At 38.9% G+C, this 72,089-nt stretch overlaps 1 long non-coding RNA gene across 1 annotated transcript; it reads left to right on the forward strand.

Moving 5' to 3' along the window:
• Nucleotides 1-22,808: 22,808 nt before the first annotated feature.
• On the forward strand, nt 22,809-51,755 carry LOC132653490 (uncharacterized). The gene is made up of 4 exons (XR_009591219.1): nt 22,809-22,872; nt 23,270-23,331; nt 44,940-45,000; nt 51,725-51,755. It is a non-coding gene; the product is annotated as an uncharacterized LOC132653490 (long non-coding RNA).
• Nucleotides 51,756-72,089: the final 20,334 nt, after the last annotated feature.

A 72,089-nucleotide genomic window follows, 5' to 3' on the forward strand; every position in this document is an offset into this window, starting at 1 on the left:
CAAAAATCCCATCAACATAATCCACCATAAAAAAAAAAAAACCAGAAAGAGAAAAACCACATGATCATTTCATTAGATGCCAGTAAGTCTTCATGTTGTATATTGCCTTATTGTGTTTGGGTATGGAGAGATCAGGTATACAAGGTGCACACCCAAACACAATAAAGGCAATATACATCAAGCCTATAACCAATATAAAATTAAGTGGAGAGATACTTAAAGCAATTTTATTAAAATCAGGAATAAGACAAGGCTGTCTACTCTCTCTGGATCTCTTCGATATAGTACTTGAAGTCCTAACTAGAAAAATAATACAACTAAAGGAGATCAAAGCAAAACAAATTGGAAAAAAAAGTCAAATTATTGTCATTTGGATATATATGACAGTATACATTAGTGACATTAAAAACTCTACCAACCGCTACAGCTGATTTCCAGCAACAAAGTTGCTGGAAAAAAATTAACTAAAAAAAAAAAAAAATCAGTGGCCCATCTGTATACAAATGATAAATGGGCAGAGAAAGAAATTAGGAAAAAACACCCTTTGCAATAGCCACAAATAACATAAAACATCTTGTTATAACTCTAACCAAGCAAGTGAAAGACCTGTATTACAAGAACTTCAAGTCTCTGAAGATACAAATTGAAGAATATATCAGAAGATGGAAAGATTTTGAATGCTCATGGATTGATAAAATTAACATAGTAAAAATGGCTCTCTTACCAAAATCAATCTACAGGTTCAATGCAGTCCCCTTCAAAATATCAAGTTGTTTACAGAAAATTTTGAAAATTTTCTTAACTTCATAAGGAAAAAAATAGCCCAGAACAAATAAAATAATCCTGTAAAATAAAAGATCTTCTGGGGATATAACCTCCCCTAATTTCAAAATATAGAGCAATAGTAATAAAAACTTCATGGTATTGGTATAAAAACAGACAGGTTGATCCATGGAAGCAAATTCATGTCTTAGAAATAAGCCCACGCACCTACAGACACCTGAGTTTTGACAAAGCAGCCAAAACCAGGAATGGAAAAAGGAAAGCATATTTAGCAAACAGTACTGAGGTATAAGGGATAATATCCAGAATATATAAAGAATTCAAAAATTAGATACCAATAAACCAAATAATTCAATTAAAAATGGGGTACAAAGCAGATGCTGAGCCTGATGGCCAACTGTCAGGCAGAGTGAATGGAATTTTATGTAATAAGTGGGAAATAACAAGAGCTGGAGAGGACAGGAACTCCACAAGGAGAGCAACAGAACAAGAAAATTTGAACACAGGGAACTTCGCAGACTCATACTCCAACCAAGGACTATTCATAGAGATAACCTAGAACTCCTGCACAGATGTAGCCCATGGCAGTTCAGTGTCCAAATGGGTTACATAGTAATGGGAAGAGGGACTGCCTCTGACATAATCTGATTGGCCTGCTCTTTGATCACCTCCCCTGATGGGGGAGCAGCCTTACCAGGCCACAGAAGATGACAATGCAGCCACTTCTGATGAGAACTGATAGTCTAAGATCAGAAAGAAGGAGGAAGACCTCCCCTATCAGTGGACTTGGGGAGGGGAATGCATGCAGAGAGGGGAGGAAGGGTGGGATCGGGAGGGGAGGAGGGAGGGGCTTATGGGGGGACACAAAATGAATAAAGTGTAATTAATAATAATAAAAAATCCTAAAATTAAAAAAAAAAATGGGGTACAAAGCTAAACAGAGAATTCTCAACAGAGCAATATTGAATGGCAGAGAAACAATTAAAGAAATGTTCAATGTCCTTAGTCATCAGGGAAATGCAAATCAAAGCAATACTGAGATTACACTTTACACCCACCAGAATGGTTAAGATAAAAAACTCAAATGACAATAGATACTGGAGAGGATGTGAAGAAAGGGGAACCGTCCTCCATTCCTGGTGGGAGTGCAAACTTGTACAACCATGCTGCTATAATGTTCTTGTGGAAAGTTTACAATTTACCCTTGTTCATCCAAATGCTAATTTCTCTACCCCACTATCTGGTTTCAATCTGGACATTGCATTGTGACGTTTATTCTAAGCATCACCTGTCTCAAGGTTGTGTAAACATGTCGCCATTTGGTCTCTGTATTATCAATAAAACAACCAGACAATGCTGTGCAATGGAGAAAATAGGGTGGGTCATCCTGCTCAGGCGGGGAGGAGAAAGAAGCTAGTGGGAAGAATGGGAGAGCAGAGAACAGCAGTAGGGGAGTTGGAACCACGAGGAAAGATGAACCAGACCCAAGATATGACTAAAAACAAATAAAATGTGGCAAAATCTGAATGGGAGGAAACTCTGCTGGCTTGGAGGTTTAGGATGGGGTAACTATTGTCCAGCATTGTGCTCTAGGTTAATTAAGTAAATCCTAGTCTCTGTGTGCTGAATTGGGTATACAGCTGGTTTAGGAATAACTGCTGTTTAACTAAAACATAAATCAATATTAAATATTAATAACCCACAACACAACCATTTTGGAAATCAATCTGGCACTTTCTCAGGAAACTGAGAATAGCACTGCCTCAAGAGCCAGCTATATTACTCCTGCGCATATACTCAAAAGATGCCCAACCATTCAACAAGAACATTTGTTCAACTATGTTCATAGCAGCTTTATTTGTACTATCCAGAATCTAGAAAGAACCTGTCTTTCAATTGAGGAATGGATACAGAAATTGTGTCACATTTACACAATGGAATACTACCCAGCTATTAAATACAAGAAAATCATGAAATTCGCAGGCAAATGGATGGAACTAGAAAAGATAATGCTGAGTGAGGTAACCCAGAACCAGAAAGACACTCATGGTGTATACTCACTTATAAGCATATATTAGCCATATAATATAAGATATCCATACTAAAATCTACTGAAGTACACAAAAAGGACATTTGCTCAACCATGTTTGTAGCAGCTTTATTTGTAATAGCTAGAAGCTGGAAACAGCCCAGATGCCCCTCAACTGAAGAATGGATGCAGAAATTGTGGTACATCTATACAATGGAGTATTACTCAGCAATGAAAAATAAGGAAATTATGAAATTTGCAGGTAAATGGTGGGACGTGGAAAGGATCATCCTGAGTGAGCTGTCCCAGAAGCAGAAAGACACACACGGTATATACTCGCTCATATAAACATACAACATAGGATAACCCCACTAAAATCGGTACATCTAAACAAACTAAGCAAAAAAGAGGACCCTAATTAAAATGCTCAATCCCCATCCTGAAAGGCAAAGAGGATGGACATCAGAAGAAAAAGAAAACAGGAAACAACCTAGGAACCTGCCACAGAAGGCCTCTGAAAGCCTCTGTCTTGCAGACTATCAAAGCAGATGCTGAGCCTGATGGCCAACTGTCAGGCAGAGTGAATGGAATTTTATGTAAGAAGTAGGAAATAACAAGAGCTGGAGAGGACAGGAACTCCACAAGGAGAGCAACAGAACAAGAAAATTTGAACACAGGGAACTTTCCAGAGACTCATACTCCAACCAAGGACTATTCATGGAGATAACCTAGAACCCCTGCACAGATGTAGCCCATGGCAGTTCAGTGTCCAAGTGGGTTCCATAGTAATGGGAAGAGGGACTGCCTCTGGCATAATCTGATTGGCCTGCTCTTCGATCACCTCCCCCTGAGGGGGGAGCAACCTTACCAGGTCACAGAAAAGGACAATGCAGCCACTTCTGATGAGAAATCATAGTCTAAGATCAGAAAGAAGGAGAGGAAGACCTCCCCTATCAGTGTACTTGGGGAGGGGCATGCATGCAGAAAGGGAAGGAAGGGTGGGATCGGGAGGGGAGGAGGGAGGGGCATATGGGGGGACACAAAATGAATAAAGTGTAATTAATAATAAAAAAATCAGAAAAAAAAAGAAGTGGAACAACAAGGAGGACCATAGGGAGGATGCTTAAATCTCATTTGGAATGGCAAACAGGATAGACATCAGAAGTGGTGAATGAGAAAGAACAAAATGGGCTCTACCATATAGGGTCCTCTGAAAGGCTCCACTCAACAGAGGATTGAAGCAGATGCTGAGACTCAAGGCCTGACTTTGGGCAGAACACAGGGAGTCTTATGGTAGAAGGAGGTGGGGAGATAGAAGGACACAGGAGTCCCACAAGGAGACCAACAAAGCTAAAAAATCTGAGCCCAGGGGATCCCTCAGAGACTGTTGTACCAACCAAGGACCATGCATGGAGAGGATCTAGAACCCCTGCTCAGATATAGCCCATTGGTAGCTCAGTCTCCATGTGTGTTCCTGAGTATGGGGATCAGGGGCTGCCTCTGTCAAGAACTCTGTTGCCTGCTATTTGTCATTTGCCCCTGGCAATGCAGCCTTGCCAGGCCACAGAGGAAGAGGATCCAGATAGTGCAGATGAGACTTGATAAGCTATGGACAGATGGAAGGGAAGGAGAACTCCCTCTTTCAGTAGAGTAGGGGAAGAGGAAAAAGTGGAAGGAGGGAGGTTGGGACTGGAAAGAGTTGAGGGAGGGGGCTACAATTGGGATATATAATGAATAAATTGTAAAAACAAATAAAAAATTTAAAAAATGGTAATGGTCTAACTGGATGTCTGCATGTAGAAGAATGCAAATAGATCCATATTTATTACCTTGCACAAAATTCAAGTCCAAGTGGGTGAAAGACTTCAAGATAAAATCAGACACATTAAATATAAGACAACTTTCTGAACATGACAACAACAATGATGCACTAAGATCAACAATTAATAAATGGGACCTAATAAAACTGAGAAGCTTCTACAAGACAAAGGACACTCTCAATAGGGCGAATTGACAGCCTACAGAATGGGAAAAGATCTTCACCAACTATATATCCAACAGAGGGCTAACAATCAAAGTATATAAATAAAACAAGAAGCAAACACCACAAACCAAACACCCCAATTAAAAATGGGGTAGAGATAAAGAATTCTCAACTGAGGAATCTCTAATGGCCAAGAAGAACTTAAAGAAATGTTCAAAATCTTTAGTCTTCAGGGAAATGCAAATCAAAATGATGCTGAGATTCCAACTTACACCCATTAGAATAGCAAAGATCAAAAACCCGAGTCATGCAAATTGTAGGGACTAGAAAAGATCATCCTGAGTGAGGTTTCCCAGAATAAGAAACACACATGGTATATACTAATTTAAAAGTGTAAATTAGAGATATAATATAGGATAGTCATACTAAAATCTATATATCTTAAGAAGCTAAGCAAGAAAAAGGACCCTGGGTAAGATAATCGATCCTCATTCAGAAAAGCAAATGGGATAGACACAGAAGAGGGCAAAAACAAGGAACAAGACAGGGGCCTACCACAGAGGGCCTCTGAAAGACTCTGCCCACCAGGGTATTAAAACAGATGCTGAGACTCATAGCCAGACTTTGGGCAGATTGCAGGGAATCTTATGGAAGAATGGGGAGATAGAAAGACCTAGAGGGTTTTATGTTGAGGTCTTTGATCCACTTGGAGTTTAGTTTTGTGCAGGGTGATAAATATAGATCTATTTTCATTTTTCTGCATGTAGACATCCAGTTGGACCAGCACCATTTGTTGAAGATGTTGTCTTTTTTCCATTGAATGGTTTTGACTTCTTTGTCAAAAATCAAGTATCCATAGGTGTGTGGGTTTATTTCTGAGTCTTCTATTCAGTTCCATTTCTGAAGCAGAAAGACACACATGGTATATACTCACATATAAGTGGTTATTGGCCATTAATACAAGGTAAACATGGTACAATACACAGACCCAAAGAAGCTAAGTAACAAAGAGGGCCAATGTGAGGATGCTTGAATCTCAGTCAGAATGGGAAATAATGGCTTTTGAGGTGGTTGGAGGTAGAGAATTGGGAAGGAGATGAACAGGAAAGGGAGCAGGGGTGTTGATTAGGATTATGGAGAGTGGGGGAGAAAGGGCTGGTTGAAAGAATGGAAATCGAAGGTGAGGTGCATCTTTGGGACTTGCTGGAGATCTGGGGTACAGGAGGTTTCAGGTAGTCTGTAGGGCCCACTCTAGCTGAGATTCTTAGTAATGGGGGATATGGAGGTTGAAGTGGCTACCTCCTGTAGTCAGGCAGATGTTCCAGTAGAAGGATGAGGACACCATCTAGCCCACAAAACCTTTGACCCAAAATTTGTTCTGCCTATCAGATATAAGACATACAGGGACAAAGATGGGGCAAATATTGAGGGAATGGCCAATCAAAGACTAGCCCTACTTGAGACTCAATCAATGAAAGAGAACTAATTCCCAACACTATTAATTTTACTCTGCTATGCTTGTAGATAGGAGCCTGGCATAACTACCCTGAGAGGCTTTATCCAGCAGCTGATGGAAACACATGCAGATACACTTAGCCAAAAATTAGACAGACCTCAGGGAGTCATATGGAAGAGTTAAGGAAATTACTTGAAAGAGCTGGAGGGGTGAAGGACTCCACAAGACGACCAACAAAGCCAACTAACCTGGTCCTTGGGGCTCACAGAGCATGAAACACCAACCAAAATAACATACATGGACTGGTCTTAAACCCCTTGCACATATGTAGCAGAAGAACAGGTTGGTCTTTATGTGGCAACTGGGGGCGGGGCCCTCTCTGATTCTGAGACCTGCTTTTGGACCCCATTCCTCTGAATGGACTGTCTTGCCTGGCAGTCTGTGCCTAGTGCTGCAGTAAGTTAATGTGTCAGGGTGGGTTAATGCCCAAAGGAGACCTCATGCTTTTCTTATGAGAAGGAGAAGGGAGAATGGGGGGATGGGTGTGTGAGGGGAAACTGGGTGGAGAGGAGAAGCCTGAAATCAGGATGTAAAATGAATGAATGGATAAATTAAATAAAAATATTAATCTGCATAGTTAATTGGAGGGGAAGGAAAATATTGATAATAACTCCTATGCTTCTGGCTTTGACAACTGAAGAGAGTCCAATATGGTTCTTTAAGAGAATTCCACAGAAGAAGAAACAAATTTTATTTTTGAGGTGATAAAAAATTATGAATTCAGTTTGACAATGAGGTAATTTGTATAATGGAAAATACTCAATAAGCATTTAGATATGCTCATCTATAAAGCAGAGAAATTGAGTTGAAGAAGGGTAAGTGGGAAATTAATAGGATATGAATGTTAATCAAATGCATAACAGTGAGTGAAATGCAACACTTAGGATGATTGAGTCTGAAAACATAGAGAGTAGAAGTACAATCCTATCTCACCTCTATACACACATATTCAAAACACTTAAGAGAAAAAAGAAGCAACTAAGTGGATTGACAAGGCAGTATGTGGGGAGAAGGAGAAAGAGAAGAATGGGGGAGAAGGAGAGAAGGGAGGGAGGGAGGAAGAATGAAGAGTAGTAACAGGTAGGAAGAAGAAAGAAAAAGAGTGAAGGGGAGGATTTGGGGAGGGAGGAAAGGAATGGAGGGAACAATGAAAGAAGGGAGAAGAAAGGGAGAAGAAAGGGAGAAGAAAAGGAGGAGGAAGGTGGTTGGCGAACAGGAGGGGTGGAGAAAATCTAGAAAAGTATGAATTTATTTCAAAAAACAGATTTGGATGTTATAAATAAATCAAAAAGCAAAGTAGTAGAACTTGTTCACTGTTCTTTGCAGTAAGGTGACCATCATTAGGAAGGTTGACATGAAGGCTGAAGGTGTGAGGACTAAAGTTCTGTCAAGGGCTTGTAAGATAATGTGTTCAACTGTCTGTCATCTGAATGCTAGATTTTGTTTCCATAGTGGCCTTAGACACCTAGTAAGGGCAGAGCCACCCAAAGATAGTAAAATGCAGTCTGCAGTATCCACACAACTATGAAATTATCTAACAGGTTGTTCATCAGATTGTTAAACTGTTGAAGCTTCCAGGACTGTAGAGGATGGCAGTGTCATTGGCAGGAGAAGGGAAAGATCAGATGCTCATAGAGTCTTCGGTGTTTCTTGAAGCCAGAATAGTTAGAGGATACATAAGAAAAAAGTAATAATAGCTTTGGAGGTTTAAAACTCTAGGTGAGAATGTGGTCACAAATATGGCCTCTCTTGTTGTAGGAAGGAAATGACACGATCCAGAACTTGCCAGATACGTACAGTCCCTTCCATTGGACATAGGAGATGGAAGTGAAAGTGAGAGGTTGCATGAGAAAGGATAGGAAAGAATGAATAGGTATTGGTGGGGCCATTTAAATAAATGACAATAAGACTTAGTAGTACATGTATCATTTGTGAATCATTATAGTTAATGCATAGATGAAAATGTAAAAACGGTGCATTCATAAATAAACATTGACAATTAATTTAAGCAGACACTTAACAAAACAGGAATACATATTTGCTAGGTGACTCTTGTTTCACCAAGGCCAGAATCTTTATTTTGTTCTCTGTCATGCTAACACCTAGGAGTGTTCTTACTCATAAAGTTTGTGTGTGTGTGTATATGTGTGTATACATAAATACATATATGTGAACACTGAATATATATTCAACATATATACATGCAAACACACACATATATGTTCACCAACAGAAGAAAAACAAAAGGGAGGCAGAGAGGGAGAGGAAAGTGAGGGAAAGGGACAGGGGGTAGAGAGAAAGAACTAACACAGCCTGAAGTCAGCATCTACTTTAAATGGAAGGCAAATAGGCATTTTCAGTTTTCCCACCATCAGGTGTTATTAGATTGATCAGATTGGATGTAATAACCAAAGTTACAAAATTGAAAAAAAAAAAAAAAAACAGGCTGGGGAGAACTGGAATAAAGAAGTAAAAATCCTCTGTTAGGATCTGAAAGAATCACCAAGAACAAACTATTATAAACACTGAATGAACAAAAAGCAAGACATTAAATTACTATTTATAGTATCTTGATACATAAACATTACCGAGGAGATTTAACAACCTCAAAGATACTATGTATAATAGAAAAATATTTAGAAATAAAATTAATACAAAATAAGTAATGTGAGTCTGAAAAAATAAAATTCCAGAAAAATTAAAAAAAAATAATTTGACCTAAATGAAAACTCACTTTACTATTACAAAACATATTCTAACTTCTTCAGCCAAGTTTTCCTTGTATAACCCGGGCTGACTGTGAACTGTAGCAAACTATAAGCCACCATGTCCTACCTTTCAGTCCTTAACCTTTTTTATTTTATTTTTTTTTGCTTGTTTTGAGACAAGATTTTTTTTTGTTTCCTGTAGTGTTTTTATTTTTATTTATTTATTTATTTATTTCAATGCAGTTTATTCAGGAACATTGAACAATCCTCGGACCCCGGGGAAAGCCAGCCCACAGCTTAAATAGCCTCTGGGTAGCCAACCCAGGCGTGCCACGGGGGCAATGCAGATAGGTCCACATACATGGAAGCAAGCCAGATCCTCAGCCTTAGCCAAATGTGGAATTGTTCATGACAGAGAGCACTCACCATCGGGAAGGTGGAAGGCGGAAACCAGCTCCATCTTTAAGGCATAGCATTCCACAGCTCTCTACAGTTCCCCCTTTTTGTTTTAGACGCATCAGGCAAGAGTAGAGGTCTGATCTCTGATATTAGAAATAAATTGGGACTTTGTACAGATGTTCATTTAGGTGTCATCCACCCAAAGAGCATCAGACCCGTCCGATACCTTTTTCTCAGAGGCGGGACCTGGGGCATCAACCCGCATGCAACCAGACATGCTCTTCTCTGGGTCCAAAGCGGCTGACCCTGAGTGCAGTGCTTAGCCTCGCATCCTGAGCGTATCATTTTAGCTTTTTATGGTATCCAACCATGTTGAGACAAGATTTTATTGTGTAGTTCAGGCTGGCTTTGAGCTTTCCGTCCTCTAGTTTTGGTTTTCTGAGCGCTGGATTTATAGAAGTGCACTACTATTCTTAGACTAAAGTTTTCAATAGAATTCCTTTCCCTGTTAATTTATCATTTTGGCTTATTTTAAAGGGGAAATAAACTTCACATTTGTTTCTGGAGTTCAGCAGATTTGAACTTCACATGAAAATAAAAAAATCAACCACCACTAAAGCATAACACATAACCTGAGAACCATTCTGGCAGAAGAACTAATAGAAAGATAGAAGAAGCTTTGGCTTGAAACTTTCTGGTAGAAGAACTCAAATATAGAGAAACAGAGAAGAAGGTTCCGGATTGACCCAAGTACATATTGAAAAATTATCTGTCATACGGGGGCATATAAAATAGTTGGGGGCTGGGGGCTGTAGCACAGGCCTTTAATTCCAGCACTTGCAAGGCAGAGGTGGATTTCTGTGAGATGGAGGCCAGCCTACTATACAAAGCAAGTCTAGGACAGCCAGGACTCTTTCTCAAAAAACAAACAAACAAACAAACAAACAAAAGTTTGGAAAAAGCTGCACTTTTTTAAGAAAAAAATATTAAAGTACAATAAACAAGAAGAGATCAATGAATTTAGTTATTTAACTCAAATAGTATGCTTGTACTAAATAAGGATGTATGAAAAATACTACAACCAGGAGGAAAAACTACAAATAACAAACTTGATAATCGGAGAGTATGGAAGAGTATGGAAGAGTCTTCAAACTCTACATAAAACCTAGAAAAACTGATATGGATACATTTAGCATTATGTAAATAGAATGGATATACTTAACATAAATAAAATTATTATTTTGTGATAAAAATACAAAAAATCAAATGATAAAAAAGATTAAATTATTAGAAACTTATAAAGCAAAGTGTCTATTCCTAAAATATAGTTTTTAGCAATTAAAAGAGATGAAAAGCTTTTTGAAAATTGGCAAAGTACATGAGCAGACTGTTCACTGTAACAGGCAAAAATAAAACCCTGTCACTTATAATTATAGATATGAAAGTTAAAACTAACATTTTTTTTTTACCTGTCCAACTGCCAGAAATTTAAAAAATACAGACATATTCTGATTGTGAATTATGGAAAAAAAAACTTTCACTACAGATCTTAGCATGGACAGTAACACAGATGGGAAACTTGTGTGGTATATCATAACTTACCTGAATCCTTTGCCTGCCAGTCTAGAACTCTGCCTAATACAGAACTCCAGTATGCAAAACCACTGTGATGCTTATAGCATTCATATTTGAAATGATGTTACTAAGGCTGGGCACATTCAAGAAAGATTTAAGCCATATTTACCAATTGTAGGTTTGTTTCTTGAACAATGTCAAGACATATAAGTCATTAATTGTGCTAAACCCTAGACATACTTGGACAATACTTCTTTCAACAGCAAAGTTCTTAAGCTGTCCTCCAGGAAAAAGCTAATCAACAATGAGTCTTCAGGTCAGGAGCCAGCTTTTAAAGGATAGACATGAGCATAAAAGGCTGGGTCCTCAGGTCCATGATATGATAAATTCAAAATCTGTACCTCTATAATACCCTGTCCCAGAGAACCAAGTCCCTTTCCATGTCATCCACTCAATAGTTAACTTTACGTCTCCCCCTTTTTTCCTATCAAGCCTCTCAAAACCCATGAATACTTAAAGCATATTTGAACTTAACTCTCTTGGCCTTGCTCCTTGGTTTATCATATTAAAGTTTTATGTCTTTGCAAAATTCTAGCGATATATTACTATGCAAAGTCTCGGTAGGCTCCCTGCTGAAAGAGGCTGGGCCTATGTTATAGAGAGGCTTGGGAGTAATATAACTGGAAGTTTTAAATGTGAAAGCCTGGATTTCAGCAGCTGGACTTGGATGTATTTCCCCAGCACACCAGTTAAAGAGACAAGTAATAATGAAGAGATGTAGCCATTATGCCCACGTTGAACCAGTAAAAAGACCAATGACCTAACCCAACTTGGGGTATTGACAAGAATTTTAGTTTTAAACAGAAGAGTTGGGCAAGGGCCAACAGGTACATAATTAAGCAGTACTGCTCAAGGTGTGGTCCCATCCATCATCGTCTGTGGTTCTGGTTCATCCTGGTGGCCTGAGGAAAACATATTGCTATTATCACTTCAGGGCACCAGTCCTGTTTTGTAAGATGATCACTTCTGCAGTTTCACTCTCCCAGAGATTTGCTTTCAGTTTGAAGGGAGAGGTGGTCTACCCTCTGAGGACTTGTTCTTCTTGGAATCCAAGGTGACTTAAGGTTTAGAACAATGACATATCTCTGTGCTTTGAGCCTTGAAGGAGGATGGGGTAGTTTGCACAAGCATGCCTTGCATGATTACATGCTGACTTGCAGAGGTAAGCAGGTGATCCAAAGTAAAAGAGACAGGCATAAAATGAAGGCAAAAGTACCTTTTTTTTTTTTTTTCTGTTTTAGTGACCTTGTAGTCCCAAATGAGGAGTCAGCACTCTTTAGAAAGAGGAGTTATTCCAGTGGGAAAGAATGAGCCAGCTGATCAGAAATTGGCCTGACTCTTATTACAAGGACCATCTTAGCCAACCCACAAGCAAAGAGCTAAGTGTATTTGTAGTTACAGATGGGTGGATATCAGAGTATGCATTTATCGTGCAGTGGTCCATCTCTGTGATGCACTTTCTAGTGACACATGAAGGTCAACAACAGATGGACTGAGTTTTCCAAATCTGAAGAAAGATTACTGAACCTGAAATTTCATGAGTAATATTTCTTTTGTTCACTTTTTGGAAGCATTTACTGTTAATATCTTCTTATATATTTTCTCTCTTTCCCCCCTCTCTCTGCGTGAGTATGTGTGTGTGTATGTGTGTGCTTGCATGTACTTATGGGCTCTTAAGAGGATGTCAGATCTCCTGGAACTAGTATTATAGGTAGTTGTGAGCTGCCATGTGGGTCCTGAGAAATGAACCAGGGTCATCTCTAAGAACAATGAGTGCTCTTAACCCTTGAACCACCTCTCTAGGCCCGTTACTATTTTAATTATTTGGAATGAATTCATAATTTAAATGCCAGGCAAAGGTTAAAAAGTGTTTGCAAAGGACATTTTGCAAATTCAGGTTTACTCATTGGTCATCACTTTTATTAGCTTCTATTCAGGGGGGTCAACAATGCTTTGCTCAATAAAAATTGTTGAATAACATGCTTTTATAAAAAGTAAATTTAGCTGCAATGTAAAAATCAAATTAAATAAAATAAAACTGAACCATCTATTGCCTCCCAGAAACATAGCTAGGCAAGACATGTATAAAATTAGAGCTAAAAGCTGAAAATCTGGAGGAGACAGGAGCTCCAAAAGGAGAAGAAAAAAATAATCTGGGCACAGGGATCTTTTCTTAGATTGATACTCCAACCAAGGACCATGCATGGTCCTTGAACCCTTGAACAGATGTAGCCCATGGCAACTCAGTGTCCAAGTGGGTTCCATAGTAATGAGAACAGGCACTGTTTCTGACATGAACTGATTGGCCTGCTCTTTGATCACCTCCCCTGAGGGGTGGGAAGCAGCCTTACCAGGGTACAGAGAAAGACAATGTAGCCACTCCTGATGAGACCTGATAGACTAGAATCAGAAGGAAGGAAAGGAAGACCTCCCCATCAGTGGACTTGGGGAGGGGCACAAAAGAAGAAGAGGGAGGTAGCATGGGATTAGGAGTAGACAAGGAAGGGCCTACCATTGTGATACAAAGTGAGAAAACTGTAATTAATAAAATAATGAATAAATTTCAAAAAAGCTGAAAAATCAAAGTACCAAACAAACAGATGCTTCAAGCAAGCTGGAATAGCAATTCTAATAACTCATAAAATAGACTCCAGACTAAAAGAATTTGAAGAGATGAAGAGCACCACTATGTATTAGTAAAAAGAAGAAGTCATTACAAGAACATTATTATTCTAAATATGTACATGTCAGGTCTTAGAGTAAAACAATTCATAAAACAAATACCAAAAGGCATAAAGACCACATAGTTGCAGACATAGCAACAATGGCATCTTTAGTACTGCACTGCCATATCTAAATAGTTCCCTCAGACTATCAAAGCAGATGCTGAGCCTGATGGGCAACTGTTGGGCAGAGTGAATGAAATTTTAGGTAAGAACTGGGAAATAGTAAGAGCTGGAGAGGACAGGGTCTCCACAAGGAGAGCAACAGAACAAGAAAATTTGAACACAGGGAACTTCCCAGAGACTCATACTCCAACCAAGGACTATTCATGGAGATAACCCAGAACCTCTGCACAGATGTAGCCCAGGGCAGTTCAGAGTCCAATTGGGTTACATAGTAATGTGAAGAGGGACTGCCTCTGACATAATCTGATTGGTCTGCTCTTTGATCACCTCCCCCTCGGGGGGGGGGGAGCAGCCTTACCAGGACATAGTAGAGGACAACACAGCCACTTTTGATGTGAACTGACAGACTAAGATCAGAAAGGAGAGGAGAACCTCCCCTATCAGTGGACTTGGGGAGTGGCATGCAAGCAGAGGGAGGAGGGAGGGGCTTATGGGGGGATGCAGAATGAATAAAGTGTAATTGATGAAAAATTTAAAAAAAAAGGGAAAAATAATTTAAGAAAAAAAATAGGTCTCTCAAATAAGTGTCAGCTAAGAAACTTTCGAGCTAAGTTGCACCACATAAATACATATGAATATTCTACTCAACAAATAGCAAGTATACACTTTTCTTAATGTGGCATGGGACTTTTGCAACATTTACTATGCTGGAAGCAATAGAGCAAAGTTTAATTGATACAAAAATCAAAACTAATTTCTTTAGAAATTGGAATAAAACTAAGAAACAGTAGAACAATTTCAGAAAATACATAAGTACTTGGAGGGTGAACAATATACTTTTGATGAAATTGTGGATCAATGACAAACTCTGGGAAGACAATGATAATAACACAACCCACAGAATACCTGTGATACTGCCAAGGCAGTTGTGGTTTGAATAAGTATGGCCCCCAAAGAATCATGTGTTGCTTCACCATGGGTGCTCAAGTATACAACGAGGACATTTGCTCAACCATGTTCTTAGCAGTTTTTTTTTTTTTTTCGTACTAGCCAAAATCTGGAAACAACCCAGATGTCCCTCAACTAAGGGATGGATACAGAAATTGTGGTATATTAACACAATGTAATACTGCTCAGCAATTAAAAACAAGGGAATCATAAAATTTGCAGGCAAAGGTGGGAACTAGAAAAGATCATCCTGAGTGAGGTATCCCAGAAGCAGAAAGACACACAGGGTATATATTCACTTATAAGTGGATATTAGATATATAATACAAGATAAACATATCAAAATCTTTAAAATCTTTACACCTAAAGAAGCTAAGCAAGAAGCAGGACCCTGAGTAAGATGCTCAATCCTCATTCAGAAGGGCAAATAGGATAGACATCAGAAGAGGGAGAAAACAAGGAAGAGGACAGGAGCTACCACAGAGGGCCTCTGAAAGACTCTACCCAGCAGGGTATTAAAGCAGATGCTGAGACTCATAGCCAAACTTTGGGCCTAGTACAGGAAAATTTATGAAAGAAGGGGGAGATAGTAAGACCTGGAAGGGACAGAATCTACACAAGGAGAGTAACAGAATCAAAACATTTGAACCCAGGGGTCTTCTCTGAGACTGATAATCCAACCAAGGACCATTTGTGGATATAACCTAAAACCCCTGCACAGATGTAGCCCATGGCAGCTCAGTGTCCAAGTGGGTTCCCTAGTATGGGGACATGAAATCAGTGGCTGGTTCTTTGATTACCTCCCCCTGAGGAGGGAGAAGCCTTACCAGGACAGAAAAGAAGACAATACAGCCAGTCTTGATGAGACCTGATATGCTTGGGTCAGACGAGAGGAGAAGGACCTTCTCTATCAGTGGACTGGGGGAGGGTCATGGGAGGACAAGAGGTAGGGAGGGCAGGTTTGGGAAGGGATGAGGGAGGGGGCTACAGCTGGGATACAAAGTGAATAAACTGTAGTAAGTTAGAAAAGTTTTAAAAAAGAACAGAAAGAAAATGAGTCATGTGTTTGAATGCTTGGCTCACAGGGAGTAGCACTATTAGGAGGTATGGTTGGTTGGAGGAAGTATGTCACTGTAGATGCAGGTTTGAGGTCTCTTATATATGCCCAAGCTATACCCAGCCCAGTGCTGAGCCAGTTTCCTCCTTGCTGCCTACAGCTCAACGTGTAGAACTCACAGCTCCTTCTCCAGCACTATGTCTGCCTGGATGGTGCCATGCTTTCCACCATGATGATAATGGAATAAACTTCTAAATCTGTAAGCCAGCCCCAAATACTTTCCCTTATGGAGTTGCTTTGGTCATGGTGTGTCTTCACATCAATAAACTCCTAACTATGAGGAAAGTTGACAGCTTTAATTGCTCACATTATAAAATCAGATACTTGCAAATAAATGGCTTAATTATGCATTTCTTAGTTGAGAAAGGCAAGAAGACACCAAACTCAAATCCAGTAGATGACAAGAAATAATAATGAGCAGGGTAGAATTTAATGGAATAGAGACTAAGGTACCTTACATAGAATTGACCAGAAAGATAGTTCTTTGAAAAGATTAACAATATTGACTAAGTCCTCACGAAACTTACCAAAAGGGAGTGAAGACCCAAATTTATAACATTATAGATGAAAAAGAAGTTGTTACAACACTATAGTGAAACCCAGAAGATCATCAAGAAATGCTTTGAAAACTTATATTTCACAAAGTTGGAAAACCTAAAAGAAATGGAGAAATTTCTTATTGTTTAGGCCTATTGAAAATGAAACCAGAAGATATAAACATCCTAAATAGACCCATGAAAAACAAGGAGGTTAAAGCAGTAAGGAAGTGTCCAAACAAAGAATACCCCTTGACAAGATGCCTTCACTGTTGAGTCTTACCAAGATTTCAAGGAAGATCTGATCTTCCTTCTCAAACTGCTACACAAAATAGGAAGAGGTTTTGTGAATTCATTACAGCCTTGATTCTAAAACCTCATGAAGACACAAGAAAACTACAAGTCTTCAAAAACATACTCAGTAACCAAATTCAAGATAATAAAATGAAGAAAATCATAAATCATACATCAAGAAGGATGTAAGATTGTTTCAATATATTAAAATTAATAGACAGGATATATCTTATCAATAGATTTGAACACATAAATTATTGATCATTTCAGTAGAGGCAGGAAGCCATTTTACAAAGTTCAATATACCATATATGAAGGATAACTACATACATGTTTGTTTGTTTTTTTTAACTTGATACATGCTAGGGTTATCTAGGAAGAGGAAAATTCATTTGGAAAATGCGTTCACCAGATTTGCCTGTAGATGAATCTGTGGAACATTTTCTTGATTAATGTTTCATATGGTAGGATCCGACATCAGTGAGCAGTGCTGCCTCTGGGTAGCTGGTCCTGGGTTATTAAAAAAAAGTTACACATGCCACATAGACAAGCCAGTAAGCAGTCCATGGCTTCTGCTTCAAAGGCTGCCTCCATCTTCTTGCTTTGATTGCTTGCCTGACCACTTCATAATGAATTTTAAGCTATAAAATGAGCTAAACTCTTTATTCCCCAAGCTGATTTTGGCCATTGTTTTGCCATAGCAATAAAAAGTAAAATAAGAAAGATTATACATAGAAAAGCTATAGGCAGTGTTATACTAAGTGGAACAGAAAGTTGAAGCATTTTCTCTAAATTATGGAATCAGCAAGGGTAGCCACTTACTTCATTCTTCTTCACCATAGTGCTTGAAATCTATTTGAAAACGACACAGATGTATTTTAAAGATCCTATGGACTCTCCCTAAAAGCTTCTGAATCTACTAAACACTTTCAGCAGAGTTACAGGTTACAAAATCAACATGGAAAAACCAGTAGCTCTTAATATAAGCTAACAAATAATTGGTTGAGAGATAAATCAGGAAATGTATCTCATTCATAACAGCCCCAGACATTATAAAACATCTAGGAATATGCCAAAAAAGGGAGCTGAAAGACCTCTACAAGAAAAAAAAATGTACTTAAGAGAGTCGATGATGAGAAGACATTTCATTCTTCTGTGTTGACAGAGTTAGTACTGTGAAAAATAACTACACTTAAAAAATAAAAAAACATTCTGTAGCTTCAGTGCAGTTCTCATCAAGACTTATACAGACCTGGAGAAAAATCCTCAAATTCCTGTGGATAAACAAAAGACCATGGATAGTCAAATCAACTTGAAGCAGAAAGAACACAGGCACAGTCAACACATCATTTGATCTCAAACTACACCACATAGCTACAGTGATAAGACAGCATGACCCTGTCACAAAAGTAGACAAACAGACTAAAGGCACATAGTAGCTGACCAGAGTAATCCCACAGACATAGGCACTTAACTTTGACAAAGGGATCAAAAACATGCACTGGAAAAAAACCTTTTCAACAAACGTGCTGGCAAAACTGGTGTCCTTTTGCAGAAACATGATCTCTCACCCTGAACCAAACTAATTTAAATGGAACTATAGCACTTAATTTTAAAAACAGAAATGCAGACATTTATAAACAAAAACAGAGAGAAAACATTTCTGGATGTAGATAAAAGCAAATGGGTTTATATGAAATAAAATGTTTAAGAACAGTAAAAGAAACTAGCAACAGGATGGACAGCCTACATAATGAAAACGCAGGAAAACTTTGCCATCTATATTTCAGACAAGGAGTTATGTAGACTACTTAAAGAACTGAAATAATTAAGTGGCAATAAAACCTCATGCTAATCAATAAATGGGCCAATAATGTGAAGAGACAGAAGAAAAATGGACAGTAATTATTTAAAAAGCTGTCCAACATCCCTAGCCAACATACAAATACAGTTTACAACTGGAAGGGGAGGAGAACCTCCCCTCTCAGTGGACTGGGGGAGGGGCATAGTGGGAGAAGAGGTAGAGAGGGTGGGATTGGGAAGGGATGAGGGAGGGGGCTACAGCTGGGATCCAAAGTGAATAAATTGTAATAAATAAAAAAAATAAAATATGAAACAAAGAGCCTACCTCACCCTGGTCAGAATGGCCACTTTAATGGAAACAAATGATAACAAAGGTTGACAAGAATGTGGAAAGAAAACTCCTTATCCAGTGTTGGTGGGTGAAAACTGAAGTGGTTATTATGGTAAGTAGTGTGGAGGCCTCTCAAAATCAAATAACAGAACCATCTGGGCATTTGTCCTAATTTTTTTTTTTTTTATCTTACTGCAGAGATACCCACACATCCCTTTTCTCCCAGTAGCAAAGAAACATAATCATTTAGCTATCCATCCACAAATGAGTAGGTAGAAAAATGTTGCAGGCATATGAAATGTACTTTTATTCCTCTATAAAGAAAATTGAAGTTAGGAAATTTGCATAAAAATAGATGGAACTTGGAAAACGTTATATTAAGTGAGGCAACCCTGGCTCAAAACATAAGTGCCATATAATCTCTTTCACACGTACTTCAAGCCTCCGACTATTAAATGTGTCTACCCAGATGGAAGTAAACACGGTTGATGGCTAGGAAACTAGAAAGGGTCCTATGAGGCTGAAAATAGGAGCCTTGAAGGGAGAACAGTGGCAAGGACAGTAGAACTAAATAAAAGGGGGGTTACTGAGGCCGAAGGGTACAGCATAGCAACAGAGAGTAGAGAACTGGGGAGGGATAGGCATCAACAAAAATAAATAGGAAAATCTCATAAGGAAATCTTTGCAAGTTGATTTTAAAAATATTAAAAAAAAAATAAGGCCAGCAGGGTGGTTTAACAGATAAAGGTACTTGCTACCAAACCTGACAATCCAGCTTAAGGGGAAAAATTCTGCTTTTCATTTTATGCATATAACAACACGACATTATATGGCACACATAATGTTGTCCCTTGGCATCTACAGGACAATGTTTCTAGTACCCTGTGCAAATATCAGATACAAAGGTACAAGTCCCTTCTACAAAATGACACAGCATTTGCATTGTACCTTCACAGGACTTCAGAGTGTGAAGGATGTTGACTTTAAATCATTTCTATCTCTCAGGAAATACAAAAGGAGCCCCTTGGCACCACTTCATGGGGACATACTCAGGAAAGTAGTTGGCCTGCAAAATACTCAAATTTTGGAGTAGGACTTTCTGGATTTCTTTCAAATACTTGTACCTGAAGCATCTGATGTAACTATGAAGGACCGTACTGTATTCCACGCTCTTTAATGCACTGTCATATTAGACATTGGTTAATTTTTAGTTTCTGAAAGGGTTGGGGTAATCATAGAGTTAAGGTTCTCAACTTTTACGGCCCTATTTACAGCTAGAACTGGCAATCTAAATCAAGTTCAAGCAATAAAACATGAACAGGATTTTATTAGAGAGTATTAGTTCTGGGCAAAATTTTGTTATCATAATAACGTATCTTAAAGTTCATCAATTTATCAGATTTCTGTTATTATAACAAAATGCTGGAGGCAATCCATTTATAAACAGCAGAAGTTTGTTTTGACTTGAAAGTCTGAGCTTGACTGAACTGAGTGGTTTCATTACTTTGGACCCCTGGTGAAGGCAGCCCATCATGGCATGAATGTGTGGCTGAGGAAACTGCTTACTTTGCTAGACACCAAGCAGAAGGCAAGACAGCAAGAGGAAGAGCCTGAGATGTCACAATTCCCTCAAAGAGCATACTACCAGTGACATAAGTCCCTCTGTAAAGGTCTACTTGGGGGGATTTTGACGGGTGGATCTTTGAAAGACATTCTAGATTCAAATCATAAAACTCAGTGACTCCAATGTTCTAGGTCTTCTCACTTAGAAGTTCTATCGCACTTCTTGGATTTGAATGCATAAGTGGTGTCTGCCTTCATGGCAACCACACAGTGATGGTGGAGCAATGTCAAATGAACAGCGGAGGAATGAGTTCTGATATCCTTGAGCAGGCAGGACTCTAAGAAAAAGGGTGTTTGAGTTTAATGAGCCTAGGTAAATAGTGATTCACCTTTCAGTGAAATGCCTGAGAATCCAGAGGAGTAAATCTGCTGGCACCGCAAGTGCACTTACTGACGTAGATGCTTAACACAAAAGAGGAAAATCCAGACAGACACCAGTCCCAGAGGTTTCACATCTGTAATGGCAGTAAAATATATAATGAACCAAAAGTAGGTTAAGATTAAATAGTTACTAAATTTATCAACGGAAAGCCCAAGTACAGAAAGCTCCATATTACACTGACAGAGGCTCATGAAACTTTTACTCGAGTCTTAAGTCACTAGGAATCAGTAATAGCAGTCAAATCCTGGGTATCTGGTGTCTATTCCCAATTTTATCATGCTAAATGCAACCTCAGATTATTTATCTAATTTAATTTACAACATTTCCTAGCTTATTTTGCCACAATCCCAGAATTGTTCACACAGCTCTTAGTTGAAAATGTAAAATGTTGCATCATTTCAGTTTTAGTGACTGTGCATTTGGTTTGAGTGGAATAAAATGAGCTTCATATACATAGAATATGACAAAAGGCAATTTCACTTGTACAAACTACTAAAGAAATAAAGCAGGTAGCCACTTATCTTTAAGACCTCAAAATAATCATATAAAACTTCATAATGATGTCTAAGTTCCACAACAAAAAATTGCCAGCTATTCAGATAATAAAACCTGCTGACAGTATGCCAAATGAAGTGAGCTAGCTTTCAGTATTTAAGGGAATTTTCCACCTGATTCTTTGAAACTTTAGTGTAGAAGCTGCAATCTGAGCTTTTGGCACACTAACAGATATATCTTAGTTGCTAAAAATATATTGAGAAGAGAAACTTCTCCCAGAAACAAATTCCCACAAATATATCCAAGTGTGACAAAGGACTACACTCCTACTGAGAGAGAGAGAACAAATAAAGAGTAAACAGGAAAGGCCATCTCTGTGACAGCTTTTGGGGAGGTGGCACGGAGCTATATGGTCATGGCTGTCCTGCAGATTCTGATTTGTAAAGCTTAGGACCCCCCATTCCCCATTAAGAATAAAAAACACCAAATAAGTAGAAAGAGTAATGACAGATTTTCACCCTACAAGTGGAATGCATATTCTTTTTAACTTGTGAAGCATCTTGGCATGACAATTGTTTTATCAGGGTAATTCAGTTTTCTCTGAGAAGAACACAGTCTGTGCTGCTAGAGCAGATGGAGCCATTTTAATGTCTTATCTATCTAGAAATCAGACAGCAGGGCCAAAGAGATCTGGATGAAGAAAAGCTGGACAGAAAGACTGACCTATACAATGCAAGGACTTTCTGTCTCCCTTATTAGCAGCTTCTGAAACACACTAGTCTCTTCTCAGGACTTCTGAAGCGTTTGGTCTTCAAACACATGGGCTCATTCTTAGAGCTTAATCTGAGAAAATGTGTTATATTGGGAACCAACTGTTTCCATAGCTAAGGAGATTGGAAAATAGTTCCAGAGGTCTTATCCTGTGGTCAGTAGCATAGAATATCATGCTAAGCTACCTCCTCAAGAGCAAAGATGAAAGCCCTCCTCAATAAATAAGTTAAAACTAAAAATGCATCAAAGTTCGGTTGTCCTAAGGTATTCATAAAGAATTAGTTCCACACCCTGGTAATACTGAATCTGCAGATGCTAAAGACCCACCTATAAACTGATAAGAGCATGCACATTCCCATATGCTTTAAATCAGTTCTACGTTATTTTCAGTGCTTAACACAATGTAAATGATACATAAGTAGTCACTATACTGCACTGTCTAGGAAAAACAAGAAGAAAGACAAGTCTGAATGTGTTCAGTATGAATCATTTTCTTCTCAAACAGATTTTTATTATTATTTTATATGTATGGTATTTTATGCTGTTTTGTTTGCATCTTTTTATCACGTTCATTCCTGATACACAGATGCCAGAAGAGGGTGCCTGATCCTCTGGAATTGAAGTTAGACCATTGTGAGCCATCACATTGTTTCTGGCCATCAAACCCAGGTACTCATTTTTTAATATTTTAAATTCTTTTTTTTTAATTTTTTTATTATTACACTTTATTCACTTTGTATCCCAGCTGTAGTCTGCTTCCTCATCCCTTCCCAATCTCACCCTTCCTCCCTCCTCTCCTCCCGTGCCCCTCCCCAAGTCCACTGACAAGGGAGGTCCTCCTCCCCTTCCATCTGACCCTAGCCTATCAGGTCTTATCAGGATTGGCTGCATTGTCTTCCTCTAAGGCCTGGTAAGGCTGCTCCCTCCTCAGGGGATGGTGATCAAAGAGCCAGCCACTGAGTTCATGTCAGAGACACCTGTTTCTCTTACTAGGGAAGCTGAGCTGCCATGGGCTACATCTGAGCAAGGGATCTAAGTTATCTCCATGCATGGTTCTTAAACCTAGGTACTCTTGAAGAATAACTTGTGCTCTTTACTACTGAGCTACCTCTCCAGATCTCTTCACAAGTAAGTAACTAGAATTTATGGATGTGAAACCCCTGAGCACAGAGCTCCAACACTAGCCTTAGAAATATATTAAAATCCCCATCATTTATCATCTGCACTCTGCCCCAGAGCATCATTTGCCTAAAGCAGTGTTCCCTAGAGGAATTGCTAGCTCAAAAGTCCTTGCTGTCTCTGCTTCAGGCAAACCAAAATGACTAATTTTCATATCAACTCTCTCTTAAGCTTGTCCTTCATTCACAAAAGGAACCAGATGTACAATTGGAAAAACAAATGAGGAACATTCTCATTCAAGTCCCAACTGGGGCCTTTTCTCCAGCGTATTTTCTGTATTCCTAACATAGCACATCACACACCATCTCGAGGGTTCATACCTGCATTGTTGTGGCCTCACTTCTGACCTCGCACGTAACTTTTTATCAGGGCTACAGGATACAGGCCTTACCAAATATGCTGAGACTGCCAGAAAAAAGCACTTGCCCTTTATATGGTTGTAGAGTAAAGGTGAGTTAATTAAAAAATGAGGATGCTTTCCAGTCTTCTAATTTCCCTGCCCTTTTAAGCAATCCAGGCAGGAGATAAGTTAATTAAAAAGAGAAGGTAGTTTCTACCCTCCTAATTTTCCCAGAGGTTAGAGAAGTGCTCATTATTTTCTGTGAGAATATGGGCCACTGCTTCTTCACTGGTTGCTTCCTCTCTGCTATACTTGAGGACTAAATCTCCCTGTCCACACCTCTTTCACACTGTGGTTCACAGAAGGCATAGTACTCAGTCCTACCCTGAAAGGTGTGCAGCACCTATTAAGTCATATATTAAGATATATAACTTTTCCAGCCTTCCAATGCACACCTGACCTCTGGAAGGCTTACTGTGTGGTTGACTGTAATAGTAGCCATGAACCCAGGACTTGCCCATACTTTCTTACCTATGTTGCTGGCTTTGCTTTAGCAGCCTAGACAAAAAGGAATCATGAAAAGCCATGTACTTTGGATTTCCCTCTGCCCAGATGTTAAGGAGATGAAAACAAACTAGTTTACTGGCTGATGTCCTCTTCATTAGGTTGACAACAAGTCAGACCCAGAAGTAGAAAGGCCTAGATGCAAGCCCAGCTGGATCCTGAATCAACTGTCACTTCACAGAATTATACAATATCATAATTGTTGATAGCTTTAGTGTCTACATTTTGGTGTGACTTTGCATAATAAACTCTAATTAAGAAGTGCTGTAGTTAGGTGCTAGCAAATTAAGCTCTAGTACCCGTGACTAACTGGAGTGAACCTGCTTAGCATGGTGCCGCCCCTGAAACTCCGAACATCTCTTTTCAGTGACTGTGACCATAGATTTGGGCCTCTACATTCGATTTTATCCTTTGGATTGTGTCTAACCCTCTAATAACAATTTCCCTTCATAAGGTAAAAACAAGCAGAGAGTCAGCAAGAATAGAAAAGCTAGGAAGAGAGAAGAATAATATGGGTGTAAAATGGAAGCAAAGAGACATAGTGAAGTTCTAGAAAGAAATGTATAAATGTTTTCCTGAAAAGATGAGTCTAATGTTAAACTTTCCTGTACACCATCAAATTTGATGACAACATGTCCAATTTGTAGTACAACATCAAAAAAGTATTAGTATAAAAATAATGTATACTCTACAAATTAAATATAATTTCAGACAGTTATACTTTACAACAGAGCCAAATTCTTGGGCAATTGACTTACATCTTTAAAATGTCTTCTTGAGGTAGATAATTTTATTTAAAAGAATGACATTATTAAATGCTAAGCTGAATTCAATAAGACAAGAGTAGCTCAATATTAGAAAATATAACACAATATGCTTATAGATGGAACAATGCCATTTCTTATAAAATCTTTCCCCAAATATCAGTAGGAACAAATAGCTCAGTTATGGCAAAAATCATTTGCTGTATTAATTGCAGATATCCTGGTTATAGTAATATAAATGAATGTCACTGAAATCAGTATGCCAAGCATGTGATCCTCTAATTTCCTTAATAGTTCAAGTTGTCTCAATGGTACTGGGCATAGAAAGGATCAAGTGACACTACAGAAGAAGGGACAGAAATACCATAAAGCCATAAACCAGGAAAGTATATCTACTATTGGATAGTGTCTTCTATATAGGAAAACTGCATCCCCCAAATCTCAGTAATGTGGTTGCCTAAGCAAGATCTGAAAATCCACACCAGTTGACATTCAACATGGATGGAGGCATTCTCACAGGATTTTCTTCTAGAAGAAGAACTATAGGCAGTTAGTTAATGCTGCGAAGAGGAGAAATGGTGTTCTTCAAGGATGAGCTCTGATAGTTTAGCCAGTGTCATGACACCAGCCCTAAACATACATGAGCAACATTAAATGATCTCAGCAGGTTTTATATATGATAATTTGCATATAAGAAACAGTTAAAATTTAAAGGATAAGAAGAAATGATTTTGAGAAGGAGTAGGAGGGACATAGGAAGGAGAGAAAGGATATGTTAATGCAGTACTCATCTATAAAATTTTCAAAATGGAATCTAAATCAAAATTAAAAATGGAATCTAGTACAAGAGAAGACAAAACCTTTGTCTTTTTCTGAGGTACATTTGCATATCTAGGTCACATTCATTTAAATACAGACAAAAAGGATACACCAAAGCCCTTTGAAATTAAAGAGAGTCTGGTTTGTTGCCTCCCTGAAGAAGGGCTTTCTGGTTGATAGAAGCTCAGTGATTTCAGTGACCCATGCAGAACCACTCATTTAAGCCCAACATGATTAATAGGAAACATTATAATATTTAATATATAAATACCAGTAATTTTATCCATACCACCAAGCACTAACAACTAGTAATGAAAATCAAAAATGAAAGAGAAAACCATGTTTCTCATAGCTGTTGATAGGCCTGGCATGGATATCATTGAATTGCACGAACCTGCTCAGATAGAACTAGCAAGATATGTGTGGTTGCCATAACAAAGGATTAGCCTTATGCTATTTTTCCAAACTAATCTATAATTTAAGCAATCCCAGCTGTCTTTAAAATGATTTTGTTATATATGCACAAATAATTTTAAGTATCACATGGAAAGATGAAATGCTCAACCATGTTGAAGAGAAAATGAAAGAAAAGCAGCATAAAATAATTTTCATTACTAGATATTTGAAAGAACTATAATCCATTGAAAGATAGTCAGCATGCAAGAAGAGATCATTGATCAACAGAACAGAATCGAAAGCTCAGCACTTTATTTGCATTTTCACATAATGTACAGCAATAATACACTGATTTGTAGACATATGTAATGATTTTCATGCAACTATTTCTGCTTCCTGAGACAACTGAACAATATAATTTAAAAATAAACATAAAACAACAGAAGTGAAGGTAACTTTTAGGAACAAAAAGAACTCTATGTAATTATAGGGTGTCTTTAACCAAATGTGAAATCCAAATGTGCTAAAAACCATATACGTAGAGTAAAGTTTTCATGATACCATCTATCTATAAACAAATGGAATTCTCGCTCTCGATGTGTGTGTGTGTGTGTGCACACATGCATGTGTGTGCAGGGCTGTGAGCATGTTCTTACGTGTGCAGGTGCACGTATATTGACTTGAGTGTGGCAGGCAGACACCAATCTCTAGTATCCTTTGGTAGGCATGGTCTACCTTCTTCTGAGATAAGAAGAAGGTCCTGGGACTCACGGCTCAGGCTGGGTCTCTCTGCCTTTCTAGTTAGGAACAAATAAACCTACCTCACTCAGCTTCCCACATAGATTCTATGCTTAAAACTCAGATCCTCATTCTTGTGCAGGCATCATTTTTTTGTACTGAACTATCTCCCCAGCCATGAATTAGTCTTAACCGGTAAACAAAGTTTAAAGTTTATGTGAATTTCATTCATCTGCAAAGAGATGGAAATTTTTTACAAAGAAACCAGCTTCTATAGATAAAGATAAAAGTAGCATGATAAAAAATATCAAACATGCAAAAATATTGTAATAGATAAAAACAGATGACACCGTGATCTGTCAAGCATTTTTCTCAGCTCTTTTCATTGACTGCTTTATGAACAAACCTTCATAGTTTGAAAGTTTGAATGTACTGTTTTTCTCAGTATGAGTTGCTTTTACAGTGCTTTTACACTGTATTGTGGGTGGCTTGTAGGCAACAGACATTTGTGGTTTTTTATGTTTGTTTTGTTTTTTTGTTTGTTTGTTTGTTTTTACCATTCTTAAGTTAGGATAGCAACACAATCAGGTTCTAAGCAGGGCTGTCTTATGTGTTGTGCACTGCCAACTATTTGTGTTTTTAAAAAGAGGCACAAGAACTAGTTTACTTTTCAGGAAGCAACAAATGTGAACATGAATACCATTTGTGAGAGCGTAGCCATATGACCTAGTCACCCCTAAATACCATCACAGTGAGGATGTATGAGTCCAGCATATGAATTTTGAGCAAGACTTACTTTACTCTTTGCTCCAATCTTAAAACTGTTTATATCTCTCCTTTAATTGACCAACTCCAACCAGCTGGTATGGGTCTCCATTGCTTTCCAGGGAAATTCAAAGTTACTTTTAAATTCAAACTCTTTGATGACAATACTACTTCTCTTCCTGCCTGCCTCTCAATGCCCTTTTCATGAATTGGCTCTAGTTTTCTCATTCTTTATGATCTCACACCTATAGTTTGTTCTGATTGTGATACTTTTTCCCCCTAACTTGAAATCTGATAGTTTTCTCAGGTACTAATTTCTCCATATCATTTTCCTGACTCCTGATCAGGTATGAGATCATCTATCCCCTAAGACTTCCTAAGGTTTTCTGTGTTTACAAAGTGTGCACTCTAGCTAAGGTGTGAAAACAGAATATTGTTCTTACCTAGGAAGTGTGTAGACAAGAAAAATTGCCTGACATGTATCTCTTGAGCCCAATATACTAGTGGAAGTACAAGGAGGGTTTTGTCTGATTTAATGAGGACTTTCTGCTCAGACCATTTCTGTGGTTTTTCCAGAGCCTATACTCCAAACTTTTAACATGGAATGTGAAGTGGATACACTTTACAATTCTAGTCTTTTATAGCTATATTTCTGCGCTTGAATTCTTTCCAATTCAATTATTCATATTCCCTCAAATCTGTATGCCTTTCTCAGCTTTCCTGTAGTTGTAAGTTCGTCTTTTTTGCTAACATATTTCAGTATTTCTATGGCTAAACTGAGCAGTGCTGCAGCAGGTACTCAAAAGTATTTCTTGTATAAATAAGTGCCATTCCACTAATCTCATGGGTCTTCATACTATTCTCTACTCTTTAATTAACAAGAACTATGTGTTGAAGCTAAGTTTAAAAACTACAGTGATTTATAATCTTCTCCGTTCACTCTACGTTTCAACTGCAAATGCATCATGTGTCACTTTAATATGGGAGATTTAAAAACATGATTTCACTTGATATCTCAGTTTCCTATGACTAGATATATCTTCCCATGTTACACAAGCACCTTGGGAATTAAACCGTTATCAACATGTCTTCCCTTCCTATGTCTGGGCAATGATTGCTTTGTACTTAATGACTACAGTATTCCAGTGACCACCTGTGGTTCACCAAGATCTTTACTGGCAGAACACATTTTATGAATAATTTTGCTTATGACCACTTCATTTTTTAAAATTATTTACATATGTGCATTATCTCTCCTATGAAGCAAAATTAATCCTAGATCCAGGGAAACTTGTATATGAGCCATTTCTGTATCCATGTAATATGGATACAGTGATTAAGGAAATCATATATTTGCTGAGTGAAAATGTCAGTTGATGAAATTTTACTGATGGGTTACAGTGTAATTTTAAAGCTTTGTCTTACCACCATTATTTGTATTCTATACTGTTAACCTGCATGCCTTCAAGTGTCTGCCTTTTTTTTTTTTTACTTTCTTCACATAAACATGTGCCTTAATACCATTTCTTCATATTATTTAACAACTGAACCCAACCAAACTTTCAAAACTCATTCTTTTTATCTTCGGATTCTATTTTCATACCTGTGTTGGGAACCTCCAACCTGTTCAAGGTCATAGGTTGTAGATGCTTAGTGTATTAATCTTATAGGACATGTTCTTTGACCTATTAGATCGTTTAAATGCATGTTAACATAATTTTAAAATACGTGAGTTTTTAACACTTTTCTGTGTAATTGTGATTTATTGAAAGTCCCGTCAATCAGAGATGAGGCTAACATGCCACTGCCAACACACATCCACAATACGAGTGATCAAGAATGTATGCTTGAGGCGTCCCACACTTGCCTCTGTGGCTTTTGCCAAGTCCTTAAACACATTTAACAGTTTTAGTAAGCATTTTGGTTTACCCACCTGAGACTATAGTGAAAAACATGAGTGCTGCCTTTGCCAGGCCACTATGGTCCTTTGAGCTCTGTAAAAGGAAATGGTTAAAAAAGTATAGAAGTTTTATGATAGAGAGTTTTGTGATAGGCCACAACAGCTGCTTACAGAAAATGGCTTTCTGAGACCTCCTAGCTCCAAGATAAGAATGAACCCTCCATTTAAATAAAGAAAAATATATTTGAGAATTCTTATGTATTAAAATTTATTTCAAGAAAACCCCAGTTTATTCAATGATCATGAAGGAGCATAAATTTGTTTATTACAAAGGCATGCTTGACTTTTCATGCATTTATAGAACTCATTCATTCAACTGATAGTGTATGTTGTCACACCTCATAAAAATTTGTACCATCTTTTAAAAAGGGCAGGAATCAATGCATACCTACACGAATTGTGAGTAATTTTGGACTAGGCACACACACACACACACACACACACACACACACACCATAGTCTTCTTTAAAACCAAAAGATTCAAGAAGGTTCAAGAACTTAAAATAACCTTTAAAATCAAAAGATTAAAAAAAGGATCAAGGAATTACTGTCAAATATAACATTTAAAATGCAACTTAGTAACAGTGTGTGCATACATCACACTGAGTGAGGGAGTTTATTTTATAAATTGGGGAGATATCTAAAGTCTTTTTGGCCTCTGTGGTGCTATACACCATGTCGGAGAACTAATTTCCTCAATGGTTCCCCTGCGGCCAGAGGAGTTAATGCAGCCCTCAACACACTGGATTCAGTTCCAGGATGTAATTTACACACTGGGATAATCGGGATGAACATAGATTTTTTCCCCAAAATCTATTAAACTTTGAATTATTCACGAAGGATAGATTACCAAGCTGTACAGATTAACAATAAACAATCTACTGAAGAACCTTAAAGTTATTTCCATCTTAAAATTTTTACTTTCTTGTTTATTTGCAATTTATTCACTTTGTATCTTGATTGTAGCCCCTTTCCTCACCCCTCCTGGTCCTACCCTTCCTCCCTTTCCACCCCATTCCCCTCCCCTAGACCACTGAAAAGGAGAGTCCTCCTCCTTTACTACCTGACCCTAGCCTATAAATTCTTATCAGGGCTGCCCTCTTCTTTTGTATCCCAGCAAGCCCCCCACCCCCACCCCAACCCGCCTTGCCATTTTCTCTCCCTTGCCAGGAGAAAGCAAGCAACTAAGTTCATATCAGAGAAAGCCCATGGTCCCCTTACTAGGGAACTCACTTGGAGACGGAGCTACCATGGGCTACATTTGAGCAGGGTGTCTAGGTCCTCTCCATACATGGTTCTTGCTTGGTATGTAAGTCTCTGCAGGCCCCCAAGATCCAGATATTTTTTTTTCGTATCCTTGTGGAATTCTTGTCCCCTCTGGGTCCTTCTCTCTCTCTCTTCTTCCATAATATTTCCTGTGCTCTGCCCAAGTTTGGCTGTGAGTCTGTGCATCTGCTTAGACCCCTACTGGGTGAAGACTTGTAGAGGACATTTGTGGTAGGCTCCAGTCCTGTTCCCTTTCTTTCACTGCTTCCATTGTCTATCCTGTTTGCCCTTCTGAAAGAGAATGAGGCATCAACCAAAGACCATGCATAGAGAGGACCTAGACCCCCCTGTTTAGATGTAGCCCAGAGACAGCTCAATTACCATGTGGATTCCCAAGTAAGGGGAGAAACAGTCTCAGGCATGAGCCCAGTTGCCTGTTCCTTGATTACACCTCCCTGGTAGGGTGACCTGGCCAGCCATCAGAAGAGGATTCACCAGTCCTGATGGGGCCTGACAGGCTAGGGTCAGACAGTAGCAGAAGACAATTTTTCCCTATCAGTGGACTAGGGAGGAGGGATAGGGAAGGAAGAGGGAGAGAGGGTAGGACCTAGAGGAGAAGCGGGGAGGAGGCTGCAACCAGGATACAAAAATGAATAAATTGTAAATAATAGCAGTAAAAATAATAATAGTAATAATAACAAAAGCATCATCCCTAGGGTCCTCCTTGTTTAGCTTCTTTAGGTCTGTAAGTTTTAGTATTTTAATTCTATATTATGTGGCTAATATCTTCTTATAAGTGAACATATACCATGTCTGTCTTTTTGCTTCAGGATGATATATTTTTTTTTCAATGCAGTTTATTCAGAAACCTTGAACAATCCTCGGACCCTGGGGAAAGCCAGCCCACAGCTTAAATAGCCTCTGGGTAGCCAACCCAGGCGTGGCACGTGGGCAATGCAGATAGGTCCACATACATGGAAGCAAGCCAGATCCTCAGCCTTAGCCAAATGTGGAATTGTTCATGACAGAGAGCACTCACCATCGGGAAGGTGGAAGGCGGAAACCAGCTCCATCTTTAAGGCATAGCATTCCGCAGCTCTCTACAGTTCCCCCTTTTTGTTTTAGACGCATCAGGCAAGAGTAGAGGTCTGATCTCTGATATTAGAAATAAATTGGGACTTTGTACCAATGTTCGTTTAGGTGTCATCCACCCAAAGAGCATCAGACCCCTCTGATACCTTTTTCTCAGAGGCGGGACCTGGGGCATCAACCCGCATGCAACCAGACATGCTCTTCTCTGGGTCCAAAGCGGCTGACCCTGAGTGCAGTGCTTAGCCTCGCATCCTGAGCGTAACATTTTAGCTTTTTATGGTATTCAACCATGCTTGGGGAGAATGTCCTGCTTCAATGGCTGTAAAGGCCTGAATGATCAAGGCTGCATCACACTGTTGTGAGACTCTAATCTTGCATATATACCACAGGCAAACCAAGGAGACCAACACCAGAAGGCCTGCTAATGCTCCCATGCTAGCCCATTCCTTCAGATGATTCATGGCTGCAGCAATCCATGATGATAATCCTGTGGCTAGTCCTGCGTCCTCTCTGGTAGAATTTACTGTGACAATGGCCACTCTCAGCTGCTCCATCGTAGTATCGAATTCTCCAGTCCAATTACCTAAAATATAGCTAGACAATTGTTTAGACAGATTTGCAGCACAGGAAAAATTCTCATGTTATATGCTAGTGACTCAAAGTCCAGCATATTTTCATTGACAGCCAAGTTGAGCGATTTGCCATAGGGTATCAATTTGCTCCTGCACGAGGTCAATCCTCTGATTGAACACCATCAAGCTTCCTTTTAGTTGAGCATGAATTCCTTTATGTACAACTAAGGTATGAGCTACATTGGCTAAATGATTGTCCAGGGTCTGAGCAGTCTGCCCAGTATGACTCATGGCTAATGCCCTGGTGGTAGCTCCAACAGCCGCCAATGAGATGGTAGTAACAATGGTGGCTGTAGTTCCAAGATCCCTTTTCTGTCTGAAGAGAGTCATAGCGTGAGGGGCATCAACGGGCACAGGCACGCAGTGAGGCATGCGAGTAACCAGGGCATACCTAAATTTACTAGCATTCCAGCATTGGGCAAAAAAGCAAGTATCATTACCACAATTACTTGGCTCTATCTGGCTAATAATGAATAAAAATGGGGGATATAGACAAACAGGTGTGGGCTTATAGGAAATATTATGAGAAGCCTTAACCCCCTCGTTGGAACATCCTGCGTCAGTTCTAGAACTAGCAGTGGTGGTGTCCGAGGTCTGAGTAGGTTCAGGAGACCTTTGCCCCCAGGGGCGAGACGTGCTCCATGCCAATTGACTAACTCCATGTTTTCCTCCACTTTTGAAAGTCATTTAAGGTTCTTAAATTATTTTTTTCCCTTTTTTTAAAATTTTTCATCAATTACACTTTATTCATTCTGCATCCCCCCATAAGCCCCTCCCTCCTCCCCTCCCACTCCCACCCTCCCTCCTCCCTCTGCTTGCATGCCACTGCCCAAGTCCACTAATAGGGGAGGTTCTCCTCTCCTTTCTGATCTTAGTCTGTCAGTTCACATCAAAAGTGGCTGCATTGTCCTCTACTATGGCCTGGTAAGGCTGCTCCCCCCTAGAGGGAGGTGATCAAAGAGCAGGCCAATCAGATTATGTCAGAGGCAGTCCCTCTTCACATTACTATGTAACCCAATTGGACTCTGAACTGCTCTGGGCTACATCTGTGCAGGGGTTCTGGGTTATCTCCATGAATAGTCCTTGGTTGGAGTATGAGTCTCTGGGAAGTTCCCTGTGTTCAAATTTTCCTGTTCTGTTGTTCTCCTTGTGGAGACCCTGTCCTCTCCAGCTCTTACTATTTCCCAGTTCTTACCTACAGGATGATCTTTTCTAGTTCCATCCATTTGCCTGCAAATTTCATGATTTCCCTGTTTTTAATGGCTAAATAGTATTCCATTGTATAAATGTACCACAGTTTCTCTATCCATTTTAAGTTGATGGACATGTAGGTTGTTTCCAGATTCTGGTTATTATGAATTAAGCTTCTATGAATGTAGTTCAGCCAATGTCTTTGTTGTATGTTGGGGAATCTTTTGGGTATATGTCCTGGAATGGTAGAGCTGGGTCTTGAGGTAGTGCCATTCCCAGCTTTTTGAGAAAGTGCTAGATTGATTTCCTAAGTGATTGTGCAAGTTTGCATTCCCACTAGCAATGGAGGAGGGTTCCCCTTTCTTCACATCCTCTCCAGCATGTGTTGTCACTTAAGGTTTTGGTCTTAGCCATTCTGATCAGTGTAAGATGGAACCTCAGAGCAGTTTTAATTTGCAATTCCCTGTTGAGAATTTCTTTAAGTGTTTCTCCACCATTTAATATTTCTCTATTGAGAATTCGATGTTTAGCTCTAAAAATTTAGTACCCATTTTTTAATTGATTTATTTGGTATGTTGGTGTTTCATTTCATGAGTTCTTTATACATTCTGGATATTAGCCCTCTGTCAGATACAGGGTTGGTGAAGATCTTTCCCCAGTCATAGTTTGTCATTTTGTTCTGTTGACAATGCCCTTTGCTTTCCAGTTTCATGAGGTCTCATTTATTGATTGTTGATCACAGAGGCTGATGTTCTTTTCAGGAAGTTGTCTCTTGTGCCAGTGAGTTCAAAACTCTTCTCCACTTTTTAGCTGTACTTTAGAGCTGCAGTAACAAAAACTGCATGGTACTAGCATAGAAACAGGATTGGTGGGTCAATGGAATTGAAGACTCAGAAATAAACCCACATACCTACGGATACCTGATTTTTGACAATGGAAAAAAGATGGCATCTTCAACAAATGGTGTTGTTCTAACTGGATGTCTACATGTATAAAAATGAAAATAGATTCCTGTTTATCACAGTGCACAAAATTAAAGTTCAAGTGTATCAAAGACCATACATATTAAAGTTATTTTTTATAGTAGATGGCATTGTAGATTTTAGAGAGACATAAAATATTGTATCAAATTTAAGTAAGATTTTAAAATTTATTAAGAAAGCATCAGTTTATTTGATTGAATATGTTAGACCTAAAAGAGAAAGACCAAAGTTTGGCTTAATGATATTTAAAATATTTATATATATTTAATAATATTTTTATTATTGTTAATAATAATTAGAGATTACATTGATTTCTCTCTATTTACAGAATATTAGAAAGTTACTGGTTTACACAGGTAGAGGAAAAGTTTTAGTTTTATTCTGAACTCTATGATATGGAAATGGTATAAATGTGGAAGAAAATTTCATGTAGTTGTACAAAAATGTGTTTTATTCTTTCTTTTTACTGTGCCAGTTTTCATAAACAGGGTGGAAACTACTGTGTGGTTTCTATTTAAAGAAATTTCTTTTAGAATGTGGATTTTCATTTGTTTTCTGTCTTTTCCATGCTGAGGCACACTGTGGCTTTGCATCACAAACATCATTAACAGTAGTTCATTACTGTAGGGACTTCACATACTTACCTGAACCCTCTTGATTATGACCTATCAAGGGGGGGTAAAGCTCCTACATTATGGAAAGATTTGTTAATTTTGACTTGCCTTCTAGAAGATGGGGCACTTCCGATAACATTTTATTCACCATCATTGTTAAAAAATTTAAGGTACATTTCTCTCCATGAATATAGTCTTTAATATTTAATAGATGCAACTGATGATTTGTTTAAGAAACTATCTGTATAGCACTATTCACATCCTATCTGAAAAAAAAAACAAACAACACCTAAACAACCAACAAGAAAACACCTTAATCAACTCACATTTGGATTTAGGTCAAGCTATACCTCTTTGGACCATCATGAAAAGTCATTGTTAATTTTACTTTTTATATTTTCATCTCGTGGTTGATTGAGCAGAAGAGGAATATGAAATAATACATTTCTGTGGGATTTTTCTATCAATGAAGTCAGGGCCAAGGGAGTCTCTTCTGCTAGGACTCTAAACATTAGGGAGACTTGCTGTTTGACACAGTGCAGGTTATCTGGGATCTCAGACTACGCTTATACATAGCCAACTTGCTGATAAGTAACCTACCTCCTTGGTCATGGACTTGGCTTGTCTCTTAAGAGAGCTCCACAGTGGGAGGGACAAAAACATGCATTGGAGGCCATAGTTTATCTCTCAGAATGTATGGATCTGACAGGCTCAATTCAAGGAAAACAATTGAAGAGCTCATGCTGTAATCTTACTTTTTTTTTTTTTTCCAGCCTTCTGGCCTTCTTTCCTTTAATAAAATCCACATGTTGTGACACTGAGAAAAGCTCAAATAAGATGTTTTCTATTACAAACAAAAGTGTGAACATTAGTCAAAATTCATGTGTGAAATAAAGACAAAAGTCTGAGCAAATGCTCATCCAAAAATAATAATAGTGTCTAGATAAAGACTTTCAAAAATTAGAGGAATAGCTAAGTTTAGATGTTCTCCATGTATGGAGTTGAAGAGATGGCTCCTTCCCACTCTACACAGAAGATAGTGTGCCTGGTCTCTAAGAAGTGAACAGACAGAGTTAGAAGATCTAATGGATATTCTTTGCCTAAGAAGACATGAAATTTAAAACTAGGTATATAGTAAAGGTCCTGAAAAAGCCTGGTCAATGCTTTGATACTTCTTGTCTAATACTAGTAACAGTGTCCTTTATGACAATTAACAGCCACAGTTCTTATGGGAAATGTATTGTTATCCAAGATCTGAAATATGGTTTTATTCAATATAAAGTAACATAAATTAAATTTCAAGTGTTTACAATAAACATGTAGAGGATATTAAAGATGTAATTCATGGAAAATGCCTAATTTATAAGATACATACAATGAAAAAAAAAGATACATACAATGAGAGAAAATGCAGTTTTGAAAATATTATCCATCACTCATGTATATGATGCATTTAATATATATATAATATAAATAAAATATTTATATTTTCTGTAGAACATAAACTATATGCACTATAATGCATATATTTTACAATTAACTTATTTCAGTTACTTTTTATTTGATTAGTCATTATAACATGTATCATTACATTCATTAAAAATTTCTACTATTTTAATGTGAATCCCCTACAATGTCTATTGTCTTTGAGTATAATACAATTGAGATCTGTCCATGCCTTTATGTTGTATACAGTAGAAACTATTATATTACACTGCAGAGCAATTACTTTCCTAGATATGCCAAGTTATTTTTTCCCATTTTGGGAAATGAATTTTATTGGTAGTGTAATGAACAAGGAACTATTAATTTGCAACAAAATCCTGTCTCTGTCATCCCTAAGTTGCCTTCTAAGCCCACCAGCTCTCTTCCACTTATGCTGAATGTGACTGTTGGTGGTCACACTGGTGGCAACTCCCTTTAGTGTAATGCAAAGGTGGCATCATTACTTTTGTGCGTTGTAAAAGGGAGGAGCACTAAATCCAAGTAGGTCTGAGAATCCCATAGAGATAGCAGAATTCATGCTTCCTTGTGAACAGAGGCTAATCTTATAATGTGCTCTTTCTGTCATCAGAAACTAGTTTTCTATTCCCTAATTTTACAAGAGTCCTATATTCAAAATAAGCCTTGAAATTTTACTGGACAATTGCTGATGCATATTTTTTGTAAAGAAATTATATTTATATATTTATTTATTACAATGTAATCACTTTGTATTCCTGCTACAGACCCCTTCCTCATCTCCTCCCAGTCCCACCAACCCTATATCTTCTTCCTCTATGCCCCTTCCCAAGTACCCTGATAGGGGAGGTCCTCCTCCCCTTCTGTCTGACCCTAGCCCATCAGGTCTCATCAGGACTGTCTGCAGTGACTTCCTCTGTGCCCTGGCAAGGCTGCACCTCCGAGGGAGTGGTGTTCAAAGAGTTGGCCACTGAGTTCATGTCAGAGACAGCTCCTGTAACCCTTACTAGGGAAACCACTTGGAAACTGAGGAGCCTATGGGCTTCCTTTGAACAGGGGGTCTAAGTCCTCTCCATGCATGATCTTTAGTTTGAGTATCGGTCTCTGCATGCTCCTTTGGGCCCAGGTATTTTAGCACTGTTGTTCTCCTTGTTCCTGTCCCCTCCAGGTCTTTCTGTCTCCCTCTTCTTCCATAAGGATTCCAGCCCACGGCCCAAAGTTTGCCTCAGTCTCAGTATTTTCTTTGATACCCTGGTGGGCAGAGTCTCTTAGAGGTCCTCTGTGAAAGGCTCTTGTCCTGTTCCTTGTCTTCTACTTCTGAAGTCTATCCTGTTTACCTTTCTGAATGTGGATTAAGTATCTTCCCTAGGATCCTTCTTGTTGCTTAGCTTCTTTAGGGCTATAGATTTTAGTATGTTTATCCTATATTATACAGATAATATCCACTTATAAGTCAGCATATATCGTGTGTCTTTCTGTTTCTGGGTTAACTTACTCAGGATGATCTTTTCTAGTTTCCATCATTTGCCTGAAAATTTCATGATTTCCTGTCATGATGCATGTTTTTAATTATAGGAATACTTAAAAAACTCAAGAATTACTGTTTAACAAATGCTAATCAATAATACTGCTTTCTTGTTTTTTGTAATTTCTATATTTTTATTACATTTTTAGTTTTTATATTAAGTACAGTTTATTCACTTTGTTTCCCAGCTGTAGCCCCCTCCCTCCTACTCTCCCAATCCTACCCTCTCTTCTTTCCTTATCTCCTCCTATGCCCCTTTACAAGTCCACAGATATGGGAGCTCCTCCTCCCCTTCCATCTGACCCTAGCTTATCTGGTCTCATCCAAACTGGCTGCAATGTCCTCCTCTGTGACTTGGCAAGGCTGCTACCCCATCCTGGGGAGGAGTTCAAAGAACTAGGACCTGAGTTCAGGTCAGAGATCATTCCTGTTCCCCTTAATAAGGTACCCATTTGGACACTTAGCTGCCATGGGCTACATCTGAGCAAGGTTATATCCATGAATGGTCCTCAGTTGGATTATCAGTCCCAGAAAAGATGCTTGTACCCAGATATTTTGGCTCTGTTGCTATGCTTGTGGATTTCCTGTCCTCTCCAGGTCTTACTATCTCCCCCTTCTTTCCTAAGATTCCCTGCACACTGGCCAAAATTTTTTATGATTCTCATTATCTGCTTTTATACAATGCTAGGTAGAGTCTTTCAGAAGCCCTCTGTGGTACGCTCCTGTCCTGTTTCCTGTTTTCTCCTCCTTCCAATGTACATCCTGTTTGCCTTTCTGAGTGAGAATTGATCATCTCACCTAGGGTCCTCCTACTAGCTTACCTTCTTTAAGTGTACAGATTTTTGTAGGTTTATCCTATCTTATAGGTCTAGTATCCACTTATAAGTGAGTATATACCATGTGTCTTTCTGTTTCTGGGATATCTCACTCAGGATGATCTTTTCTAGTTCCCAACATTTGCCTGCAAATTTTATGATTTCCTCACTTCTGATTGCTGAGTAGTATTTATTGTGTAAATGTACCACAAATTCTGAATCCATTCCTCCACTGAGGGACATCTGGGTTGTTCCATGTTCTGCCTACTACAAATGAGCTGCTATGAACATGTTTGAACAAATTTCCTTGTTGTGTATTTGAGCATATTTTGGATATATGCCTAAGAGTGGTATAGCCAGATTTTGAGGAAACACTATTCAATTTTTTTTCCTCTTGGAAACACTATTCTTAATTGTCTGAGAAAGTGCCAGTTTGATTTCCAAAGTGATTGTACAAGTTTACATTCCACCAGCATTGGAGGAGGGTTCCTCTTTCTCCATATCCTCTCCAGCATATATTATCACTTGAGTTTCTGATCTTAGCAATTCTGATAGGTGTCAGGTGTAATCTCAGGGTCGTTTTGATTTGCATCTCCCCAATGACTAAGGATGTTGAGCATTTCTTTAAGTGTTTCTCTGCCATTCTATATCCCTCCACAGAGAATTCTCTGTTTGTCTCTGTACTCCATCTTTTTAATTGGATTACTTGATTTTTTTGCTTTTTTTTTTTCAATGCAGTTTATTCAGGAACCTTGAACAATCATCTGACCCTGGGTAAAGCCAGCCCACTTTAAATAGCCTCTGGGTAGCCAACCTCAGCATGCCACGTGGGCAATGCAGATAGGTCCACATACATGGAAGCAAGCCAGATCCTTGGCCTTAGCCAAATGTGGAGTTGTTCGTGACAGAGAGCACTCACCATCGGGAAGGTGGAAGGCGGAAACCAGCTCCATCTTTCAGGCGCGGCATTCCGCAGCTCTCTACAGTTCCCCCTTTTTGTTTTAGACGCATCAGGCAAGAGTAGAGGTCTGATCTCTGATATTAGAAATAAATTGGGACTTTGTACTGATGTTCATTTAGGTGTCATCCACCCAAAGAGCATCAGACCCGTCTGATACCTTTTTCTCAGAGGCGGGACCTGGGGCATCAACCCGCATGCAATCAGACTTGCTCTTCTCTGGGTACGAAGCGGCTGCCCTCTGTCAGATATAGGGTTAGTAAAGATCCTTTCCCAGTCTGTAGGCTATTGTTTTGTTCTGACCACAGTGTCCTTTGCTTTACAGAAGTTTTTCTGCTTCATGAGGTCCTATTTATTGATTATTGCTCTTAGAACCTGTGCTATTGGTGTTCTGTTTAGGGAGTTGTCTCATGTACCAATGAGATCTAGGCTCTTCCCCACTTTTTTTTTTTTTAACCGATTCAGTGTGTCTGGTTTTATGTTGAGGTCTTTGATCCACTTGGACTTTAGTTTTGTCCAGTGGGATAAATTTGGATCTATTTACATTTTTCTACATGTAGACATCCAGTTAGTCCAGATGCTACCTTTTTTCCATTGTGTGGTTTTGGCATCTTACACCCACCAGAATGGCTAACATCAAAAACTCAAGTGACAACATATGATAGAAAGGATGTGGAAAAAACGGGAACCCTTCTCCATTGCTGGTGGAAATATACACTTGTACAACCACTTTGGAAATCAGTCTGGTGCTTTCTCAGACAATTAGGTATAGTGCTACCTCAAGATCCAGCTATACCACTCCTAGGCATATATCCAAAATATGCCCAAGTATACAAGAAGACATTTGCTCAACCACTTTTGTAGCAGCCTTATTTGTAATAGCCAGAAGCTGTAAACAACCCAGATACCCCTCAGTTGAGGAAATTGTGATACATTGACACAATGGAATATTACTCAGCAATTAAAAACAAGAAAATCAGGAAATTTGCAGGTAAATGGTGGGAACTGGAAAAAAAATCATCCCAAGTGAGGTATCCCAGAATCAGAAAGACACACAGGGTATGTACTCACTCATAAGTGGATATTAGACATATAATATACAGTAAATCTACTAAAATCTGTACACCTAAAGAAACTGTTCAAAAAAGAGGACTTTGGCTAAGATTCTTAATCCTAATTCAGAAAGGCAAAGAGGATGTACATCTAAACAGGGAGAAAACAGGGAACAGGACAGAAACCTACCACAGAGGGCCTCTGAAAGACTCTACCCTGCAGGGTATCAAAGCAGATGCTGAGACTTATAACCAAACTTTGGGCAGAGCACAGGGAATCTTATCAAAGAAGTGGGTAAGACCTGGAGTTGACAGAAGCTCCAAAAGTAGGGCAACAGAACCAAAAATCTGGGCACAGGGGTCTTTTCTGAGACTGATACTCCAACCAAGGACCATATATGGAGATAACCTAGAACCCCTGCACAGATATAGCCCATGACAGTTCAGTGTCCAAGTTGATTCCATAGTAATGGGAACAGGGACTGTCTCTGACACGAATTGATTGGTCTGCTCTTTTATCACCTCCCCCTGAGAGGGGAGCAGCCTCACCAGGCCACAGAGGAAGATAATGCAGACACTCCTGATGAGACCTGATAGACCTGGATCAGAAGGAAGGGAGGAAGACTTCCCCTATCAGTGGACTGGGAGAGGGGCATGGATGGAGAAGAGAGAGGGAGGGTAGGATTGGAAAGGGAGGCTTGAGGGAGCTACAGGTAGGAAACAGTGAATAAACTGTAATTAATAAAAATATAATTAAAAAGAGAAAAAATCAGGGGGTCCTGCATAGACTGATAAATCACCATGCATGGAGAGGACCTAGATCCCTTGCTCAGGGTCAGCCGCTTTGGACCCAGAGAAGAGCATGTCTGATTGCATGCGGGTTGATGCCCCAGGTCCCGCCTCTGAGAAAAAGGTATCAGACGGGTCTGATGCTCTTTGGGTGGATGACACCTAAATGAACATCTGTACAAAGTCCCAATTTATTTCTAATATCAGAGATCAGACCTCTACTCTTGCCTGATGCGTCTAAAACAAAAAGGGGGAACTGTAGAGAGCTGCGGAATGCTATGCCTTAAAGATGGAGCTGGTTTCCGCCTTCCACCTTCCCGATGGTGAGTGCTCTCTGTCACGAACAACTCCACATTTGGCTAAGGCCGAGGATCTGGCTTGCTTCCATGTATGTGGACCTATCTGCATTGCCCCCGTGGCACGCCTGGGTTGGCTACCCAGAGGCTATTTAAGCTGTGGGCTGGCTTTCCCCGGGGTCCGAGGATTGTTCAATGTTCCTGAATAAACTGCATTGGGAAAAAAAAAAAAAAAAAAAAAAGAACTGACACCAACAAACTTGAAAAACATTCAACTTATTTAACCAAAGAAATGCAAGCTGTAATAACCCTGACATTACATCACATTTCAGTCAGATGTCACTCATTAAAACGACAAATAAATTCTAGTGAAGATTTGGGCAGAAGGCAGCCATTACATATTAAGAGAGGAAATATAGCTAGCTCAGCTACTATGAAAATGAGTATGCATCTTCCTCAGAACACTGCACTTAGAATTCACTGTATAGAACAGGGTTATCACTCTTGGGTTTCTACCCAAAGACTCCAACCAACATACCATAGAGACACTTGCACAGCAATGCTTATAACAACACTTCTCATAATACCTGTGCTGTGGAACCAAACTTGGTGTCTGGAGAAAATGTGTTTGTGTGTATATCTATATGTATATAAACACAAACAAATACACACATATATAGAATGACTTTTGACATGAAAATGACAAAATTATGTTGTCTGTCAGAAAATGGATGCAACTGGAGACGCGTACTAAGGCAATCTCAGAAAGGCAAATACTGAATAGTTTCTCCTCACTTGTTATTCCTAGATTTTATAAAGAGGCATAAAATCACATCCATAATACACACACACACACACACACACACACACACACACACACCACACACACACACATATAACATAAAATACAAGGAAACCTATTTATGTTACTAAATAGAAGTAACACAAAGGGAGAGGGGTGACAAAGGAAGAAGTTAGAAGTACTGACGTGAAATATGCACTAAGTAAATTATGTGCCTACATGGAAATATCTTTATCTAACCCAATGCACTGTATAATAAATATATGAATTTGAAAAATATTATGAATATTTAATGTTATGATTATATCTAAAATATTCTTCTATCCAGTCTTAAAACAGACATTGGTATTCAAATAAAGAGTAATCCAGAAGACAAACAAATGAATACCATGCTTTATTTTTATTTTATAACAAATAATTGCATAAGAGACATTTAATAGGCTATTTGTCTGATGACTTTTCTGCAGTGTCTAAATGCAATGATGTACTATGAAGTTTATCTCTTCCTGTGCCTCTCTCTGTTTCTGGGAGTCCTTTGCTTAGTGAATTTTTCTGACAAATGAACAGAAAGCTCCTGCAGTTACTTTGTGGCACAAATAACTCCTTTGAAAATCTCCCCAGAGATCACTGCTAGAGCTGTTTGCTGTGTCCTAATGAGCTTTTCCTTGTTAGAACACTACATAGAGAGTGAAGACAACACTTTTAGTGGTCTTTCCTTTCTTTTCTCATGTTAGTCCTACCCCAAAATTCTGATACTAGAAATCTGATTTGCTGGTAAAGACTCTTACGCTGTCTAGGAGAATAATACATAACCTGGCAGATACACACTAGAATTCTATAGAATAAGACTGATATAATTTCACCATTTCAGAAGTGATTTTATTGTTTCACCATTGTAGCCAACTAGTGGAGAATATATTTGTTGTCATTTTTTCCCTATGGCTTATAGTGTACTTTCTTGTATTTTTATTAATTATTATTATTTATTACAATTTATTCACTTTGTATCCTGGCTGTCTTCCCCTCCCTCATCTCCTCCCAGTCCCACCCTCCATCCCTCTTCTTCCCCTATGCCCCTCTCCTAGTCCACTAACAGGGGAGGACCTCCTACCCTTATATCTGACCCTAGCCTGTCACAATCACCTAGCCTAGGTCTCACCACAATGTAAGTCAATGCTTGGTGGTTTTAATTTTTTTTAAATGATATATTGCTCATGGTTTTAAAACTTTGCATTTATAAGTGAATAAACCAGACTCAGATGACCAGAGAACCATGAATACCATGAACACTCAACAGCACCTTACCATTAGGACCTGATAACTAAAGCACCATGGACAAGTGGAACAGCAAATTGTTCAGAATAAAATAAGCTACAGGGTGCCTAGGGATTGTACTTAGAAAGTGATACTTTGATGAAAATAGACTTGAGTAAATGAAATACATTATCATGTTAGAACCAACAGCATGAAATACCTATGTTCTGGCTAGAGGGCTGCCATCTCCTTGAGTTGTCATTCTGATACAGTATATATTCAAACCATAAATCCTTTAACTGTGCTTCATACACATGGTTTAATAGACATCTGATCTTATAGAACTGAAATGTATATTTTCCCATGCAAATCTTTCCCTGTGTAATATTTCCTTATTGTTTTACTCTAATTGATTCCTATTACTCCTTTTAATTAAATCCCATAAACAGAATTTTTCATTTTATGATTGGTTTTCATTCAGGCATAGAGTCCTGCATGAAATGCTGCAAATTTGAAGGCTTGCATGAGACTTTTCAGGAGAGGTAAGTGAGGGGTGTGGCGTATGCAGAGGCAGGAATGAGGTCTGTGTGGCTATCTACATAACCAACCTATAAAGGTAGATGTTAAACTGCTAATTTATTAACTCTTTTGCAAACATGAGAAATCCAGATGTTTTTTTTTGACATGTTCATTTGAAAAGCTATAGTATTTAAAGCATGTATATTGATCACAATTGACACAGTTAATACCGCAGAAGGTATAACCACTGGGCTACAAAACCAATGTGTTAAAAAGTATTGAACGTGGACACAAAGTAGCATCTAGATCTAAGTAGCAATTTACAAGGATAAGGAAACACAGCGCCTCATTCAACCACACTACAGGGAAGCAATCAGAGCAATACCGACCGAAGGGAACTGCAGGAAAAACAACTCAATTTCTTCAAAAAATAACACAGGAGGGAAAAATAGAAGTGCTAAAGACACAACAAGATTGCACCATACATTAACCCACTGCTATGTGGAGATTTGTAACTTTAATGAGTTGATAGTTATATCAAGACATTATTGATGCTTTCATGTGGTTCTGCTCAAAAGTCACCCATGTCTTCAGACACATTAATTACACAGACAAATTTTTAGAAATAAATGTCCTGCCAACTTTAATTTGTAAGTGCTACTAGTTTACAATTATTATTTTTATATTTATTTTTACTTACTTAAGCTAGAGGATTTTAATTAAGTGATAGACATGTTATATTTTATTAGAATATATAAAAATAATGTACATTCACCACCTTGTTGTCTACTGCTTTAAAATTTAAGTTCTTTTTGTTTTAGACGCATCAGGCAAGAGTAGAGGTCTGATCTCTGATATTAGAAATAAATTGGGACTTTGTACAGATGTTCATTTAGGTGTCATCCACCCAAAGAGCATCGGACCCGTCCGATACCTTTTTCTCAGAGGCGGGACCTGGGGCATCAACCCGCATGCAATCAGACATGCTCTTCTCTGGGTCCAAAGCAGCTGACCCTGAGTGCAAAAAGGGGGAACTGTAGAGAGCTGCAGAATGCTATGCCTTAAAGATGGAGCTGGTTTCCGCCCCCCACCTTCCCGATGGTGAGTGCTCTCTGTCAGGAACAACTCCACATTTGGCAAAGGCCGAGGATCTGGCTTGCTTCCATGTATGTGGACCTATCTGCATTGCCCCCGTGGCACGCCTGGGTTGGCTACCCAGAGGCTATTTAAGCTGTGGGCTGGCTTTCCCCGGGGTCCGAGGATTGTTCAATGTTCCTGAATAAACTGCATTGAAAAAAAAAAATTTAAGTTCTTTTTTGTAAATTTAATTTATTTTATTTTATGTGCATTAGTGTGAAGGTGTCAGATCTCTTGGAATTGGGGGTATAGACAGTTGTTAACTGCTATGTGGGTGCTGGGAATTGAACCCCGGTCCTTTGGAAGAGCAGACAATGCTCTTAACCACTGAGCCATCTCTCCAGCCCCAAATTTAAGTTCTTAATAGATTGTTAACTGATTAACAGTTAGAATGTTTTCTCAGACTTCCATTTTGCAGCATTTAATACAATGCCTCTTGGTAATAATAGATTGAAGATAGTCAAGGGTTTATGGGCACTTAACATCTGCAGTGTATTTTGAGCAAATGGTCTGTCCACAGGGATGCCAACTGTAGAGCATTACGTCTTCAGAGTGCTTACTGTCATGATACACCTCACTGCCAAAGGACTTTTGATGACTAATCTCTCCCTGTCTCTGTCTGTCTGTCATTGTCTCTGTCTGTCTGTCTCTGTCTCTGTGTGTTTCTCTCTCTCTCTCTGTGTATGTGTCTGTTGTGCCTACAGGAGAGAAGCTGACATCAAGTATCTCCCTCCTTCAAAGGCTTTCTACCTTATATTTTAGGTAGGTGTAGGGTCTCTCACTGAGCCTGTAGCCTACTGTTCCAGACTGTAGACTGCCTGGCCAGCAAGCTCCTGGAATCCAAAGGTGTGACCCTACACCGTGTCTTAGTGCTGGTGTTACAGAAATGTGCCACTGCTGTTCTATTCACATGTGAGTGTTGGGCATTGAAACACTGATCTTCACTTTACCCACTAAGCCATCCTCTTAGGTTCAGAATCACTGATCTTAGAGGTCTTATTCCTACATAGCCTATGGGGACATCCTGCATGAAAACTGAAAGATGCACTGATTGGCACAGTGCTCCAGAGTTCCAGTGGCTTCTTTGATGTCCTGCCTACTATTCACTGCAACCAGAAGAGTGGAGAGTCAAGATGGCCTCCTTTTGTTTCTCAGCCTCATAATGGAGGGAAAAGATGGAATTTGATGACATATCCAACTGGGTGATTTTTGACTTATATATACCTTCTTCTATTGGTGATTAGAATTCTGAGAGTAAAGGGTATAGACACAAAATTTGAAAACTCTGCTCCACATATTTGCAATCCTTCTGACAATGCACCTGATTGTGTCCCTTGCATCCCACTCCAGCCCTCGGAGGAGAACAATTACTCTACCAAAAGAGGTCACAGACCAAAATGATGGGGTTTGAGAAGATATTACTATACTGCTCTAAGCTATCTTTTTCAGAAACCATTCTGTCCATTACTGCAGTATGTTAATTTGAAAGCAAACATGAAAATCAAAGTGTTCCTACTCGTGGAGTCTGTGAAACAATCATCCTATTTAATGCCTCAAAAGTTAAGACAACTTAAGTTTTTTCAAAGAAATAGCTTCTTGTTCAATATTTTGATTATTAGAGAAATTAAAATATTTACAGTGAATTAAGGAATGCTTTATATGAAGCACCAGAGTTTGAGTTTAGCTGTGACATGACAAATAGAAAAAGATTGAAATATTGGTTTAGTCATTATTACCAGGACAACATGTTGCAGAATATGGTGTGAAATAACCAGTTTTCCCTGGCGCACATGGGCAGGCCTTTTCCTCTCCAGGGCCACTCCACATCTGCCTTTTGTCTCTCAGCACACACAGACGGTGGCTCCGGTGCTCCTCTTCCCTGTCACATGTCCTGTTGTCTTCTACTCAGTGAAATATTTGTCTGCTCCTTCTGCACAAAGCTAGTTACTTAATTATCTGTATAGTAGGCCGAAGGCATTTTCTAATTCTTCATTGCACTTAAGGAAGGGGACAATTTGGTCTCTTTCAAACCATGCTGACTATGTAAACTATCCTGACACTCTTAAGGTCCATTGGCTAAATAAACATTATAAACCCTTACTTTAAGGATCCTCCTACTATAAGGGTATGCCCAAGAAGGAACCACGGGATTTCTTTATTCTCTTTATGTATCAGAAGTATGGCTGCTCACTATGACAGAGCTTAATCTAACCTGGATTTATTTTTCTTCTCTTCCTCCTTCAGTCTATCATTTTAAAGACATTTGTTTTGAAATAATTGGGTTAGCCTCAAATGCTCCCTGCTATTGTTTTCAGCATATTTAGACCCAATTTGTACTCATAAACTCATCACTACAGTCAGGACATAGAACATTACCAAAACCCTCTCTTGTTCCCCCTGTTGAATTAGTTAACTGTCCCATCTCCGTGGGAAAACACGCAATAGAAGCAATTCTAGGCTTACAGTTCAGAGGGGACTGTACCATTGTGGGAAAGTCTATTCTAGAATTTTACATAAATGGAATTATATGTACTCACATTATTCTTCTATTTTCAAAATGGCTTTGTTCTTTAGGCTAAAAGCATTTTATTGCATTTCTGATTGTCATATTATCTTGTCTTTATCTGCTAATGGTTACTTATTTATTCACCCTGGTGGTGGCAATGGGTGCTATTTTTCATTTTCTCGTGAGTACTACTGAAGCATCTGCTTATATATGTATCTAATTTTTCAGTTTCTCAGAGCTGAATGAGGAAGAGTTTTGATTAGCTTTGTAGCAAAATGTCAAAGTGTTTGGTAATGTAGAAGTATTGTTTCCCACCTCTTTCTGCACTGCACTGGATGTTACTTCCCCCAACACCTGCCAGACTTTGTCATTTCAGCCCCTGCCATGAGCCTGTCATGGTTCTAGATTTTGGTGTTAATTTGCATTTTCGTAATGAAAAATGATAATCATTTTCACATTTGTTTATTAACTACATAATTTACCCTTGTTAAATATTTGTTCAAATGTCTTGCTGGTTTTACAAATGGTTCCCTCTTATTGTGCGACAGGAGATTTTTATGTATGACTGATAAAAATCTCATCAGATATTTGCCTCTCAACTGTCTCTCTTTCCACTGCTAGCCTTTTCATTTCATCAGCTTTGTTTTTCAAAGATCAGAGCTTTTATTTTTAATGAGATCAGATGTGTTATTTTTCTTTCATATTTTTGTCCCCCAAATGAGAACATATCTCAAAGTCAAAAACACTTCTTTCTGTTCTAAGAGATTTTTTTAAAATAATTTTATGTTTTATAACTTACCTTATACTTAATTCTGAATTAATTTTAGGCATGCTGTAAATGTTAAAGACAAAGGTCATGTCCCTCCTTTTCGTAGAATACGTATCTGATTTTTTTTTTTAAACTTCATCAGTTTTTATTTATTTGTGGTTGAATGAAGACAACACATGGCAAGTTTAGTGCATTGTCATTATATCAGCGAATAATGTTAAAGTTTCATTTCTTTTTTTTTAACTTTTATTAATTACACTTTATTCATTTTGTATCCCCCCATACTCCCCTCCTTCCTCCCCTCCCGGTCCCACCCTCTCCCCCCTTTCTGCATGCACGACTGAAGTTCTTTTTTTTTTTTTCAATGCAGTTTATTCAGGAACCTTGAACAATCATCTGACCCTGGGGAAAGCCAGCCCACAGCTTAAATAGCCTCTGGGTAACCAACCCCAGCGTGCCATGTGGGCAATGCAGATAGGTCCACATACATGGAAGCAAGACAGATCTTCGGCCTTAGCCAAATGTGGAATTGTTCGTGACAGAGAGCACTTACCATCGGGAAGGTGGAAGCCGGAAACCAGCTCCATCTTTAAGGCGCAGCATTCTGCAGCTCGTATCTGATTTTTTATTTGTTTGGGGTCATTATGGACATGATTTTGGGAGCTGTCACAGTGAGTAGGAGTATTTACTGACAGTGGGAGCTCTATCCCCAGAATGCACATGGTGAAAGAAAAGAACTTAACACTCTAAGCTGTCCTCTGACTTCCACACAATCATACACCCCACAGCATATGACTGAATAAGTTTTTAAAAGATTTTATTATATCTATGGGTTATTTCTGGACTCTAGTCTATTGATCTACATTATTGTACAGATAGTGTACTCTTATTGTTTAATATTTATAGCAAGGTTTTAAATATTTTTTGATCAAAGTAACACACTTTAATTCATTTATTAAATTCTACATTATCACTTATTCAAATTATAACTTAGGTTGTATAAAATCTACATACATATTTGAGGAGAATTAATGTGTTACGTTTTTCATCCCCTAAAATCAATTTATCTCCATTTATTTATATTATTTAATGTCTCTCAAGGTTTGGCAGCTCTCAGAACAAAATCTTACCTTTGCTAAGTCATCTATAAGAATTTCAAGTTTAGATATGAGTAAAAATAATAATTCTTTTAAAAATAGTGTTGCTAGCATACCAAAATAACAGACTGTGAAATTTGCCACATTCACTTGTTCTCTCTGCTATATATTTATGTGTTCATTTTGGTTTTCTACTTATTCACTTTGTCAGAGTAGATGACAATCTATTTCTAATCTGTGTGTCTTTTTTATTCCCTTTTCATGAATCGATATAGAGACTAGGACCTCAAATATAATTAGAATAAAGTCCTATAAATTCCTGTAGACTTAAAAATGGCTTATAAAATTTTTTTTCAGAAGAACTAAGGACAAAGTTTTATATTATACATTGTCTAGATTCTGAATTCACAGTGAACATGAACTATTACTGATACTACTCTGATTCTGTCTCTCAAATTTCCTTCTGAAATTATAATGTTTTGACTCTCATCTTTTGCTCACTTTGTAAGTGAATATTTAGAAAATATTAACCTTATATGAACTTTTTATTTTTTACAATTTTATTAGCTTTAATAAGGAAGGAAACAGGAATGCAAATATTACCACATTTTTTTTAAGAAAATCACAGAATAATATATACAGTGAAAGGAAACATTGGCTAAAGAGGCATGTAAATGATGGCATAAATAATTTTATTATAAAATATATTGCCTGCTAAATAAATGAGAATATTTTTTGCTTTTTTGAATGAAATATACTGTATTATCAGAGATTAACATGTTTGTTATCAGATTATTATTTGCATAGTTCTTTATACAATCTTTAACTATGCTGTCTAAATTGTTAGTATTATATTTATTTATAAAATATGATAAATCAAGTAACAGGAAAACTATTTTAGTTAATAAAGATTGAGGTATTTATTAGATATTTACTGAATAATATTTTAATGACAGTGATGATTCATGTTGATGGTTTCTATAGAAATGTTAGTTCTGTTTTTTATAATTTTTATTTAATAGAAAGTGTGTGTATGATGTATGTTGTGGGTCAGTTTATATGCATGTAACAATGCACATGTTGAGGTTAGAGGACAAACTTTGCGCAGTTGGTTTTCTCCTACTTTTACTGGTTTCCAACGTTCAAATTTATATTTCTGTGACAAGCACTCTACCTGATGACCCACCTTGCCTGCCCTACTTCTGTTTTTATAGAATAATTTTGTTTGCTTTTTCTAGGACGACCCTCCAAACAAGCACACAGCCAACATTTTTATCTTGAAACAAAGCCTTTTTATTCTTTGAAACAGTCGGTGCTCAGCTTGCAAACAGCCTGACAGAGTTGTCCTCTGAGAGGCTCTATGCAGCAGTGCCTCAAAACAGATGCGGAGACTCACATCAGAACATTGGTTGATACATAGGGAGTCTTGGGGAATAGTGGAAGGAAAGAGAAAAGGACCTGAAAGTGACAGGAGCTCTACAAGAAAAACAACAGAGCCAATTAACCAGGGTCCAGAGGGGCTTGCTGAGACCTACCGTCAACCCAGGACCATGCAGGAACTGGACTTAGGCTCCCTACAAAGATGTAGCAGATGGTCAGCTTAGGCTTCAAATAGGTCCTCTAGAATGGGAAGTGGTGTCTGCATTGCACAGGGACTCACTAGTTAGCTTTTTGGTCACTTCCCCTTGAACAGACAGCCTTGACAGGCCATAGGGGAAGAGGACATGTTCAGTCCTGATGCAACTTGATGAGCTAGAGTGCATGAGAAAAGGGAGAGCCCTCTTCTGAGGAAAAGGGGAAGGGGAAGAGATGATGGGGCTGGGAGGAGGAGGGAAGGGGCTAGAAGGATGTAAAGCAAATAAAATAAATAAGTGAGAAAAAAGAAATAGCTGCCCCACGTAATTTAAATTATTTCAGCAAAGGGATAATTATAAATTCTATTTACAGACTGATTTTGAAAATCATTATATTTTTTAACAAAGTCATCTACATATCCCTCAATTTTACATTAGATCCATAGCACATGAACATTTTAGTTGGTAACTTACTGACCTAATAAAACTCACTTAATAAAATACTTAATGAAGAATTTTGGTTACAATACTTCAAAATTGATATGCTGTTGATATGTTCTATGCCATTTTCTTTTGAATTTGTAATTTTTTAATTATTTTTTATTAATTACACTTTATTCACTTTGTATCCCCCTGTAGCTCCCTCCCTCCTCCCCTCCCATTCCCTTCCTCCCTCTTCTCTACACATGCCCCTCCCCAAATCCACTGATAGGGGAGGTCTTCCTTTCCTTCCTTCCAATCCTAGTCTATCAGGTCTCATCATGAGTGGCTGCAGTGTCATCTTCTGTGGCCTGGTAATGCTGCTTCCCCCTCAGGGGGAGGTAATCAAAAAGCAGGCCAATCAGTTCATGTCAGAGACAGTGCCTGTTCCCATTACTATGGAACCCACTTGGACACTTGAACTGCCATGCAGTTTTTTTTTTACCTGTAAACTGTATTACTGGTTCTCTCTTTTGGAAATTCATATCACATGTTTGTGTATTATGATTTATGAGAAGTCTTTTAGAAAGAAGACTTTTTAATATGATTTTTCATATGTATTTTAATCGCATTCTTTCCCTTTCTGAACTCCATCCTAGATTCTCCCTAAGTAGTTATCCAATCAATTCAGGGTCTTTCTCTCTTAAACAAACATACCAAAAACAAAAATCAAAATCAAAATAAACAAACAAATTAAAGGACAGTAAGACAAAAACAAACCAAAAACTAAAATAGTACAATTGGGTAGTTATTTAATAACTCTTAGGTGCCATTAAAGTTCAGGGAATGGTGTGGCTGGATAATATTGTGATTACTAGGTCCTTGTGCCCGATTCCATCAGTAGATGGCATTTCAGTATATGTAGTATAGGCTTATTAACCAGAGGACACATTCAAATACGGGGTCCTGTTGGTCAGAGGATAATTCTTCTAGGGGCAATTATTTACAGTTTATTTTTGCTTGCAGTCTTCTTTTGCTTGAGAACTATGGGTCAATTTCCAGCCTGTCAGGAACAGTTAGACATTTTCATAACTGGAAATGCTAATGTCTGATATCAGTCCACTAAAAAGGCACCCAAAAGCACCAGACTCATTTTGCCCAATGCTGGAATGCTAGTGAATTTAGGTATGCCTTGGTTACTCGCATGCCTCGCTGGGTGCCTGTGCCCCTTGATGCCCCTCACACTATGACTCTCTTCAGACAGAAAAGGGATCTTGGAACTACAGCCGCCATTGTTACTGCCATCTCATTGGCGGCTGTTGGAGCTACCACCGGGGCATTATCCATGAGTCATACTGTGCAGACTGCTCAGACCCTGAATAATCTTTTAGCCAATGTAGCTCATGCCTTAGATGTACAAAAAGGAATTAATGCTCAACTAAAAGGAGGCTTGATGGTGTTCAATCAGAGGATTGACCTCGTGCAGGAGCAAATTGATACCCTATGGCAAATGGCTCAACTGGGCTGTCAATGAAAGTATGCTGGACTTTGTGTCACTAGCATACAACATGAGAATTTTTCCTGTGCTGCAAATCTGTCTAAACAATTGTCTAGCTATATTTTAGGTAATTGGACTGGAGAATTCGATACTACAATGGAGCAGCTGAGAGTGGGCATTAAGACAGTAAATTCTACCAGAGTGGATGCAGGACTAGCCACAGGATTATCACCATGGATTGCTGCAGCCATGAATCATCTGAAGGAATGGGCGGGCATGGGAACATTAGCAGGCCTTCTGGTGTTGGTCTCCTTGGTTTGCCTGTGGTGTATATGCAAGATTAGAGTCTCACAACAGCGTAATGCAGCCATGATCATTCAGGCCTTACAGCCATTGAAGCAGGACAGTCTCCCCAAGCATGGTTGGCTACCATAAAAAGCTAAAATGTTAAGCTCAGGATGCGAGGCTAAGCACTGCACTCAGGGTCAGCCGCTTTTGACCCAGAGAAGAGCATGTCTGATTGCATGCGGGTTGATGCCCCAGGTCCCCTCTCTGAGAAAAAGGTATCCGACAGGCCTGATGCTCTTTGGGTGGATGACACCTAAATGAACATCAGTACAAAGTCCCAATTTATTTCTAATATCAGAGATCAGACCTCTACTCTTGCCTGATGCATCTAAAACAAAAAGGGGGAACTGTAGAGAGCTGCGTAATGCTGAGCCTTAAAAATGGAGCTAGTTTCCGCCTTCCACCTTCTCGATGGTGAGTGCTCTCTGTCACAAACAACTCCACATTTGGCTAAGGCTGAGGATCTGGCTTGCTTCCATGTATGTGGACCTATCTGCATTGCCCACGTGGCACACTGGGGTTGGCTACCCAGAGGCTATTTAAGCTGTGGGCTGGCTTTCCCCAGGGTCAGATGATTGTTCAAGGTTCCTGAATAAACTGCATTGAAAAAAAAAAAAACCCACAAAAAAAAAAAAAAAAAGCACCAGACTCAACCTCAAGGTCTTTCTCTTAATTGATTAGTGCATAAGGAGCCATGTAAACAGAAAGAATGGATAAAAATGCTTTCCTTACCAAAATGAGATGTTACTATTGGGATATATATGAGGTCAAAACAAGAAAAACAAACAAACAAATACTCCCCCAAACCAAACGTCTCAATCATTTGAAAAATTTGGCAGAAGTGCAAAGTATTTAAAATTTGAAATGTTGGAGTACAAACTGTTTTAACTTTTGCTCACAAGACATTTTTTTCTGATATATATATATATATATCAGAATATATATATATCAGAATATATATACATATCTATATATATCAGAATATATATATATGTGGTCTATATATATATGTATATATGGTCAAAATTAATATAGGAAGATAAGTAGATGAACTGGTTTTTTAAATTGTGTGTATTTTAAAAAGGTGGTTACCCTTTGCTACATTCATAGAACATGTTTATAGAGAGCAGATCAACAAAGAGGTGTGCACTCAGGAGGAGAGAGACACAATTTAAATCTTTATCTAGGGCCTAGATAAAGAGCCAACTCCTGACACTATTAATGACACTCTGCTGTGCTTGCAGACAGGGATCTAGCATAACTTTCATCTGAGAGGCTCCACCCAGCAGCAGGATACTGTCTCAGCATGCTCAGACTCATGAGTCAAACATGGGTCAGAGCACAGGGAGTCTTGTGGAAGTGTTGCAGGGAAGGAAAGAAGGACCCAAATGGGACACGAACTCCACAGAAGACCAACAGAGACATCTAACCTAGACCCACAGAGGCTTATAGAGACTGAAGCACTAACTAAAGGACATACACCATCTGGACTTAGGTGCCTCACACATATAAAACCAATGGGAGGCTTGGACTTCTTATGACCCCTTCCCTCATTCCTAGCCCCTAGCAAGTGGAGCAAGGGCTGTCTCTGATATTGACTTTGTTGCCTGCTTTTGGATCACTTCCCCCTAACTGGCTGACTTTTCTGGCCTCGCTGAATGAGGATGTTTTTAGTCCTGATGCAACTGGTTGTGCTGGAGAGGGTTGATATGGGAAGAGGGAGCCCTACTCTTTTCTGAGAAGGGAAAGGGAGAAAGGGTAAAAAGAGGAAGGAAGAAGAGGGTGAGAGGTGGGACCAGGGGGAGAGAAGAGAGGAGGCTGTGTTCGGGAAGCAAAGTGAAGAAATGAAATTTAATAAGAAAAAGAAAAAGAAAAAATACACACCCCAGTCTCTTACACCATCACCATATCCTCCTCATATTCAGATTTACACTCATAACTCTTCCACTAGTCCTGTTCTTCATGTGCTATAACTCCCAATTGATGCTCATAACTTTCTCAACAAGTTGAACAATTGAGTTTAGGGAGCCTTCAAAGTTCATTGCTTAAAAACAAAAATACTGCATCCTGTCAAAGCTATTTGTCTATATTCTGTCGCCCACTGGAAGGAAGAAATTCTCTGGTGCTGGGAAAGACAATGTCTTCAATTAGAGACACATCCCCAGAGAGCAAGGTAGGTGATCTCATTCAAGCATTGTGTCAGCCCTGAAAGGACAGTTATATGATACCATTTCATAACCAAAGCAATGAAGGTTATATCTTAATTCCCTAATGTCACAGCATGATGTTGACGGCATGGACTCTAGTTTTGAACATACACCTGAGGTCTTGCTTTCATTGTGCTTTATTAATAAAGATGGCAGGTGTGTGTGTGTGTGTGTGTGTGTGTGGTGTGTTTGTGTATGTGTGTGTGTGTATTTAAATAGAGTAGATAAGTATCTAAAACACATGAGGTCTTGATCTTAATTTTATTGTAACAGTTCCCTGCAGCAACCATACTAGCAACATTAATGGAGCTGAAGGCTATGTCTAAGACTGCTTCCAATAGAGTTAGTGGAAATACAGACACACACAAATGCACATTCACATATTCATAATACACAGATATCAAATAACATTTTTTGTTTATGGAAATATATATATATGTTAGTGCGTGCTATTATGTGTGAAATTATACATCATTGTATGTGTTAGTGTATGTATGTGTGTGTTAGTATGTATTGTGTGTTAATGTGTGTCAGTGTGTGCGAATGTGTTACTGTGTGTGCTGATTATAAGCAGAACATAGAAGACTTTCAGACATTCTCAAGTCTTTGACAAAGACCTAAAGAAACTAAACAACAGGAAGACCCTAGGAAGGATGCTTAAATCTCATTCCGAATGGCAAATAGGATAGACACCAGAAGTGGTGGAAGAGAGGAAACAGAACAGGCACCTACTATAGAGGATACTCTGTGAGGATCCAACCAACAGGGGATCGAAGCAGATGCTGAGACCCACAGCTAAACTTTGGGCAAACCACAGAGAATCTTATGGAAGAAGAGGTGAATGAAAGACCGGAAGGGGACAGGAACTCTACAAGGAGACCAATAGAACTAAAAATCTGAGCCCAGGGGCTCCTGCAGAGACTGATGCACTAACCAAGGACCATTAATGGAGAGGATCTAGACCCCCTGCTCAGATGTAGCCAATAGGCAGCTCAGTCTCCATGTGGGTTCCGTAGTAAGCGGGAGCAAGGGCTGCCTCTGTTATGAATTCGATTGCCTGCTCTTTGAGCACTTGCCCCTGGTGATGCAGCCTTGCCAGGCCACAGAGGAAGAGGATCCAGGTAGTCCTGATGAGATTTAATAAGTTATGGGCAGATACCCAAGGAGAGGAACTCCCCTTTTCAGTGGACTAAGGGAAGGGAGTGTGGGACTGGGGGGAGTTGAGGTAGGGGGCTACAATTGGGATGTACAATGAATAAATTATATATATATATATAAAAAGACACTGAAGAAGGAAATTTAAAAAAAACCCACAATATAGTAGGAATAACTACTTCTTGGTTGGCAAAGTTAATATCAGGAAAATGGTTAAATTATCAAAGTTAATACACAGATTCAAGGATCTAATAAAATATTAGTTTAAAAGCCCAAACACATGACATACCAGGGAAGAAATAAACAGACAGGCAGACAGACAGACACTTTTTTTTCTTTTGGATGAAGTGTTTTGTAACCCGATATAATTTTTTTTTCTAATTAAAACTATTTCAGAGTGGTTATATAATACGTAAATTATACTGTTATACATAAAGTACAGTTATAAAATGTTCAAAGGAATATACATATTAAACAGTGTAGATATTAAAAGAGTAGAGAAAATTGGCACTGATCCTTGAGGATACCCAGTGGAACAGAAAATGAGGCTTTGGAACAGTATTTTATAAACCCTATATCAGAGCAAAGGCCATTAAATCAGCAGTCACTGCCACAGACTTAAGCTGTATTGAAAACCTACAGTTGTTTACCACCATCTATTCCCAAATCTTCTTTTAGTTACATATAGGCTGAATTCTAGAGCACTTAAATTATTACAGTCTCACTGGCATTTACCTAACAAAGCTTGGCCCTAAGAGAGCATCATTTAAGTGTGTGTTTGTGTTGAAAAAAAAAAAAAACTGCAGAATTGAGTCTAAGATTATTAGCCTTTTGCTATTTTGGTACTTAGTTTCTAGTCCTTTTTAGGCTTCTTTTGGGACTGTCCTGGTTCTAGGTAAAGAAGACAAAGGTAAGCCTTCTTAAGGCAAATACATACATGTTGAAAATAATCATGCCAATATGCATGGAAACAGCTTTGACATTTCATTACTTTCAAGCCACATTCACCACACCATTTTCTTACTACCCAGCCAGTAGACAAATACAGAAAACCGATCAAACGGGCCTAAGATCAGAACAGTGTAATCCTCTTAACATTTTGTTAATTGCACAGGTTCTTGGAATACTGTTTGGACTGTTTTCCGTGGGTTGGATTACTGTCATTTGAGAGTCTCATGAGCCACGTGGAGACAGTGCTCATTTGCACACCATCTTTAAAAAGATTAAACTTCCAGGGCATTGAGCCTCCACATTGGAGACTCTTGTTTATATTCTTCAAACGAGGTAGCTTCAGAGTCAGCCAGAGGAACAATTAGAAGGTGGCTCGTTGGAGACTTTAGCGTTAGAGCATTATTTCTCAATTATTAGAACCACTCGCAGGAGTGGTTTTAAGTGCAAATTGGGGCAGGAACACCAATCTTCATCTTGCAACAAGCTACCATGTAAAGCTATTAGCAGATCATGACATACGGTGATGCTGAGAGATGAGGAGCATCCGCCTCCATCACGTTTAGATTATGTTTACCGTGGACTCAAAATTCTCGCCAGATCGAGCTAGGCCTTATTTATCCCCATATGTACTCCTGCCTAACTTGCCTCGTTCTGGGCACTAAAGAGTCTTTTCTTCAGGGGACACTGGATTTTGAAGCAGTGTGGAACTTGGCACCCAACTGGCAAGTTCACTTTCTTTTCCGAAGGACAAAAATGTTTTCCTGAAAAGACACATTTTATTGCTTAATAATAAATTAAAACCAAAGTAACTAATCTCTAGAATGCCAATTTAAAGGACAGAGTATCCCTCAAGCTGAGAACAGCTGCCAAAGTCATCACTCCATAGATGGAAATCCAAAAGAGCTGAGGCAGCTATTTACTGCAGATATTTAAGTGTTTTCTTCTTTCATGTAACTCATGTTCATTCAACTGCATTATGATGCTCTCAAAAATGCCAACATTGTCATTTTGGGATAGATTTGTAAACTAATTCTTGTGAAGGGATGAAATTAAATGCCAGCTTCTAATGACATCAAGCATCCCCACCTAATATCTTGCTTTGTAGAAGAGGTTCTTATACTCCCTTGAAGATGGGAAGATAATGATGACAAGTTCTAAAGAGGATGGTGTACAGTGGTTGGGGGTGGGGAAGTCATCTTGATTTGATTATGGCATTAAAATTTGTGACCTGGGCTCCTGCAGTTCAGGTTCAGCCTTCTGCTCTGATACGACTTCCTAAACCTGGTGAGTAATTAATTCTGTTAGCTTTCTCTTGCTTCCATAATAAATTATTATGGTTTTTTTTGACAGCTTACTCTGCATTAGTCCTGAATACATAAATGTATATTTCTAGGTCTGTATAATTTTACTTGTATGTACATGTTAAGGGTTGACCATGTGGAGTTTATAACCACTTGTTGTAGGTTTACAATTTTTACCCAGCCTACTTGGGTTCTCCAATGCTTCTACCTCTCTTCCACTTACTGAGCAGAGGTAGGGAGAAAAAGGGTTACTGGGTAAACGGAGGTGTAGACCTTTTTTAGAAACGTTTTTTGTTTGTTTGTTTGAGTACACTCTTCATTGTCTAGATACCAAGTCCAGTCAAGGCCAACACCAAGCAGCAACATAAATCAGCTCGATTCTGAAGCCACAAGATTCGAAAGCCACAAGACTCAGTTGCATTGTCCTGAGAAGTTCTCTTGGACGTTTCTCTCTGCAATGTCATGTCAATGCACAAAGATCAATGAAGAGATATCAGCCTAAAAGGCGATGTCCGTGGGCGTCTATATACCTCATTTCCTCAGAGTCCACCCCAGATGTTTTCAGCTGGCAAAAGACATGCCCCTCTCATTAGAGACCTCAGAGAAAAATGGCCTCTCACAAGCCAGCCTCCTGCAAAACACCACGTGCCTTCTCACAAGACAGCTTCTAGTAAACCATGACATGACTCAACTGAATCTTCAAAGAAACCAGAAACTTCCACTTCAAATTTGTATGCTTTTCCTAAGGGAAGACAATTTCACCCCCTCTCAGCATCCCTTAGTTGCCTACAGTTTTTTTGTCTATTGTTGAAACTTTACGAGCCTTCTCCCCATCCACTGTGGCATGTCTATTGATATCATCTGTGTCATGGTCATGTTTAGGCTCTCATGTTGATGTGGCTTCACGGGTGGAGATTCTGATATATCTTTCAGACTCAATTTCAGAGCAAATTCGCTGTTCCTCTGTCTCTCTCTTTTTTCTTTTTAAAAATTTATTTATTTTTATAAATTACAGTTTATTCACTTTGTAACCCAACTGTAGCTCCTTCCTTGTCTCCTTCCAATCTTCTCCACCCATGCCCTTCCCCCAGTCCACTGATAGGGGAAGAGGTCCTCCCCTTCCTTTTGACCCTACCTTTTCAGGTCTCATCTGGAATGGATGCATTGTCCTCCTCTGTGGCCTGGTAAAGCTGCCCTCCTTTCAGGGGGAGGTGATCAAAGAGCAGGCCACTGACTGCATGTCAGAGACAGTCTCTGTTCCCATTGCTTGGACACTGAGCTGCCATGGGCTACACATGTGCAGGGGTTCTAGGTTATCTCCATGAATGGTCCCTGGTTGTAGTATCAGTCTCAGAAAATATCCCTGTGCCCAAATTTTTATTTATTATTATTATTTGCTCTCCTTGTAGAGCTCCTGTACCCTCCAGGTCTTTCTATCTCGCCCTTCTTTCATAAGATTCCCTGCACTCTTCCCAAAGTTTGACTATGAGTCTCAGCATCTGCTTTGACACCCTACAGGGTAGTCTTTCAGAGGCCATCTGTGGTAGGCTTGTGTCTTGTTCCCTGTTTTCTCCCTCTTCCAATGTCCATCCAATTTACCTTTCTGAATGAGGATTGATCATCTTACCAAAAGTCCTCCTTCTTGATTAGCTTCTTTTGGTGTACAAATCTTAGTATGATTATCCTATATTATATGTCTAATATCCATGTATAAGTGAATATATACCATGTGTGTCTTTCTATTTCTGGGATGCCTCACTCAGGATGATGTTATTAAAAAATGGGGTACAGAGGAAAACAGAATTTTCAATGGAGGAATATCGAATGGCAGAGAAACACTTAAAGAAATGCTTAACATCCTTAGCCATCAGGGGAATGCAAATCAAAACAACCCTGAGTTTTCACCTTACACCCATCAGAATGTCTAAGATCAAAAACTCAAGTAACAGTACAAGCTGAAGATGAATGTGGCAAAAGGGGAACCATCCTTCACTGCTAGTGGGAACATAAACTTGTACAAGCACATTGGAAATCAATTTGGCACTTTCTCAGACAATTAGAAATAGTGCTACCGCAACATCCAGCTATATATACCACTCCTAAGCATATATCCAAAAGATGATTAAGTACACAACAAGGAAAATTACACAACCATGCTTGTAGCAGCTTTATTTGTAATAGCCAGAAGCTGGAAACAACCCAGATGTCCCTCAACTGAGGAATGGATACAGAATTTGTGGCACATTTACAGAATGGAATACTACTCAGCAATTAAAAATAAGGAAATCATGAAATTTGCATGGAAATGGTGGGAACCAGAAAAGATCATCCTCTGTCTCTTAAAATCTTTTTGTCCTATATTATGCAATGGTGGCTGAGCCTTAGCTGCAGGAGCTCTGTTTTTAAAAGTATCAGATGGCCTCTCGGAGTTATTCAATCTTTTTTCCACTCTTCCACAAAACACCCTGAGCTTGGCCTATTGTTTGGCTATGGGACTCTGCATTAGTTTCCATCACCTGCTGGATGAAGCCTCTCAGAGAGTTATTCTAGTCGTCTGTCTGCAAGCAGAGCAAAGTATCATTAATAGTGTCAGGGTTTGGCTCTCTCCCATGGCGCAGTTCTCAGGTTGGGCCATTCATTGGTTTGCCTTCCCCAAATACCTGTTCCATCTTTATCCCTACATTTCTTGTAGGCAAGACAAATTTTGGGTTGAAGGTTGAAGGTTTAGGGGTGGATTGCTGTCCCCCTCCCTCCTCTGGAAGTCCTACCTAGCTACAACTGGTGGCAACTTTAGGCTACAGACTCCCTGCTACTAGGGGTCTCAGTTAAGGTCACCCCCATAGACTCCCTGGAGCCTACTCTGTCCCAGAGATCACCCACACACACAGATTATTGTTCTCTCTCCCAGTTCTTCCCCCACCACTCTTCCCACACCTGACTCCCAGCCTGCTACCCTTCCCAGCCTGTCTTCTAGTTCACTTCCTCTGTCTACTTCTGATGTCTTTTTTATTTCTCATTCTTTGAGATTCAAGCAGCCTCCCTTTTGTCTTCCTTGTTACCCAGCTTCGTTGGGTCTCTGGATTGTAGCATGGTTATCCTGTGATTTATGGCTAATATCCATTTAAAAGTGAGATCACACCATGTGTGTCTTTTCGGGTCCAGATTACCTTACTCAGGATGATATGTTCTAATTCCATTTATTTGTATGCAAATTGCATTATGCCTTTGATTTTAATGATAAGTAGTATTCCATTGTGTAAATGTACTACATTTTTGTTATCCATTTGTTGGTTGAAGGACATCTAGGTTGTTTCTTGTTTCTGGCTATTACAAATAAAGCTGCTACAACCATGCTTGAATAAATGTCCTTGTGTCCTTGAGCATCTTCTGGATATATGCCTAGGAGTGGTATAGCTGGGTCTTGAGGAAGAACTATTCCTAACTGTCTGAGAAAAAGCCAGATTGATTTCCAAAGTGGTTGTACAAGTTTACATTCCCACCAGTAATGGAGGAGGGTTCCCCTTTCTCCACACTGTCTCCAGCATGCATCATCACTTGAGTTTTTGATCTTAGCTATTCTGATGGGTGTGAGGTGAAATCTCAGGGTTGTTTTGATTTTTATTTCACTGATGACTTAAGGATATTGAACATTTCTTTAATTGCTTCTCAGCTATTAGAGATTCCTCTGTTGAGAATTCTCTCTTTAGCTCTGTACCATATTGTTAACTGGGTTCTTCTTTTGTTGAAATTTAGTTTGTTGAGTTCTTTATATATTTTGGATATTAGCCCTCTATCAGGTGAAGGACACCACAAAAAGACCTTCAGAACAAACTAATCTGTGCCCATGGGGGCTCACAGAGACTGAACCGCCATCCAAAAAGCATGCATGGGCTGAACAAAGGCTCCTTACACATGTGGAGCAGATGTGCAGCTTGGTCATCATGTGGATCCCCTAACAATGGGAGTAGGGACTGTCTCTCACTCTGCTCTGTGCCTCTGAATCCCTTTCCCCTAGCTTGACTGCCTTGTCTGGTCTCAGTGGAAAGGGTGGAAAGGGATACACTTAGTCCTGTTGTGACTTGATGTGTCAGGATAGATTGGTAACTATGTGAGGCCTCCCCTTCTCAGAGAAGGGTAGGGAGGAGAGGAGGTTATGAGGGTAGTGCAGGGAGGAGTGGAGAGAGTGGACTGCAATCAGGCTGTAAATTGATTAAGTAAGTAAATAAATGAAAAACTATCAGTTGGGTGGTACTGGGCTCCATTACTTTGCATTTTGCTCAGTTGTGGTTTTCAGTAATGCTCTCTCTGTGTCTCCTAGTACAAGGGTGAAGACTATACTTCCATTGGTAGTCCCTGAGAAATGGGTGTATTATTCAATGTAGGCTCAAGGAGAGAAAGCATGCTTCCCTCATTTATGGGCAGGACTGGACACTGCATTATAAGACTAAGGTCTCTCGGCTTCCTGCCTGTGCACCGAGAGTGTTCCCAGCTGCAGCTACTCACATTGTCTTTCTCATGTCCTTAATCTACAATTTTTTTTTTCTTTCCTCAATTGGAGTCTCACTGTGAATGCCTGGAAGTCCTGTAACTCACTATGTGGATATGCCAAGGTGACTACAGAGATCTGCCTGTTTCAGCCTCCAGAGTTCTGGGATTAAAGGTGTGCTCATCACTCTCTCTCTCTCTTTCTTTTTTTGCTTGATTATTTTTATTTTTTTATTATTAGTTATATTTTATTAACTCTGTATCCCAGATGTATCCCACTTCCTCATTCCCTCCCAAACCCTCCCTCCCTCCTTCATCCCCTCCCTGACCCTTTCCAAGTCCACTGATTGGAGAGGACCTCCTCCCCTTTCATCTGACCCTAGCTTATCAGGTATCTTCAGGACTGGCTTCAAAGTTCTCCTCTGTGGCCTAGCAGGACTGCTCCTCTCTTGGAAGGGGAGATGTCAAAGAGCCAGCCATTGAGTTCCTGTCAGAAATAGTCCCTGTTCCCCTTACTATGGGAAACCAATTGGTTACTGAGCTACCACTGGCTTCATCCAAGCAGAGGTTCTAGGTTATATCCATACATGGTCCTTGGTAGAGTGTCAGTCTCAGAAAAGACCCCTGTGCATAGATATATTTGGTCCTTGTGGGGCTCCTATCCTTTCCATGTCAATGGTGGGATCTAGAAAAGATCATTCTGAGTGAGGTATCCCAGAAGGAGAAAGACACACACTCACTCATATAGTCCTATATGACACTATACTCACTGTACTATACTCACCCATATAGTCCTATAAGATATGATAAACATAATGAAATCTACACACCTACAGAAGATAAACAAGAAAGAGGACCTGGGGTAAGATAATCAATCCTCTCTTAGAAAGACAAATGGGAGGTGCATTGAACGTAGGAGAAAACAAGTAACAGGACAGGAGCCTACTGCGGAGGGCCCCTGAAAGACTCTACCTAGCAGTGTATCAAAGCAGATACTAAGACTCATAACCAAACCTTCAGAGTGCAGGGAATCATGCTCATCACTCTTGATCAGTGTTCTTACTCACACCTGCCAAGACTATCTTTCATGAAAGATAAGGTTTCTCAGCTCCAGGAATTAGCACACAAGCATTGGGGTGTGTGTGTATTGGGGGATAGCACAGTTATGTATTATCACAGTGTCCAACACAGTCACCTTTGGAGATAATTATTCAACAGTGGGTATAGAGCAGAGCACCAGACACCTCGTCATGACAGCCAGAGTGAAAGTCTAAAGCAGGATGTGGGTATGCACAGCCATGTGGTTGTGTGCTTTGATGAGTTAAGAGATTTGTGTAAAATTATCAGCATGTTATCTATCTGTTGGCTTGAAATCCTATGGGTGAGGATGGAATAATAAAACATGAAATTAAGACAAGGCCTTACTTTCAAAATGTGTCCAGATTTTTCTGTTTTTGAATGGGATATCTATATTGAGCCCACACTGGCTTTGAACAAATTGACCATCTTGCTTTAACCTTTCTTACCAGTGCTTGCAATACAGGTTTGTTACATCTCAATAATCATGCTTATGGATACCTCCCATGGTTGTTAAATGTACAAGTATCCCTTGGAGTTTACAAGGATGACTCTGATTTCTGAAGAAGAGCATTGATTACAGAGTAAGAAGGCACTGTCCTCACCATGCAGGGCATGCAGGGAAATGAGAATCTATTCTCTAACCAGGAGGTTGGTGAACAAGGATCCTTGGTTACTGCCGGAAGGAGGATAAAATGAGTGTCCTGTTTAGAATATTCTCTTAATTAAGGAGTAGGCTATTGGACTTGGACTCTGGGCTTTGGTTAACCACACAGTACAACATTTACCTTTTTCAAGTGGTTCTAAAGGTTGAAGCTGGCATCCAAGGTGGCAAGCTTTCACATGCAGCTTGCTATCCTTAATGCATAAGCAGAGTGACAAAGAAATGAAATATGAAGCTGCTGTTGTTGCTATTTTCATTAAAATGTAATTATAAAACTAAAATTATTCATATATTCATACATGCCTGCAAGATGATTTAAAATGAAGCAATTACTTTTAGACATTCATTGGTCTTACTTAGAAATGCTTCATATATTATGAATTAATATTTTAAATTTATTTACATTTCAACATTATACTGAAAGATGATACATTTTAGTTCTGCAATCTTCATTTTATTAATTTACCACATTCTTAATTATACAGGAATAATTATTTTCAATTAAACATTATTGTAATATTCTTGTGATTTTATTTTATTATTCAAAATAATATATAAATTTCTCTTTCAATAAATATTATTTCTACATAAATGTTTTTAGATATTTTCATTGGTAAGAGGTATATATAAATAGTTTAATAAGTAAACAAAATATTCAACATAATGAAGTATTTTAGCTTAACATAGTTGTAATTTAATAAATAACAACAGCACTGACTTCTTTTGAATAGCCATCTTTATTATCATATGACGTCTAGTAGATATTTAAATTGTAAATTACTAAAATGTGACTGGTAGGAGTCACAGGAAAGTGAGTAATATCAGACAAAATAGAACTACGAAATAAACTAATTTCATGACCAAAAAAAAAAAAAAAAAGACATGATGAATGAATGTATAGCAAAGGAAAAAAATTCTTCTTTTAAGGAGACAAACACAAATTCATTCAACATAAATGCATACTCAGTGCTGAAAATAATGCATCTAATCTTCATGATGACAAATTATTAAGAATAAGGCTACAATCAACCGAGGTAAAACCATTTCAACGCTGTTTTAAAATCATAGTTTAGCATATAAAGAGTTGAGTTCTGCTATCACTTTCTACCACATTCACATAATTCAATCAATATTTATGTGAATTTTTTTTCAGGTATTTGAAGTTTCAGTAAACACATTTACCACAGAATGCATATTTATCAATGAATGTGTATATGAGATGAATGTAATTATGAATAAATTAAGACTTCTCATTGGTGTGAAGCACCATAACTAGAAAGCTGTATTTAGGATGCATTTAGAAGCAGTGTATAATTGGGCGAGTGAATGTATAATGAGAGAGCAGTTGAAGAAGCAAGTATATTAAGGAGAGAATGGTTGAGAAGATGACAGATGCTGAAAATGTAACACTGGGTGTGTCTCAGTAACCCAAGAACTCACAGAACAAGGCTCTGATGAGATATATATATATAAATTTTGAAAATTTTATTTAAAATTTGAAATTTGTGAGCTAAGTCTTTTGGTCTGGATTAGAAGCATGCCAGTTATACAAACCATAAACATGGGTGTGATACAGCTTTGTCATCTTTATATATACATACACATATATATTTATTCATTTATATCTGTGTGTGTGTGTGTGTGTGTGTGTGTGTGTGTATCAGACATATCTGCTGGGTAAATGGGTACAGCATATCCTCAGGTTAAGCAGAAGGGGAAAGAGGAAGAGGCATGGTTTATCAAAGATAACAAAGGTTCAAATGGCAACTTAACAAGTTTAAAGGCAGCAAAAAGACTTCATAGAGAAGGTGTTCCCTCCAGATCTTTCTATCTCCCCCTTCTTCCATAAGGTTCCCTGCACTTTGCCCAAAGTTTGACTATGAGTCTCAGCCTCTGCTTCAATACCCTGCTGGGTAGAGTCTTTCAGAGGCCCTCTGTGGAAGGCTCCTGTCCTGTTCCCTATCTTCTATTTCTTATAACAATCCTGTTTGCCCTTCTGAATGATGTTTCTGCCTCTTCTCTAGCTTCTTCCTTTTTGTTTAGCTTCTTTAGGACTATAGATTTAAGTATGTTTATCCTATATTATATCTCTAATATCCACTTATACGTGAGTATATACCATATGTGTCTTTCTGTTTCTGAGTTACCTCACTCAGGATATTTTCTAGTTTCTACCATTTGCCTGTAACTTTCACGATTTCCTTGTTTTTTATTTTTTATTTATTTTTTATTTTTTTTTGTGTGTAAACAATGTATTGCAAAAAAAAAAAAAAGTCATCCACCTTAATACTTTGTTTTTATTTTTGAATGATCAGTCATCATGCCTGCCCTCCGGGGGGTGGGCTGTGTTATCAGGGCAGCCAGGCCTTGTTCATAGACTTGAGACCAGTTTAGTAAATATATACTTTACCAACAACAGAAAAGGAAGATTGGCCTGGCCCTTTAGGCCTTCCAAACAGGACCAGAAAAAGGCAGCTTTGAAACAATATGAGTGCGAACCTTAACAACAATAAATGAAATTAAAAAAGATTAAATGAAATTAAAAAAAAAACAAACAAAAAAATGAGCCTTCTCTTTGTATTTTTTGTCAACCCAAATGATCTAAATTTGTACAAGGGTAAAACATTGTAATCGAAGCACCTAAATGTTAAACCAAGCCCTACCATCTTTATATAAGATATAAAATGTATTAATTCCAGTAATTGGATGAAAACACAGTTAAGACATTGGATTCAGCCATCAGAATACCAATTTAAATGATTTTTGTAAACATTTTGATAAAGGCAGTAGGACACTCGTCACATTGTTAAAATGCCTAATGGCAGGACTCCTCATGAGACGAAGCAGGTCACATAAAACCAATAAGACACTGTAGAGATAAAACCAATAGGACTAATTCCAAAGCAGAGCACATGAAGGACCTCATGTATAACACAAACCAGGAGACATAAGGTGCCTGGACTCTGGAGAGTACTTACTTCCTGGCGGCCTGTTCAAAGCCATCTCTGAGACTCCACTGCCACTTCCACTTGCTCAAGCCTAATGGTGTGGCCATGAAGATTGTAGCCACCCTGACGAACTAATGTTATGGTGCTAGGCTGCACCCCAACACCTGCTGACATGTGACAGAAGAGTTCATGTTCGTGAGGGTCATATTTGTCACCAATGGTGTCATTTTCTCTAAGCCATGCTTGGTAAACACACTTTTTAGCTTTACTTCAAAAAGGGACAGCCCTTGGAAGACTTTGCAGGGTAAGTTTGTCTTCCTCAGGTCCAGCTCATTCTGAAATGCACCCAGAAGTCTTCTCCAAAATGTCTGCCATCTCCACCAAGATATTTGGAAACCAGGGCTTCTGTAAGGATTTCCTTGTTTTTAATGCTCAGTAGTATTCCATGGTGTAAATGTACCACAATTTCTGTATCCATTTCTCAGTTGAGGGACATCTGGGTTTTTTTCCAGATACTGGCCATTACAAGCAAAGCTGGAATGAATATAGTTGAGCAAATGTTCTTGTTGTGTGGTTGAACATCTTTCCGATATATGTCTAGGAGTGCTATAGCTGGATCTTGAAGTAGCACCATTTCTAATTTGCTTGGAGGGAACTGGTGTTTCAGAAGGAGACCAACAGAGCCAGAAAACCTGGGCCCAAGGGGGCCTGCAGAGACCAATACTCCAACCAAGGACATGCATGGAGAGGACCTATACCTGCTGCTCAGATGTAGCCCTACACTCAGTCTCCAAGTGGGTTCCCTAGTAATGGAACAGGGACTATCTTTGACATGAGCTCAGTGTCAGGCTCTTTGATTACCTCCCCCTGGGGGGTGCAGCCTTACCAGGCCTCAGAGGAAGATGATGCAAGCAGCCCTGATGAGAACTGATAGGGTAAGGTCCAATAGAAGGGGAGGAGTTCCTCCCCTATCAGGGGACTAGGTAAGGGGCATAGGGGGAGAAGAGACAGGGTGGGTGAGTAGGACTGGGAGGAGAGGGGGTGGGATGGGGTGTGATACAGCTTGGATACAAAATGAATAAATAAAAACGAATAAATAAAATAAAATTTTAAAAGGACTGCATGGAGAGAATGCTCAGTGTACTAGCAGATAAGCCCAAGAGGGCAAGCAAGGATTGAGAGATGAGTGCATAGTCACTGGATCACAGATGTAGCCAGCTGTAAAAGGCTATGACTAAGCTGCCATACTTGTGCCTCGGGCTTTATTCCTAGTGATGAAAAAGCATAAAGGATTGTGTGTGTGTGTGTTTGAGATTAGTTTAGCAGATTATTCAGGGGAGACTAGAGAAAAGAAATCTGCAAAGATGATAAACTGTGAGATGAGTGCCTTATTCTAATGAAAGCTGGGTAGCCGCTGAAAGGGAAAAGGATAGTAGTGTTGTAAGAAGAGAAAGCCTTGAAAAAATGATGACATAAAATTGGGCTACTTCATGTTACTAACCGAAATAGCCTATGTAATGGCAGTTTGGAGAGAAGTTGGAAAAGAGGTTAGGTATGCTCTGAATTACTTGTGGAGTTGACTCGGAATTAGCATTGCTGGGGCCACCCCAGTAAATGTAGTTACTGGAAGACTGAATGTCTGAATCTTATGTTAAGAAGGGAGGTCTGAATTGAGATAGAGATCTGAGCATTTCAGTGAATCTGTGAGAATTGGATGAAGCTATGCAGTGAGAACTTACACCTCAAAAGGGGAACTCAAATATTTAGAGAGTGGGTAGAAGAAGAGCTGTGAAAGTGAGAAATGGCTTAAAACTTCAAGAGGAGAGTGAGGAAAAGAAATTCCAAGGCGCAGCCTGTGAGTGGGAGGCAGATGTCTCCTATACTATACAGCCCCCGAGACTGAAATAGTCTCCGTCACAGTGGCACATTATTTCCTTGCCTGTTAGTTGAGGATTCGCCATGAGGAAAGGCAATCATTTTCCCCTTGAGAACAGAATTGTGGCTTGAAAGTCTTTTTCAAAGCTGTGGGTTGCGGGTCGCGCATCATCTCCGCTCTGGTATTTCAGGTTGCGCTTCTGCAGTTTTATGAAATAGTCCCCAAATGCTACTGTTCAAAAATCACATCCACAACCCTATCTGTCTGTTTATTCATTTTGATGAAACAGAGGTAATGAGATGGCTGGAATGCTTCACACCCCTTTTCTCTAAGCACAGAAGAAATGGCTTAAAGGAGCTGTTAATAAAAGCCGTGGTGCGGGTGGGTTTCTGTTTATCTTTCCTAACTCGCAGTAGTTTCGCAAGCAAATTCAGCGCTTGTTATATTTAGACATGGTTTTTCATTTTCTGCTTTTGTTTACACCTGAGGCATCCCGTTTTTCTCTGGTTTCTTGTAACACTGTCACTTTGCCTTTCAAAATGGGAAAATTTTATGCAGTAATTTTGTTTGGGACTAATCTCTTAGTTATGTTTTTATCCCCCTCGCCTTTATGTCATCTTCAAATATTTCTCTTGGATGTCGATATCTGTTCTATAACGTGCCAGAATGCATGCTGAAGAGCCCAATAGTCCTCAACCCTAGACAAAAACTACAGGCAACAGAGTAAATCAGGAAGCAGGAGAGGTAGTTTTCCTGAGGCAAAAGCACACCAATTTGCTGTCCCGTGCCAAATGGTCAGCCCTGAAAACATACATACAAGTAACACTATATGGCCCTAACAGATTATATTTTGGAATACATACATACATATATACATGTGTACATGTATGCGTGCACACAATATAATCAATGGAAAAAGAGGCCACAAACTTGAAAGAGAGTGAATAAGGAACTTATGAGAAGTAGACACAGGAACATCTGCAGTTGAGAAGAGGAACAAGGATGACCTCTCCATCATGGAAGAAAAACAAGGAGACCTCATGCTCGACTTGGCTGTTTTCATCTACAGATATGTCAGAGAGCAGCCTCTGAAGAGATC

The sequence above is a fragment of the Meriones unguiculatus genome, chromosome 4 (genome assembly GCF_030254825.1).
Source record: "Meriones unguiculatus strain TT.TT164.6M chromosome 4, Bangor_MerUng_6.1, whole genome shotgun sequence".
Taxonomy (NCBI): Eukaryota; Metazoa; Chordata; class Mammalia; order Rodentia; family Muridae; genus Meriones; species Meriones unguiculatus.